The following is a 72,089-nucleotide window of genomic DNA, read 5'->3' as shown; positions in this document are numbered from 1 at the left end:
AGAGCCACACAAGATTTCAGACAAAAATGGCTTCGTCATCTACCTCCTCGATTCCTCCTCTAGATGAAATCTCCTCTCTTGATCTGTTTTCCACAAAAAAAAAAAAAAAAAAACCTGCCTAACATTCCTATAAATTAGCTTCCACAAACTACCTTATTTGGAAAGCTCAGGTGGTTCCAGTTCTTTGTGGCCACGGTTTACTTGGTTATGTTACCAATGAAGCACCTTGCCCTCCACCCACCATTCTTGGCAACAATGGTGTTATGAGTCCGAACACGACAACAACAAAATGGCTGCATATAGATCAGTTGATTCTTGGATGGATCAGTAGTTCACTTTCAGACATCCTTCTTTCACAAGCAATAAATGGTAAAACTGCCCATGAGGCATGAAAGGCTCTCGAAACTCTATATGGTCAACATACAAGAGATTGTGGTTAGCAAATGCGTTGTAAGTTGAGGCACTCACCAAAGGTTTCTCTTCAATGAAGAATATCTACACAAGGCTTTGGCCCTTTCTCTTAGGGGTGTTGGGAAACCAATGGAGGATGAAGATTTTGTTATCTGCTTATTACGAGGACTAGGTTTCGAATTTGATCCAATCATGGCTGCCAGCAATGCTAGAGATACATTTCCACCTCTTGAAAATGTTATTAGCAAATTTCAAGACTTTGATCTTCACATTTCCTTAGCCCATGACTCATCCTCTGTCGTTTTCCTTTACACAAATTGTGCTTTTGTTTCTAAAGCATAAGGTGGTCAGTAATATTGTGCTTGTGGTGGTCAGCAATATGGTTATCATTCTTCATCATGTTCCAAAGGAAATCGTGGCGGTGTTAAGGCTCACAATCGCTCTTCTGCTGGACGTGGCCAGCAGTCAAAATCGTGAAAATGGTGGTCGTAGCTCTGCTCGTGGAGGCCGTGTTTCGCAAATCACATGTTTTCGGTGTGGTGGTCCAAATCATAAAGTGGATAATTGTTACGCTTCTGATGAGGAAGTTGAGCAATACCAAGCCTTTCTTGCAGTTCAGACTGGTGACACTGTTGATGAGGCATGGTACCCAGACACGGGTGCAAATCAGCATATGAATCAAACTAAGCCTAAGACATACAAGAAGGCTCTGCAAGACCCAAAATGGCAGTAGGCCATGCAATCCGAAATTAATGCTCTTCATTCAAATCAGACTTGGACCCTTGTGTCTCCTTCACCGAACATGAACCTTGTCACCAGTAAATGGGTTTTCAAAATTAAAACTTAAGCCAACGGTTCTATCGAACACTACAAGGCCCACCTTGTAGCACGAGGCTTCACTTAGATTCAAGGGCTCGATTACATGAAACACTTCGTCTCGTTGTTAAACCTTCGGCTGATTCTCAATTTGGCTCTCTCTTAGGGATGATCTTTAAAACAATTGGATGTGAGCAATGCTTTCTTACATGAGGATTTGTAAGAAAAAGTTTACTTAACTCAACCTCCAGGTTTTGAGGATTCAGCTCATCTCGACTATGTTTGTAATCTTCACAAGGCTCTCTATGGTTTAAAGCAAGCACCTCGAGCATGGTATCACAAGTTTAGCACCTACCTTCAACAATTGGGTTTCAACGGTGCCTATATGATACTTCATTATTTTTTCACCGCCAAGGATTGAACATTATTGTTTTGCTCATTTATGTGGACGATATAATCCTCACGGGAAATCCAACTTCCTCCATTGTCAAATTGATCTCTCATCTATCTACTATTTTCCATATGAAAGATCTTGGCGAATTACATTATTTTCTTGGAGTGTAGGTTGCACGGGATTCCACTTCATTAACTCTTTCACAATCATGGCATTTGTTAACTTTGCTGTAACGATTCAACTTTGAAGGGGCCAAACCCGTGTCTACTCCACTCACACCAGGTGCTCAAATTTTAGCTAATGAAGGCCAACTCTTGTCCGATCCAACTCACTATCGACAAATGGTTGGAACATTACAATACTTAACTTTGACGAGGCCCGATTAGGCGATGCCGATTGAGCGGGTTCACAAGATGACAAACACTCCACCACTGTCTTTGCTATTTATATGGGCACTAACTTGCTGTCTTGGAGTGCAAAGAAGCAAGCTACAGTTGCTCACTCTATAGCCGAAGCGGAATGCCAAGCTTGAGTGTCAACAACGGCTGAACTCATGTGGTATATGAACTTGCTTAAGAGCATTGGTTATGAGCTTCCTTCTCCTACGTTACATTCTGACAATATTAGTGCTTTAAGTATGGCCAAGAATCCAGTTTTTCATTACCACACCAAGCACATTGAAATTGATGTCCATTTTTTCCAAGAACATGTTGCACGAGGTCTAATTAATTTGAAGCATGTTTCTGGGCATGATCAAGTATTCGACATCTTCACCAAGCTGCTCTGCAATCCCAAGTTCGAACCCAATCGGAGCAAGCTCTTCATCAGTCCTATCTTGCCTCGAGCTTGAGGGGAAATGAAGAGAAAATCATCATGAATCTCCATGAATTACTCCCATCACCCTTTGTTTCTCCTCTGTTTTTGCATGATTCTCGTTGTACATATACATTACATAATCAATAGTCTAGTTGTACATTCCATGTATACTTCTCAAACAGCTAACAATAAAGCTGTGCATGATTTCTATAAATTATATATATATGCAAATATGCAGCCATGCATGTTGCGGGCTTTTCACATTTACACCACGACCCTCTGTTCATATATCCTCCCATCATCGACTTCCTCTTACTCTTTTATATTTTCTTCTTCCTAGCTTATTTCCTTGGCTTTTTCTACTTTATTTTTGTAGATTTGGTTCTTTCCAACTATTACAGGCCATCATGGACCCTATATAGATTCATCCTCTTCAAGAATTGTTCTTCTATATCATGAATTGCTTTTGCAGCAACTTCATTTGGCATGGGACCGTGTCCAAATGATTTTCCTATGCCATCTAAGCCAATTATGAACCAACTTCCTAACAACCTTGCATCCGAAGACAACAGATCAAGAGAACCACCAACTATGTGATTACTACATAACTTCCATACTCTACTCATTGTATCTATAGAAATCCTCTATAATCTCCTTTTTTACGCATGTACAATACACTCTTTCTTTATATATTTCTTTTACATGTAAAGTCAACCTTGTATCTTCTCTAAATATGCAATACAAGGTCTTTCTCTATTCTCATTGTGAAGCAGAATTCTCAAACTCTCGTTTTTCTATATAGTATCAAAGTAGAGATTATGAATTCAAACCCCGACTCTACACTCTACCCTATTGAGTTAAATATTTTACGTGTTGGGCCACCTATTGAGGGTAGTCTAGCCCACACGTGAGAGAGACTGTTAAGATATAAAATAAATAATAAAATCTACCTCTTTCCATTAACTTAAATTTTTGGGGCAAGTGGTGATTTTCACATGGAACGTAATGGTGATTGTCAGAGAGATTTTTTTTTTTTTAATGGCCACCCGTTCTTCTTCCCTTTCCTCTACCCCATCCACAACCACTATTTCTTATCCCTACCCTGTCAATCAGAACGTTACCAACTTCGTTTCTCTCCGTATCACACCTACTAACTTCCTTTTATGGAAGACCCATATGCTTGACATCCTGAAGAGCTATTAACCTTGTCACCATAAAATGGTTTCTTGATACTGCAGCTATTAACCATGTCACCAAAAATCCAAGTAATCTTCATGATCTTAAAATCTATCATGGATCCAATGGCCTTATGGTAGGTGATGGCACCACTCTTCCCATCGCTCACACTGGGAAAGATTCTATTGGCTCCCATAATCATCTCAATGATGTACTTGTTGTCCCTTCAATCATCAAGGACTTGCTTTATGTTAGCAAATTTACCACTAACTATCCTCACATGATTGCATTTGATGCTGATGGTTTTGTGATTAAGGACAAAGCGATGCAACACATTCTAGCCAAGGGGCATAGACGTGGTTGCTTATATGCCTTTGACGGAGCGCCATCAACTTGCTTCTCTTCTCGGTTTCGTAAGGCTGACCCTTATTACTGGCACTCCCGTCTTGGCCACCCTCACTAGTAAATTTTAGATTTTCATCAACTATCTTCATTCCCACGAGATTCATCATCAATCAGCTTGCCCAAAGAGCCCAGAACATAATGGCAAAGCTAAATGGAAACACCGCAATATCACTAAACTTGGACTCACCATGATGTTTCATGCCCATCTTCTAGCTCTTTTTTGGGTAGATTGCTTCTCCACTACTGTGTTCCTTATCAATCGTTTGCCTTCCAAGGCCTTGGAAATGGAGTATACTTTTTTTCGCCTTGATGGTCGTTATTTGGACTACACCAGTCTCAGAGTTTTGGGCTCTCTCGTTGCTTCCCTTTTCTTGTTTATTATCATGCTCACACGCTGGAGCCTAAGTCACTGCCCTGTGTCTTCATAAGGTACAACATCAAACACAAAGGGTACAAATGTATGTACCCCATTGGCAAAGTTTACCTCTCTTGACACATCGTTTTCGATGAGTCTGTGCTCACTTACTCATCTCCTGCACATCTCTGTGGCCATGACACAATTACTGGTGAGCTCTCATCATTTCTGGATTGAGAGCCTTCCTCTCCTTCTGCAAGCACAAACTCCTCACCTGTGCCTACCATTCCACTCTTTGCTCATGGTCCTCCCTTGATGGAACCTATGGATCCTCAACTTACCATGTCTGCTCCCACCTCCCCTACGCTTGGATCTTCAGCTCTGACTGTGCCATTTGATCAGCCTACGACTCCAGACTACGTTGTCTCATTTACAACACCTGCTACTCCAGGTCCTACTCCACGACATAATATGCTCACTTGTGCTCAAGCTGGGGTCCGCAAACCAAAGCCGAAATACATTCTTCATGTTGCTCACCCTGATATTCCTACTATGCCTCGGTCAATGACTGTTGCCCAAAAACATCCCGGATGGCTTGCCGCCATGCATGAAGAGCTAGATGTTCTTGCAAAAATTAACACCTAGTCCTTTGTACCCCATCAACCACACATGAATGTTGTAGGTTGTAAGTGGGTTTACAAGATGAAGCTCCAACCTGAAGGTACCATGGAATGCCTTAAGGCCTGCTTAGTCGCCAAGGGCTTTCATCAAATGAATGGCCTTGATTTTAATGAAACTTTTTCTCCTGTTATTAAACTAGTCAGCATCTGACTTATTCTTACTATTGACGTGGTTAAAGGATGGAAAATCCACCAACTTGAAGTACATAATGCATTCCTACACGGCTTCCTCACCATCTCTGTCTACATGCAATAACCACCTGGCTTCATTGATCCAAACCACCTATCCCATGTTTGCAAACTAAGCCGTGCACTCTACGGGTTAAAACAGGCGCCTCGTGCATGATTTGATCGACTAAGCACCTACCTTCTTCAACTTGGTTTTTGTTGCAGCAGCTCTGATCTAAGCTTCTTCATCAATCACTCCAACCATGGACTTCTTGTTTTGCTTCTATATGTCAATGACATGGTGGTCACAGGTGATAGTCCCTCTTAGATTCAACGGCTCATTTCACAACTAGCAACAGAGTTCTCTCTTAAGGAGTTGGGCTTCCTTCACCATTTTCTTGGCATCTAAGTCCATTGATCTCCTCACGGCCTCTTGCTCTCTCAGACCCATTATGCATGTGAACTCTTAGATCGAGCTTCCATGGGTGAATGCAAACCCGTTGCCACTTCCATGCCTTCCAAGGGCCGAACTACACAATCTACTAAACTCTATGGCGATCCCACTCACTATCCTAGTCTTGTTGGTGGTTTGTAGTACCTGACTTTCACCAGGTCAAATATATCCTACAACGTCAATTTCGTATGTCAATTCATGCTTGCACCCACTGTTGCTCACTTTCAGCTTGTCAAACGTATCATACAATATGCCCATGGGACCATTTCAATTGTCCTTCGTATCCTAGCATCCATCCTCGACTTATATGCTTTTTCAGATGCCGACTGGTCTAGCTACCCCTCACTTGTCACTCCAATACTGACTTCTACACCTTCCTTGGTGCTAATTGCATCTCATGGAATGCCAAAAATCAATCCACAGTTGCTCGCTCAAGTGCTGAAGTTGAGTATCGCTCCATGGCATCCACTGCTTCTGAACTCACGCAGCTCACATTCCTCCTTTGAGACCTCCGCATCCCTCTTCCTCATCAACCTGTGCTTCATTGTGACAATGTCAGTACCTTGCACCTATATGTTATCCATGTCTTCCATGAACAATCGAAGCACATTGCCCTTGATTCTCACTATGTACGTAAGTTGCTCTTGGAACCCTTGAAACCATATTTGTTCCTTCTCAACTTCAACATGCCGACCTCTTCACAAAGTCACTTGCTAAGCTTCCCTTTCGCCAGTTATGCATCAAACTTGGCCTCTACGTTAATTCCTGGCTCAGTTTGGAGGGGGATGACAGCCTTGCATCTGAATATAGTAGATCAAGAGAACCACCAACTAAATGATTACTACATAACTTCCATACTCTGCTCATTATATCCCTAGAAATCCTCTGTAATATCCTATTTTAGGCATGTACATGACACTCTTTCTTTTACATGTAAAGTAAACCTTGTATCTTCTCTACATATGCAATACAAGATCTCTCTCTGTTCTCATCATCGTGAGACAAAATTCTCAAACTCTCCTTTTTCTATACTTCCGAGATAAGTCTTCTCAAATTTTGTCTATCTTTTGCTAATGTCCAACAACAATCTAATGTTGAAATGCACAATTCATAAGAACTTCAATTTCAGTGTCTCTTTGCATGGTCCCAACTCATCGTGGCAATGTTATCTCGGCCTCCATGTACATTCATTTCTCAACATTCATGCCTGAAGTAGTTGTCTTGGACTTTAAGCTCATTATGAAAAGCTCTTAATTAGGGCAAGTTTGACAATTAATTGTATTAACTTTTAGTATATTACTAATATAATATTTGCATAGCAAATTATTCTTTACTTTAATGCCTAAATTGAGTACAAGTATGTGCCTAAGCTAAGCAAGGCTATTTTCATGCTGGTAGCTTACCCTATTAGTTTTATTTTCTTCTTTCTTAATTCCCTAGCTTTCTCTACTTTATTTTGTACATCTCATTCTTTTTAACTATTAGTAGCCATCACATACCCTAGATTTATCATCTTCTAGAACTGCTCTTCCATATCAACAGTTTTTGCATCAACTTCAGTTGGGGCGTGAGGGTCAGATCGATGACTCTCTCGTGCCGCCTCAGCCTGTAAATGAACTTTCAAAATAAGTCTTCTCACATTTTATCCTTTTTTTTTGTCGAAATGCACAATTGACATGAATTACAATTTTAATATCTCTTTGTATGACCCCAACTCATGGTGGCAACATTGTTTCCTAAACATTCATTTTCCATTAATGATAGAAGTATTTGCACGTCTTGGACTTTCAGTTCATTAAGAAAAACTCTTAATAATTAGGATAAATTCGACACAAAAACTTTATGTGCAGTCAATTTTACGTATTCATTATGCACTCTATTAATGTAATTAACTACAACATTTTTTTAATATAAAATAATTACATTGACTAGTTACATCAGTAGAGTGTGCAAAGAATACGTAAAAATCACTGTATATAGCAGAACTCTTAGTTGTATTTATTCTTAGTATATTACTAATGGAATATTAGCGCAACTAAATCTTCATTGCTTTAGATGCCTAAATTGAGTACTATTAAGTATTTGCCTAAGCTAAGTAGTGCTATTTTGAAGATAGTTAGCTTACACTATTTTATTTTCTTAGCTTTCTCTAAATTATTTATAAATGAGGATCCTTTCAACTATTACTGGCCATCAAGTAATCTTGATTCATTCTCTTTAAGATTATATTTGGATGTTGAGTTGATCTAGATAATTTGTAAATAGTAGTAAAAAAATAATTAATAGTAATAAAAAAAAAAAGTAATTTGTGAACTGCTTGCCAAACACAGCCTAAGAATTGCCCTTCCATATCTACTGTTGCAGCTAGCAACTTCATTTACACAACTCTCCCGTGCAACCTCAGCCTTCAAACCAATTTTGACGACACATCTTCTCAAATTCTCTCTAATTTTGGCTAATTCCCAACAACAATCTATTGTTGCAATGCATAATTGACATGATTTATAATTTTTTTTTTTAGGCCGACTTATATTTTCAGGATCTCTGTGTAGTCCCAACTCGTCGTGACAACATTATCTTAATTCATGCCGAAATAACTTGCCTTTGGACTTTTAGCTCATAAAGAAAAAACTCTAATTAGGGCAAATTTGACAATTAAGTGTATTAACTCTCATTTATTACTGATATGATATTTGCATAGCTAGATCTTCTTTACTTAAGAAGCCTAAGTTGAGTTCAAGTAGGTGCCTAAATTAATTTTCATGCTTTAGCTTAATTACCCTATTTTATTTTCTACTTTCTTATTTCCTTGACTTTCTCTACTTTATTTATTACTAGCCATTCGGTTGCGTTTGCATGTTAAGTTGAGTTGAATTCTTTATAAATAGTAGTGAGTTAAGATAGTAGAGTGAGTTTTGTGGGATCCACTTAAAATGAATTTAAATGTATTTAGATGTTAATATGAATTTAGATGTATTTATTGAAAAATGAAAAATGTCGTGGGTCCCGCGTGTAAATAAGTGTTGAATTGAGAAAAATTATGGGTCTCACATGTAAATAAGTTTTGAGTTGAGATTAATTTAATAATTTGAGAGTTGAGTGTTTAGATATTAAATTCAGTTTAAAATTAGAATGAACTGAGTTGATCTTAATTGAGTCTAATAACCAAACGGAGTCGTCTGACCCATGAGGGTTGTTTGACTCTCTTGTGCTGCCTTAGCAAACCAATTTATTGGATAAATCTTCTCTCTCTCCTCTATTTTTTGCTAATTCCCAGCGACAATCGATTAAGGCAATGCTCAATTGACGTGAATTACAATTTCAATATTTCCTTGTGTTATTCCAACTTGTCATGGCAACATGCCACATTGTAGCTTGTACATTCATTTCCAATTCATGCAAAACGCACTTGTCTTAGACTTTTAGCTCATTAAGAAAACCTCTAAATTAGGGCAAATTTGAAAATTAATTGTATTAACTATCATATATTATTAATATAAAATTACATAACTAAATCTTTTTTCCTCAACCGAAAAAGTCTGAAAGTTCAGGATTCGAATTCCCTAATGTTTTTGTCCAAATTTTAGAATCTAAAATAGGATAGATATAGATACATAAAATAAACCGTATAGTATTTGCTTAATATTTAATATTGATTGAAAAATTTACAATCATAATACTGTAAATCCTATTTTATGTCTATTTCTCTTCCACTTTAAAGTTTCCAAACAAGAACTTTAGACCCTGTTTGCTTTTGCATATGAGATGAATTGAAATTAAAGTTAAAAGTTGAATAAAATATTATTAAAATATATTTTTTTAATATTATTTTTATTTAAAAATTTGAAAAAGTAAAATTATTTATTTTATTTTGTATAAAAATTTGATAAAATTATAATAATTAGATGAGATGCGTTGTAAAAACAATCTAAGGACTAGTGCATGTCTATTTTCTTGCTGGTGGCGCAATGAGGACATTCAATGCCAATACATTTCATTAAAAGGAGGTTTTGGTCTGGCAGGGTGCACGGGAGCTTTGTTTTAGGATTCTTGCAGTGATATTGCATTAGGCTTAGCCATCGCTGTTACTAACATCATTCTAGCATCTTCATGATTCCAAGATTCACAACCAAACCACATGTTTAATTCCACATCCATCACGTAGGCATAATCTACAGACACGAGTAATGACATTAAGCATAATGATCCAAAATCAACAACAAAAAGTAGCAACAAACATCTTTATTTTTGCTCCCATCACATTCTACTTTAGACCCAACCTAAGCGAGCAGAAAGAGCGTTCGGGGCTAAAGGGAGCATATCCTGAAAAAGGATGTTCAAAGTGCCTTGAGGATATCATCGGCACTGGAGACTGTGAATTCACCCCCAGATTCAATGTTTGCAACCTTCACTTTGAGATTGTCGACCAAGAGAGCAAACCTCCTAGAACGAGTGCCAAGTCCTTTCTCTGCAAGGTCAAGCTCAAGCCCAAGAGCATGAGTGTATTTTGCCGAGCCATCAGCAAGGAACTTGACATGCTTGTTCTCAGGGTAAGTTTTGGCCCACGCCTTCATCACAAAGGGGTCATTGACTGCAAATGTGAAACATAACAGAAAGTCAAATATCCAATTTTGAAAGAAAATTGAGTTTGTCCAGCCTCTACATATTTTGAGAGTCGACAAAATTATCCAATATTCCCTCACACCTTGAAACCATCAGAGATTTTGCTTAATCCCTCGGAAAAAGGGAATAAGATGCATACAAAACTTGTTTTGCTTCAGTCACCGAGATTTAAAATCATTTCAGAAGTCTTACATTTTAGCAACTTCTACACTTTCCAAACACTATCATGGGAATTAATGTGCAAAATGAATTTCGAATTTCATTCAAAAACTAGAGCACGTATGAATGTATGTCCTATGTCCTAAAAGGAAGAAGAAAATCACAGGAAATTATCACAAAATCAATCAAGATATACATATATGAAATTGCTTGCATAACAGTAGTAATATAGTCTCAAATCAGTCTAATATTTGGAGATGTTCCAGTTACAAGGGAAGTATTTATTGACATATCCCTTCCACAAATCAAGCAAGTTTGTCTTCCACAATAACATATCACTTCCATAAATCCTTCCACAAATCAAGCATCCACTAATTCTTTGTATCTATTTATATCACCATTTTATCAATGTAAATCAAGTGTAATAGAAATATCGTTATCTCAATTCTTAACATGGCATCAGAGCAAACCGGTCCTCTAACTCAAGTTCCCATGGCCTCTTTCTCAAACCCTCCTTCCTCCCCATACCTCCTTCATCCCTCCGACTCTCCTAGGCTCATCCTTGTTTCTGGTCTTCTCACTGGGGACAATTTCTCCAAATGGCAAAAACCCATGACCCATGCACTTAACACCAAAAACAAACTCGTTTTTGTTGATGACACTCTTACTCCACCCGAACCCACCTCTATCGATTATAGCCAATGGAACCAAACAAAAGATATGGTTCTTACTTGGCTCCTTAATTCCTTTAGCCCCACCATAGCCAACTCCCTTGAATTCCATACCGATCCTCGAGAAGAGTGACTTGATCTTCAATCAAGTTTTTGTCATGGTAACAATGCTAGAATTTAGCATCTCAAGCATGAGTTATCCTCCTTGCAGCAACCAATCACTATGTCCATGAATATTACAACCAAATCAAGCAACTTTGGGATGACCTCAGCCACTTACAAAAAACCAACGATCTCAAAAAATTGCAACAAGAAGCTGAAGATGAGAGAGTTTACCAATTTTTATTTGGCCTTAATGACTATTTCTCCCAACTCAGAACACAAATTCTAGCTAAGGAGTCCCTTCCCCCTATCATCAAAGTATTTTCCATTTTTTTTCAGGAAGAGCAACAGCACCTCCTCCATGTTAGACCACCACCGTCAGAAGCTCACATCTTTGCAGCTCACTCTGGTGGACCCACGAAAGGCCCCCTGCACTGCATTGAATACGGCAAAAATGGTCACTCCCATGACCATTGTTGGCGCGTTATCAGATACCCAGCAGGACATGAAGCAACAAACAACGACCATCTCTTCTCGGCAAACCCTCCATTGGTTTGCCGTCGATGGCTCACAAAGCCTCCACCTCCTCCCCAATCCCTGGTCTGACGCCGAACCTGTATCAAAAGCCTCTTGATTTGCTCAAACCGACCACTCCAACTGCCAACTTCATGGGTAATGTCTCCTCTTCCTCTCTCTTTGACAGTCGTCGTGACTGGGTGGTGGATAATGGTGCCACTGATGTTAAAAATTGAGAGAATGATATTTTCATTATACTTTATTTACATTGATATAATTGTGATATAAATAGATACAAAGAATTAGTGGATGCTTGATTTGTTGAAGACAAACTTGCTTGGAAGACAAGCTTGCTTGATTTGTGGAAGGATTTGTGGAAGGAAAATGTCAATACTCCCCCTCAAGTTGGCACATGAAGATCTGTAATGCCCAACTTGCGGAGAAAATGGCATCAGAGCAAACTGATCCTCTTCCTCAAGTTCCCATGGCCTCTTTCTCAAACCCTCCTTCCTCCCCATACCTCCTCCATCCCTCCGACTCTCCTAGCCTTATCCTTGTTTTTGGTCTTCTCACCAAGGACAATTTCTCCATATGGCAAAAAGCCATGACCCGTGCACTTAATGCCAAAAATAAACTCGTTTTTGTAGATGGCACACTTACTCCACCCGAACCCACCTCTACCGATTATACCCAACGGAACCAAACAAAAGATATGGTTCTTACTTGGCTCCTTAATTCCATCAGCCCCACCATAGCCAACTCCCTTGAATTCCATACCGATCCCCAAGAAGTGTGGCTTGATCTTCAATCACGTCTTTTTAATAGCAGCAATGCCAAAATTTGCCATCTCAAGCGTGAGTTAGCCTCCCTGCAGCAACACAAGCACTCTATCCAAGTTTGTCTTTCACATCACTTCCACAAATCCTTCCACAAATCAAGCAAGTTTGTCTTCCACAATAACATATCACTTCCATAAATCCTTCCACAAATCAAGCATCCACTAATTCTTTGTATCTATTTATATCACCATTTTATCAATGTAAATCAAGTGTAATAGAAATATCATTCTCTCAATTGGTGTTGTATGTGTAAGAAGCATGGGAGTCAGTTGATCATATGCTTTTACACTGTGAGGTGGCCAAGGGCATATGGGATGATTTTTTCTCAAAAGTTGGATTGTCTTGGGTTATGCCATGTAGATTGGTGGATTTTCTCGCAAGCTGGAGATGGCTATACGGAAATTCTCAGATAGTGGCAATTTGGAGGTTGGTACCAATATGTTTGTGTTGGTGTATTTGGAGGGAGAGAAACGCAAGAAGTTTCGAAGACCAGGAGAGAACACTAGAAGAGCTAAAAGTTGTCTTTTTTAAATTATTGTTCTCATGGGCGGGGGCCATAGTTTGTAACGGACTTAGTATCCATGATCTTCTTTCTTTTGTAACTTCTAACTAGGCATTTCTTCATATATACTTCCTGTGTCTTGGGCTTTGCCTATTTCTATGAATATAATATCTTTGATTACTTATAAAAAACAATCCTCTCAATTCTTAACAGTATTGATATGACAGTTATTTTTTGACAAAAACTTTCTTTCGATTGGCAGCCGGGTGTTTGGGAATAAACTCCCGACTAATCCCAGGGGTTCACAAGTCCTCCTTAGCAAGGAGTTACCCACAAGTGCGCCTTGGTAATTCAAGAGGAAATTTCCCCACTCCAATGGCTCTTAGAAATTGTTTGCACCCAAGGATTCGAAACCTTAAAGACTTGGAGAGAACATACCGCTAAGAACAAGACTCTTACTACTTGAGCAAACCCTAGGAGTTTATTGTCTCATAAAAATCACAGAAAACAAGACAAGAGATGGTTAGGCCCTCAAGGGGAATCAACAGTCACACACTTATGAATATCCGAGAAGTGATATAAATACAATCAATTCACAACTATTTCATATTTCCATAATAAAATAATATATTTTTAATCCAAACACATCAAAGTCAAGAAAATTTAAAAAAATTAAAAATTAGGTAGCTGTGCAAGAGTTGTGTAATAGGACCTTTATCATTTTTTATATCGCAAGGAAATGCTAAACTTGTACTATACTTGTTACTTGGTGTTAACGAAAAAAACTTAAACCAAGAGCTGGAGAGGCTCAACTAAAATTATGTAAGATTTATTTCTTCAAGACATGATAAGAATTTGAAGGGACTTTATATCGGGTAGATCAATTAAGATTAACAAATCCTGGAAGAATAAGCGTCCTAGTCCGCTTAAATAATGATCTCAATCAATACAAACTTTTGGAAACACAAATGGAAGCATCTCCTTAGTCTTCGACATGAAGTGGGAAGCCACAAAAATGGGTGTGTCCCCATGGAAAATAGCAACAAACAACGTATGGAATTACGGTTTCCACTGTCAACCTTCCCTCCAGCATTCGTTTAGAAATTCAAGTCAAAACACCTACCGAAATTTACAAAACCTATTTACGTTTCGAGTCAACTGTCCACAAGAGAAATAGAATATAAACATCGGATTTGGGAACATATTTAGAATTAGATTAGAGATTATGAATAATACCACTAATCAAGAGAATATCTTCAACGCCCTTTGATTTCAGCTCTTCTGCTTTCTCAACGAACCCCGGCACATGCTTCAAGCTGTGTAATGCCCACAGATACAAGCAATCAACTTTAAATATTGATTAAAGCAATATTTATCACCACTCATTTTTATCCACTATCTTATTTTTTATGAAACAGTTCATAACTTTACCAATTCAGCAGCAATTTCATGTGAGTTCATCATCATACCATATTGGGCCGACAAAATAAATCTAGTGTTATTGATTCCAGTTCATCGTAGTTTTTTTTCCTTAATTCTTGATAGCCAGTTGACATGTTAACCTAAAACAAGTGTTTGAAAAACAAAAGTGAGAATGATCACCTGCAAGTGGTGGTGAAGGCACCGGGGACACCGAATAGGATGACCTTCTTACCAGCGGCGAGGGAGTGTACGGAGACCGATTGGAGTTTGTCCTCGTCGTCAAAGTAGGAGACCGTACCATCCGGTAACGCATCGCCGACGGAAATAGGAGCCATAGCCGTTAACGATCGACAGTGATGGAGACAACCGATGGGGAGATACCAGACACTGATAGAGACCGGTGCGTTATCGAACTGGTGCGGTAGCCGCATATATAGAAGAGATACAGGCCGGCCGGTTTATTAGCTGGATTTGATGAAAGCCTTGGAGTCCGGTGGGGCCGGCTCGTTGCTTGTTAATTCGTGCCACGCGTGCAGTAGGTTAGAAATCCGCCACGTGAAAGTACGGAATTACCCTCCATTGTGAGCTGGCTCGTTGCTTATTAATTCGTGCCACGCGTGCAGTAGGTTAGAAATCCGCAACGTGAAAGTACGGAATTACCCTCCATTGTGCTAACTTAGCTCACGTAGATGGTATTATTACTCATATAGAGAGCAGCCCATTCTTTTCCTTCTAAGCAATAAATAAGCATGTGACTATTGAATTGTTTCATATATGTTATAGTTGGTGAAAGTTATTTTCTTTAATTGTCTAATGAGCTTTCGTTATCATGTAAATGATATCAGGTTGCATGAATAATGAGTACATTAAGAAATCATGTTGAAATTTTAGACAATTCTAATTCTAGCTCTGATGAAGTTGAAATGATTGAAAAGGATGGTGAGGTTGAACTTGATATGAACATGTCCAAAGAAGGCTATAAGACGTCATCTTTATATGTGGAGTCGTATGTGGTGCTAGAGTTTGACGATGTAAAGGATGCACTTAGTTGCTATAAAGCTTTCCCCAGACGAACTGATTGATTTTAGCATTCGAACAAATCATACTCGGTTGCTAGGCGTATACAAATTATTAATTGGTGTTGAGTATATGTGTTCGAGAGAATGATTCCGTCGGTATAATCTTAAACTTAAAAAGAGAGTAAGACCTGAGACTCCGGAAACAAAGTGTGGTTGTAAGACAATGATGACAATAAAGAAGAATGGAGACAAATGGATTGTGTCCAATTTTGTACTTCAACATAATCATGAGTTGTTGACACCTATAAGTACAAGTTTTCTCCGTGGGCAAAAAAATTTAATAGACACGTTAAATGAGTCGGGAATACCAACACGAAAAATAATGTCCGTGTTGAGTAAGAAGCACGGTAGTTAATATAATATTGGTTGCATTCCTAAAGAAATTCATAATTATTTGGGCAATCGAAGGAAGCAAGTTCTCAAAGAGGGAGATGCACAAAAGTTATATGAGTAATTTTTGGAAAGCGAACGTAATAACCAAGACTTTGTATATTCGATCCAAGTTGATGCAGATGAGTTGATGAAAAATTACTTTCGGGTGGATGGTAGATCAAGAGCTCCATATCAATATTTTGGAGATGTTGTTACGTTTGACGCTACGTACATAACAAATCGCTATAAGATGCCCTTTGTTCCATTCACTGGAATTAACCATCATCATCAATCTGTGATGTTTGGATTTGTGTTATTGATAAATGAGACAGCTGAGTCTTACACATGATTATTGACAACATGGATAGAAGCGATACTTGGTCGTGCTCCCTCTACAATAATAATTGATGATGACAAGTCAATGACTAAGACCATCGTGAAGGTATTGCCCAATACAACTCACAAATTGAGCTTATGGCATATCCTACAAAAAGTCCATAAACATCTAACTCATGTTTATAACAAATATCTACAATTTAAATATGATTTTAACTACTGTATTTATCACACGGTAACTATTGAGGAGTTTGAGTTGGAGTGGACTGAAATGTTACTGAAGTACAAGTTGGAAGAAAATAATTGGTTGCAAACTATTTATGTCAAGAGAGAAAAGTGGGTACCCGCTTACTTGAGATATGCATTTTGTGCTTGAATGTCCACAACTCAATGAAGTGAGAGTATGAACAAGTTTTGTAAAGACTATGCTCGTTCAAGTACGATGGTAAATGACTTTGTCCATCAATATGATAAAGTTTTTAATGCTTTGAATGCCCATTATCTAAGTGAGAAAGAGAATGATGTTAAGACAAAAACATCGAGACCAATTATAAAAACTTTTTACAGTATTGAAGAGGAAGTGGCCAAGCTTTATACAAGAAAATCTTTTTTTATCTTTCAAGAGTTATTTAGTAGCCAACGATTCAGGGCACACAAAACACGTGAGGAAGATGGAATGAAAATTTATTTTGTGGTCATTCTTGAGAGAGAAAAACTGGCATATGAAGTAACACTTGAAAACGATAAAAATATTGTATTTTGCACATGTCTTAAGTTTGAATTTATTGGCTTTCTATACCGGCACATTCTACAAGTTTTGACAAGAAAAAATATATTGAATCTTGTACCTGCAATCATATGTGTTAGAGGGACGATCAATGCAAAGAGTTGCATGATACATGGGATATATGTCGATGAGGGGCCATTAGAGACAATCCCAACTGCATTTGATAAGAAACATCGTTTGATGAAACAGTTTTATATAGTTGCTGAGATGAGGTTACTATCTATTAAGAAATATGAGTATGTTTCACGGGGAGTAGAGACTATTCATCAAGAGCTTCTCCTGATGAGTGATGATGATGAGGATGCAATAAATAACACGAAGGGACATGGTCCAGAGCCAAATAGTCTCAAACTTTTCATTGCAAGATCCTCCAATCATTGTTTCTAAAGGAATGCCCAAAACATTACGACAAAAGAATCCAAAGGAAAATGTGCCAACAAAGAAGCGACGATGCAACATTTGTAAATAAGAAGAGCATGTTAGAACAAAATGTTCATCACATGTTCCTTGTGTGAAGCTTTTTACTTGATGAAATATATATATATATATATATTTTATAGTGGTATGGGTGAACCAAGTTCAACTACATTACCTCCAAACCCAGCAACTATGTCAACAATATTTGATATGTATGAATATTAACCTTATCTTATTTATTTTATATTTAAATGTTTGATTTGGTCACTTATTACCATCTCATAATTGAAAATTTATCTTGGTTTGTAGGAATATATAATTCTCAACAATGTCACAAGATGAAGAGTATGGAGTGTCGTGGAATTTTCACTTTTCAGATAGAGCATTGTAGACAATATTTTGTTGTCATTCAATATTTTTTGTAGCTATATGTTAGCTGTATGTAGCCATGATATTTTTTGGGCATCTTGGAATTTTTACTTTTCAGCAGCAGCTTATAATTAATTATTGGGCATCTTGAAATTTTTTTTGTTCCATTCACTTTTGTAGCCATGATACTTTTGTGGTTGGCTGGAATTTATTTGCCTCCTTTTACATTTAATTATGTTTTTATGATCCACAAGTGGGATCAAAACGAAAGAGGGAGAGTGATCCTGATGAGATCTCTAGAGGTGCTGCACGAGCTCACTGATTTTTGAAAGAGTTCTTTGATCTCCCACTAGACAAAATGGATTTCAAGGAGGCCCTCCAACAAGTTAAGGAATTGAAGGATGGCTTACAGAAGGATAAACTAAACTGTCAGTGGCTCCAGCAATTCTTCTAGATGTCATTAAATTGGATGTAGGCTTGGGTTTTTGGGGTATTTGTGATTCTGTATAGATCAATGTTGTAAATAACACGCCTTCAAAATGGATTTTGGTTTTGGCTAAGGCAGAATGCCCTCGACCCCATGTTTGTGGTTGGCAATTCCCATATGATTTGTTGGTATTTAATTATCTTCATAATTTGCAAGTTAGCTGCAACATTCCAATGGACTCCATATAATAATAATACTTAATGTTTGAATCACAAAAAATGCAGTCCATTCAGCTAATAATATTCATTAAAAAACAATATAAATACAACTTGTTCCAATAAGCCAAGTACATCTTAATGCAACATTAAATGATTTGCAAAGCATGAAGGCTCATTAAATTTCAAACTAAGAAATAACGCAATAAATAAGGCACATTTGTACTTCTTCTTCATCGATTAGAATTTCATGTGTTCAATTCTTGCACGTTCAGATACTATCATTTCATTTATTCGATGTGCTAATTCCAAGGTTCGTTTACAACAATCTGGTAGTTTCATTTTAAGATCAACCCATTCAAAAAAGCCACACTGTTTTTTATCCTTATAATTTGGACAATTGAAAAACCACCAACCAAAACTTCTTGGGTTACCTGACGTCCGTATTTTGGAGGGAATGCAGCAATAACTTAACAGTCTTTGTCTCGAGATTTTTTCGTCTCCAGCCCTCATAGACCGTAAGCTAAATATAGTGTCTCCTCCACTAATTTCCATATTGCTACAAAAATAATTCAATCCATTACTTTATAAGCTACTTATTATATATTCAATCCATTAATTTATAACCAGCCAAATGGCATACTATACTCTGTAGTGTCTAGGTAAAGCCCAAAACAAAGGTATCGATAGATAGATAAATATTAAATAACATATTATTTTGAAGGGAGTTGTTAAGCATACTATACTCGACAACACAACAAAAATAACAAGCAAAAGAGATAGCAAAGAAGAGTACCAGAGCTTTTTTACTTGCCAAACCATGAGAGGAAATTGCAATAATCCTAAAAACGAAATTAAGTGCTCGAGAATAGTTCAAACGCATTTTCATTTTCTTCAATCTGTAAGCAACCAAAGCATTGAGGTGCAAAAAAATGACTCCATCAACCTCAACAAATCACATCCAAAATCTAATCTATCAAATTCAAATACGATTACAGTCCCCATGAGATCTTCTTGCCAAGCCAAGATAAGTAAATACTCACACCAAACCCCTTTCTCATCACCAAGATCTATATCTTCAACTAGCTCCACAAAGTCCCTAATTTTTTGAACTAAATTAGAATTGATGCCACCTAGAGGAAGATCATAACACAGATCCAAAATGAGGCATAATGTACATCGAGATTGTCAAAGGACCATGCAACATTATTGTAATCATGGAGCAAACTCAAATATTAATTATCAAATGACCATGGGCACCAAGTGTTTGCAAAAAGTTCCTACCGAGAATGAAGTGTTGTAATATTCTATTATTTCTCATATATCATTTAGTACGTGAAATCGCACAATAGATGAGAGGACCAAACAGACCAACATAAATCGCAATGAAGGAAATCGTACAATAGCTGAGAGGACCAAAAATGGAGCTTGTCGAGTTTCAAAAAATGGGACAAAAAATGGGTTTCAAACTTTTTTTACCTTTCGTCAGCTTTGAAGTCAAGTGCAGGTGGGGCTCGTCAGCGTCAGGGCTTTCGTCAGCGTTGCGTCAAGTGGGGCTTCCGTCGACTTGAGGAAGGGAGAGGGAGAGAACAGAGAGAACGTCTGGGTTGGTAGCATGCCCTGGGAGAGGAAGGTAGAGGGAGAGAACGGAGAGAACGTTGGTGCAGGTGCAAGTTTGGTGCAGCGAGAGGGAGAGAACGGAAGGGAGGGAGAGGGGTTTACGTGTGGAGAAAAGAAATATAAGAGGCGATCAGGTGTTTTGAGATGCAGCTTCTCTTTTATTCGATGGCTTACGTGTCGCAGTGCAATTGGCCGATGGGAAAAAAGGTTTTAAACCCATCCGGCTGGAAGCTTTTCCCTTTTCCAAAACCTAAAAAATAATCAACTCAAGCTATCTTACTACTATTCACAAACGATCTTACTACTATTCACAAAATTCTCATCTCATTTCACTTCCCAAACTAGCCCTAAGATCACTATTAGGTTCTAGATGTCCTAATATAAATTTAAGTAATATTTTATTTTATCAAGTGATAATTTATCATTAAAAATAAAACATATTATAATATGTTGATTTTACTTAATATTGAGTTACACATCTTCGAAAATGATGTCTATCTTTATTTAATTATAATTACAGAGAATATTTGAGATATATATTTGTAGCCCCGCTGTAGGAGAATTTTTGAAATTGTTGAAGGACAACAAGGTTTATTATATTTACTTTATTTAGGTTAATCCATCTTTTCTAAATTGACCCTCCACTTCAAGAAAAAAATTTAAAAGAACATCTCCAAAGATTAAGGAAATCTAAAGGATTTAGTTCAAATATATTTATTATGGGTGTCATCACTTTAAAAACAAATATGGTTTTAAATAACTTCTTAAAAAATTAAACAAATATGGTTTTAAATAAATTTCTTAAAAAATTATAGAATATTTCAATTTATGAACAGTAAAAGGAATGTTCATAGAATATTTTAAATTATAGAATAATCTTATTTGTAATCTAACCTGTTTACACAACAGAAACAATAATTACGTAAAAGTTTGTCACTTTAGCCATCCAGACGAGTACACTGAGGAGAGCCCAAAAGCTAATTTAATACAAAAGACTAATGGTAGAAAAGAAATCCTAAAACCCTATACACCAAAAGCCCATGACCAAAACCATCACCATATTGAAAAAAATAGGAAGAGAAGAGAGGTTCTAGAGATTGAAGAACATGAGAGATTATCCAAATGGAATCTGACACAGAGGAAGAAGGAAGAGAAGAAGGTGGATGGCCAAACAAAGGTATCGACAGAGGTTGGTTTTCAGCCTTGTCGAGAGCAATAAAAATCTTAAACTGGAATTTTCATGGGCTTGGGAACCCGTGGGAAATTCGAACACTTCAAGAAAATTTCAAGGAAGAAGATTCCAATATCTTGTTCTCACAAGAACATAGTTGAATGCTTGAGACATGGAGAAATGTAAGTATCAGTTGGATTTTATGAATTGTTTAGTGGTAAATTGTGATGGGAGAAGTGGGGGTATTACTTTGTTGTGGAAGAACGATATTAATTTATCTGTGCTTAGCTACTCTAAATTTCATATAGATACCCTTATTAAAGATAATGATATTAGTAAGAAGGAATGGTATCTCACGGGAGTGTATGGTCATCCTGATACTACTTTTTTTTTTTTTATTAAAGAGAAGGAAGTCACATGTCCAATAGTGACCCTTGCCTGAATTTATTAATGAACCCTCACTTGTGGCGGAGGAAAACTGTGGTTACAATCACCAAAATATCTCTCAAGACCTACCAACGAATTACAAACAATTAACCAAACCAATCCAAAATATAAAAGAACTGACATAAAAAACCTTCTAAACAAGCCTAACGAGCAACACAAGAATAAAAAAGAAACCAACAGCATAGCTCGGCACTACGCTTGGTATACGGGTTGGAAAGGTTCTGCACTAACCCCCGTCCCAATCTTGACACTACGCAACAAGAGATCTGCACTATCCCTCAGCAACCCCTTGTGCATTAAAACCTTGCCTCATGTGATTTACACCGAATGGATGCAAGACCCCATTTATCAATCCTTATCAAACCTCGCAGCATAGCAGGTGAGTCCAAAGTATTTCTCCATTCTGCATCTCCCACTCTTGCCCCCCACCGAGCAAGCCAATCTGCGACAGCATTCCCTTCCCTAAAGATATGGGAGAATTTGTAATCCATGTTTTTGTTGAGTTTATCTCCTCTTGTTCTTAATTGAACTTTTGAACTTATCAAAGATAAATCACAACCTTTGTGGCGTTCCTTTTTTGTAATTTGGGTTCTTGAGACATGTTCTTCAACGGGTCTAGATTTTAATATAATCTAGGTTCTTGAAACAAGTTCTCATCGGGTCTAGGTTCTCCATCCATTGACTTGATTTTGGCTTTCTTGGAGAGTTTTCAAATTGATTGTGGGTTCAAGGGATTTCATTCCCGCGGGTTCATATCATTTGGTATTCAGAGCAAGGTTTCCAATCAGGTCTGATTCTATCTTTTAATTCTAGCATCCATACATTTAATTCTAGGGCTTCATTGCTCTAGGGTTGACAAAAAAAAAAAAAAATAGAAACAAAAAGTAGGCTGCCGAAATTCTTAGGGTTTTGGGTTTGGCTAAAATTTACATCACCCTGGGTTTCAAAATTCTAGGGTTTCCTGCATCTCTAAGTTTGTCAATTGCTTGGAGTGTCATTGCATTGATTCTTTTCTACTTCATTGTCTATACTTGTGTGTTTGAATTCAATTGGTTGGCTTTCACAATTGAATATTGCTGTTTGTGGTTGAATTAGAGAAAAGAAAAGAAAGGAAAGGAAAGGAAAGGAAAAGACAAGAAAAGAAAAGAAAAGAAAATTAGAAAAAAAAAACAGAAAGAAGAAGAAGAAGAAAAGAGAAGGTAACATATTCAAAGTTGCTATATAGTTACAACAAAGAGAAATAAAGTATTTGTTGATTGAGTTTTTATCATCATAGGAGCTGAATACATCCTTCTAGTTGGTATCTTGTTTTATAATTACTCTTTCCAGCGTATAAATTCCTTGAGTCTCGTGTCATTTTATTCATTCATTGTTTCTTTGATCTATATTACTGGTTGGAATAATACAAGGTTGTATTGTCTTGATTTAGTTCAACTAGTTCTTAAAAAACTTGAGCGGGAAAACTATTGAGGTAAAAGGCAAGAGGGTGTGAGACTATTATCGGGAAAAAGCCATTAAGAGTGACACATGAGTGGAGTGTCATTATTCGAGTGTAAACACGTAAGGGAGTGTGTGAGGTTTTCCACTAACATTATTTTTGTGCAGCATATTATGATGTCTCATAGAAGTGACTCATCACCAAAGGGTGTGACAGATAACTCATCATTTGTGTTGCAAACCATGCAACAACAGTTTGAGCGGTTGAACTTGGTGTTGGGTGAAGTGAGGGATAATATGGATAATCAAGAAGCAGTGATTAGAAATCTGTAAGGTGGGAGAGATAGGAGGCGATGTGAGTCTAGTGTTAAAAATGGGTATGAGAAAGAAAAGTATGGTGATGCTCTAGTTACTAGGCGTTCGCTCAATACACAAATTAAGATGGATGATACAGAGCAATAGAGTGAGAACATTTTTCATACTAGATGCCACATCAACAACAAGGTATGTGGTGTGATCATTGATTTGAGGAGTTGTATTAATTTGGCTAGCACTACCTTAGTGCAGAAATTGAATTTACCTACTTTGAAACACCCTAGACCATACAAGTTACAGTGATTAAGTGATTGTGGGGAGATTAGGGTAAATAAGCAAGTGCTAGTTTCTTTTTCAATTGGAAAATACCAGGATATGATCCTTTGTGATGTAGTGTCTATGCATGCTGGTCATATTTTGTTGGGGAAGCCATGGCAGTATGATAGGAATGTGATCCATGATGGGTTAAGGAACATGTACAGTTTTGAAAAGAATGGAAAAACAATCAAACTTGCTCCTTTAACTCCAACACAGATCCATGGGGACCAATTGAAGCTGAAAAGTGAGGTTGCTCAAAAAAGAAAAAGTGAAAATGAGAGTACAAAAAAAGATGAAGAAAAAAAGAGTGACAGAAAAAAAGAGAGTCAAAAGGATAAAGAGTGATAGGGAAAAAGAGAGTGAAAAAGAAAAAGAAAGTGGAAAGAAAAGAGAGAGTGAAGAAAGTGAGAGAAAAATAAAGAGAAAAGTGAGTTTTAATGCTAAGGCGAGTCTTAATACTAACGAACTTGACGTATGTTTGCCTAGTATTGTTGTTTTTTTGCTGTAGGGATATAAGGTCATGATTTCTAGTAGAGTGTTTAGCGGATTGCCACCTATTAGGGAGATAAAGTACTACAATGATATTGTGCCAAGTGCAACAATTCCTAACCGACATTTCTTGGAAGAACATGAGTCCTTGACACACTTGAAAGGACAAGGCAAGTTGTTGACTAGAATGCGTGCTAAGCAGGATGATTGTATTGAGACTTTTCCTCATGTATTCAAATACACACAAGGTATGGAAAATTTTGTCGTTGATGCTTTAGCAAGAAGGTATGTCCTTATCTTCATTTTAGATGCAAAATTGTTGAGACTTGAATATGATAAGGAATTGCATACTAATGATGATGATTTTGCTAGTATGTATGGAATATGTGAGAAAGCATCATTTGGTAAGTTCTATAAACTAGATTGGTATTTGTTTAGAGAGAATAGATTTTGTGTGCCTACTAGTTTTATGCCTAAGTTGCTTGTGTGTGATGGACATGGTGGTTTGTTAGGTGACCTTGGTGTAAGGAAGACTTTTGTTGTGTTGCATGAACATTTTTGGGACTATCATTTGCCATTCAATGACGTGTTGCATGGACGTTTGTGGAAGTATCATTTTTCATTCATTGATGTGTTGCATGAACGTTTGTGGGAGTACCATTTGCCATTCATTGACGTATTACATGAACGTTTGTGGAAGCATAATTTGTCATTCATTAACGTGTTGTATGAACATTTGTGGAACTATTACTTGCCATTCATTGAGTTTGCATATAATTGGAGTGTCATTTTGGTGTAAGGAAAGATTTAGGTCTGTTTCATGAACGTTTGTGGGAGTATCATTTGCCATTCATTGAATTGTTATATGGACGTTTCCGAGAGTATCATTTGCCATTCATTGAGTTTGCATATTGGAGTGGTAATTTTGGTTCGAGGAAGACTTTAGATGTGCTTCATGAACATTTATGGGAGTATTATTTACCATTCACTGAGTTTACATATAATTGGAGTGTTTATGCTACTACTAAATTTTCACCATTTGAAATTGTTTATAGACTCGATCCATTTACTCCTTTAAATTTAACACCTTTACCTGTTGATGACAGGAGTAGCTTGGATGGTCTTTTCCAAACTCTTGAACAAATTAATGAAAATGCATATCTAATGGATCTTCCAGGTAACTATCTTGTTTCTACTATTTTCAATGTTACTAACCCTTTTTCCTTTGATCTAGGTAGAGATTCGAGGTCGAATCCTTTTGAGGAGAGGGGGAATGATGGGAACCAAGATGAGCCTAGTCTTAAAGATCATTTGCAACTTCCAGATGGGCCAAGAAGATCAAGGAGACAATGCAAGGATTGATGCAATCCACTTGGGACAAGTTTAGCAAGAGCTCAACATTCAATATGGGGCTTGAAGGATGAAGATCCAGTTTTAATTCATTTGATCACCTATGGAAGAGTGCAATGACAAGACTTAAAGGCTTTGGATTCTTGAAGGGTTTCAACTTATTTAATTCATTTAAAGAACTTATTTTATTAGTTTAGAATAATTGAGTTTATTATGGGAAGTACTTAAGGGGGCCTATTCAAGGGCATGTTGGGAAAGTTATTATTTTATTAAACTAGGGTTAGGGTTACTGTAGCCGAGTTACTGTAGCGCGGCACTGTTCATCCAGGGGCACTTTTGGAAGATGGGGGTTTATTTTTGCTAGGGTTTCATTAGGTTTTGCTTTAAATACTCTATATAGCCTCATTTTAATTAGTTTATGAAGTTTATGAAATTTGATGAATTTGTTCATTGTGAGTTGAGTTTATCTCCTCTTGTTCTTAATTGAACTTTTGAACTTATCAAAGGTAAATCACAACCTTTGTGGCTTTCTTCTTTTATAATCTGGGTTCTTGAGACGGGTTCTTCAACCAGGATGTAGATATGAGACTTGAGATTTAATTCAATCTTTTTGTAGAATGGATGAGAAGGCTTGGTTAGTGTTTGGTGATTTCAACAAAATGTTAGACTAGAATGAAAAGTGGGGAGAAGAAATAGACCTAAGAAGCAAATGCATGATTTCGGATCTGTGTTAAATGGGATTTAGATCTAATGTTTACATGGTGTAATAGAAGTGTAATAAAGGGGAACCAATAGTGGACACCCCTTCCCTTTCTCTTAGGGGTTATGAAATGGTTTATAAGCCACTTCATAAGCCTTGATGGTTAACCCTTAATGGCTAGCTGTGGGTTACACTTAGAAGGGAAATAGCTCCTCCCTCATTTGGATAAGGTACGTGTGACATATACACATACTCTCTCTCAATGTGTCGGTTCTCTCTAGTTCCGTCATTTAGTCTGTGGAATATATGGGTATTGTGCTTATTTTACCACATAGCACACTTCACCATCGATACGTGAAGATTCTGGATAGACAACGACGACGAAAATCAGTGAAACAACTGCACTAGATCCAAGATATGTTTGATGAGGTAATATCGCTTCCGCTGTGTATTCTAATATAGTATTTCTAACATTGGTATCGGAACTGACATTCAATTGTTCCCGATATCTATTTGAAGTATTTGTTATGATTTTCTTCACTCAGATTTTTTGTTGTGACGAGAAAATTTAATTCCTCTGTTAGTAACCATGGCTGCTTGAGAAGTGGAAATGGTTGTAGCTAGCCACCCACACAAAGGTGAGTGCATGACCCTGGTCATGCATCTTGGTAGGACTACCACGTGTAGCACAACAAGCACCTTGGTGCGTCGTGCACCTGACAGTGTTCTACACCTTGGTGCTAGAGGGTCGGTATTCGTACACAAGGCCACGGCAAGCTCTACTACATGCTACACCGTAACACTGCAAAAGGTAAAAAGTCGCTCACTAGTGCTGTGACCCCATGGAATAGTGTGATGCATCGAGGGTGCTACATGTTGGGCAAGGCGCACCCTCGAGAGTGCGACGTTGCTGCAGTGAACACCTCATGCAAGGCCATGCACCATGGTGGTACAACAGGTTGATCTGCTGTGGACAAATCCAAGTGTAGGACCGCACGTAGAGCAGGTGTAGAGCTATGTGCTTTGCTACAAGTGGCGACACAACCGACGTTACGCTTACTAGTGATGTTACGCTTGTCTTTGCCACGTCTCTTCGACGAGGGTGGTGCAGCAACTAGCACAATCGTGCACAGTGTTTCGCATGAGATCAGCGTGCTCTACGACTTGTACTTAAGGGGATCTGCACCACACCAGAGTGCTGAGCGAAGTAGCGGTATGGTGCGACGTGCACCTTGGTTCAGCACTGTGAAAATTGGTGTCGTAAGAGAACCTCGCAGATGATGGAGATGTTGCACTGCTAGGCACAAAGCGGCACACCAGGCCAGTGCAATGGCTCTACTGTGCGCAGAGCCAAGCTCTAAGCTGGCGCAGCACGATCTGCTGCCCGCAAAAGATATTTGCATCAAGCTGGTGCTAAACCACTGCCATGGTGCAACGCTGCATACTGTGTCACGTGGGGGCAGCACTGCTACGGAGTGCACCATGGAGAGTGGCACGTCCTACTGCAAGCAAAGTGGCGCACTCCTCCACAAAGGCACTATCCTCTGCTGCGCGTAAAGTAGCACGCACCATGGTGGTGCTGCAAGCTTTGCTGCGTGCTGAAGAGCACAACATGCTGATGAGTTCTCCAATATTTTTGGTTGCCTTGAAGGGTGGCGCAGTGGCTAAGAGCATGGTGGCGACTGTAGAAATGTATTGTCTTACATTGCTTAAGTATAACTATTGTATTGTCTTGACTTCTTATATAAATGTTGGCTTAGGAGGTTAAGACAATCCAAAATACAACTCTAATGAGTTCATATTCTTTTTGAATATATAAATTGTAATTTATAATTTAAATTATATTATAATTTGGCTTAAAAAAAATTTAAGGCCCAAAAATAATTTATAGACCTAATGGGTCATTGGGTTGAGCTGCCGGGGGGGGGGTTTGAAACCCTCCCTGGCATGGTGCAGGATGGGGTGGACGTAATGAATGATACAGTCTAAAGAGACATTGCTAGGAAAGCGACTAGATTGAGATTGAATGACATAAGGTTGAATGAAAGAGTATTTGATAACACATCAATATTGGTGTGTACTCACTGTCGGCAAGTTATGTTGCTTCTTAAGAGTTGCGACATAACTGTGAGTACATCATGTTTTATAGAGATTGAGCAGTGCTTTGAGTCATTTGGACTCAAGAGGAATTAAAAATGTTTAATCTGATGTGATCAAATGAGTCGGGGCATAACGAATCACTTTTAGGAATGTTGCTATGCTGGTCTTTTCTCAGAGAGATTTGGTATAATACTCCCATTTTTTCTTTATAGGTGTGCTCGATGATCGCACAACCTATTCGTCAATATGAATAAAATTGTGAACATATTGAAAAATGCAAACCTGGGGTCTTGCCCACTATGTGCGAGTGTGTGCTGTAATAAAGGGGTACCCATAGTGGGCACTCATAGTGGGCACCCATTCCCCTTCTCTTGGAGGTTATGAAGTAGCTTCATGAGCCTTGATGACTGGCCCTTAATGGTCAGTCGGGGGTTTCACTTAGAGGGGCTACCCCTCCTCCCATTGGATGAAGTATGTGTGACATATGCAGACACACTCTTTCTCAATGTGTTGGTTCTCACTAGTCTTGGCATTTAGTCTTTGGAATATGTGGGTGTTGCTCTGGTTTTACCACATAGCACACTCCATAATCAATACGTGAAGATTTTGGATGAACAACAATGTCAGAAAATCTGTGGAACAACTGTACTAGATCTAAGATATTTCTGACGAGGTAATATCGCTTACATTGTGTATTCTAATCTAGTATTTCTGATAAGAATAAAATGAAATTTTAGTATAAGTGAGAGATTGGACAGGTTCTTGGCGAATGCAAGCCGGTGCCACTCATGGAGTAGCAACCTATTCAGACTATTTACCTATATCGTTGGATTCTGATTGAGGATATACACAAAGAAGAGGGAAGAAACTATATAGATTTGAAGTTGTGTGGGTAGGATAGAATGGTTATGCAAAGATTATTGAAGAGTCTTAGTGAATGGGTTTATTAGAAGTAGTATGGGAGAAGTGATGGATATGATCTCAAGATGTAGTTAGAAATTGGACTGTTGGAATTGAAAGAGTTTTGGAAATGTTCAACATCAACTACAAAAGGCAAGGTTGAGACTTAAACATATGTAGGAGAGGGATCCTAAATATATTGAAATTGATGAGAATGTTTTTGCTAGACAGGAATTTCAAATGTGGCTAGAATGAGAGAAGATCATGTGGAGACAGAGGTCGAAGGCTTTATGGTTGCAGGAAGGGAATCTGTGATGACTCAAGCTTGTCTAATCATTTTTTTTTTTTGATGAAAGAACTGATCTCATTAATCAAAGATGTCAAGTACATCAAACTCCAGGAACATAATCGAGTAAAAGAAACACTACAACATTTCTTTTGTGACTATATGTAAGATATACGAGGGGCATGTTTCAAAAGCATAGATATCCTCTGAGCAACCAAAAGCAGTTTTTGCTAGATGATGTGCTGCCATATTAGCTTCTCGGTTTGTATGTGTAACTGACCAACAAGCATATGAATTCAGAATCTCTCTTGCATCTTCTACCAGGCAGCCACCCAAACTCCCATTCTTTGTGTAATTCTTCAATAAATCCACCACTTGCTTTGAATCACCCTCCAGACAAAAATGTGTAATGCCAACCTCTTTGCAAAAAACTGCAGCTAGGAGCATACCGTATGCCTCAGCATCAAAAGAGGATCCTTTGAGATTTATGTGAGCCTGTAAACTTCCAATAAAAAAACCATGGTGATCTCTGATGAGGACTCCAATTCCAATTTTCCTGTCCTTTTGATTTATAGCAGCATCCCAGTTGACTTTAAATAACCCCTCCTCAGGCTTTGACCACCTTGGAAACCCAGCATTAGCTGTGAGTTTGGCCCCTATGTCCTCTGCGAGAGCTTCCCTATATAATACCAGTTCTGTTTTGGCCAGTTGGTGGAGGGCATTTGGGTGTTTGAATTCTTTTCCGAGAAGAGTATTGTTCCTTCTAGTCCATATGCCCCTCATAGTTGTTGCCACTTCTTCTAGTTCCTCTAAACTGAGTATCTCAACGAGTCTGGACCATATATCAAAAATCAGATCACTTTGCACGGATAGCTTTTGCACCTTTTTCACTCCGTGACCCCACACATCTTTAGCAGCAATGCATCCCCACAGAACATGTCCAGAGGTTTCTGCCTCCTGCTTGCAGGTCAAGCATGAACTGTGTTCCACCACTTTCCTCCTTCTTAGGTTTGCTAGAGTAGGTAATGCCTCATTACATGCTCTCCATAGGAACATCTTGGTAGCAGGGGTTACTCTTAGCTTCCATATAGTTTTCCAAGCCTGTTTTTCTTTTTCTTTACCTGAGGTCTCCCCTTCCTGAGCACACTCCAAAACTTTACTGAGATGGTACCCACTCTTGACAGTATAGAGCCCATTTGTAGTGAATTGCCACACTAATTTGTCTTCTCTCCCCCTCATGCTAATCGGTATTGATTTAATATCAGTTATTTCTTGTTGGGTGAATAGCTCTTGTAGGAGGGGTTCCTTCCATTGCTGCACTTGGGGGTCAATCAGATCACTAACCTTTTCACACCAACAATCCACCTCTCGGATAGACTGAATCTTATATGGAGGTGAAAAAGGTAGCCATTTAGCTGACCATATGTTAACATGTTGGCCATTCCCCACCCTCCATATGAGACCTTCTTTTAACAAGCTTAGCCCTGCATGAATGCCTCGCTAGGCAAAGGATGGCCCTGACCCCACTTTAGCTTCTAACAACCCTTCCTTGCTGAAGTACTTCTGCTTTAGGATCCTGCCCACCAAGGAGTTTGGATTTTGTAAAATTCTCCACCCTTGCTTAGAGAGTAAAGCAAGGTTGAAACTCCTCAGATCTCGAAAACCAAGACCTCCCATTTCTTTGCTATGACTGAGTTGCTTCCAATTTACCCATTGAATTTTGGAACTATCTTCATTGAAGCCCCACCAGAATTTCCTGAGTAATTGATTTAGCTTGTTGGTGATGGAGATTGGTATCAGGAACATACCCATAGCATAGGTGGGAATGGCTTGAAGAACTGCTTTGAGGAGGACTTCCTTGCCTGCTACAGAGAGGTATTTGTTTTTCCAGTTGGAAACTCGACTCCAGGTTCTATCAATAAGAGTATGAAAGGATGCCACCTTTGCTCTGCCCACCAAAGCAGGAAGTCCCAAGTATTTTTCAAAGGTGCCACATGATTTAACCCCTGTAAGCTCCAAAATTTGTTGTTGAGCTGCCTGGCCAGTATTTCTACTAAAGAAAATAGAGGACTTGTCTTTGTTTATCACCTGTCCCGATGCCTTCTCATATATGTCAAGTATGTTGAGCACATGCCTGAGTTCCTCAGCTTTAGCTTGGCAGAAGAGCAGACTGTCATCTGTAAAAAAGAGATGGTTCACTGATATTGGACTTCTTCCAATAGGGACAGGGGTCAAGACACCACAGGCTTCAGCTTGGTTTAAAAGTGCTGTGAGGGCTTTTGCACATAAGATGAAAAGGTAAGGGGATAAAGGGTCCCCTTGCCTAAGGCCCCTTGAAGGCAAAAAGGACTCTTGAGGCTCCCCATTTACAAGTATAGAATATGATACAGACTGGAGGCAGGTCTGAATTAAAGTAATCCACTGGGGAGGGAACCCCATCTTGATCATAATAGCTTCCACAAACTGCCATTCCACCCTATCATATGCCTTACTCATATCTAGTTTCAAAGCCATAAAACCTCTTTTACCTTTCATTCTTGAGTTCATGGAATGTAAGATCTCATAAGCTACCAGTGTGTTATCAGAAATGAGTCTCCCGGGAACAAAGGCACTTTGGTTGAGGGAGATGAGTTTAGGCAGAATAACCTTCAGCCTGTTGGCAATGGTTTTGGAAACAATTTTGTAAACCACATTACACAAACTCATGGGCCTGAAATCAGTAACTCTCTTGGGGTTTTTAACCTTAGGAATGAGGGTAATGAAGGTATCATTAACCTCCTTCAATGAACCACCTTGATTAAGTACTTTGAGTGCAAAATTACACACTTGCTCACCCACCACCTCCCAATGCTTTTGGTAGAACTGAGCTGGGAACCCATCAGGGCCCGGGGACCCTAGTGGATTCATCTGAAAGATAGATTCTTTAATATGTTCTTGGTTGAAAGGGGTCATTAACCAGGCCTGCATCTCTAAATCCAGTTTTGATCCCAATGCAAATAGGTAGTTTTCAAAATTAGTGGGATGTGTAGAGGCAAAAAGGGAAGAGAAAAAACCTGTGAATACACCTCCAATCTCTGCTTGCTCAGTTACAATCCTCCCTAGTGGGACCTCAACCCTTTTAATATAATTGATCTTTCTTCTCTGACTTGCCTGCATATGAAAGTAACGAGTGTTCCTGTCTCCATGTTTGAGCCAGTGTTGTTTTGCCCTTTGGCGCCACTTCAAATCATTTTCTGTCATAGCAGACACCACATCCTCTTGGGCCTTTTTCATGCAAGCAAGATGATTGCCTGAGCCAGATTCTTGTAATTCCCCAATGCTTTGTAATCCCTGTGTGATGTTCAAGTTCTGCTGCTTCTTTGTTTTTTGCTTCCAAGCCAGCAGCTCATGTTGACAAGTATCTAGTTGTTTTCTCAGGTCACTATCCTCACAACTTGATCTATTGTCCCTCCTCCATGCCTCACTGACTACCTTATGGCATTCTTCCTTTAACTCCCATGCCATCTCATATCTGAAGCACACTCTTCTTTTTCTTCTCTTGTGGCTTGTTCTGCATGTTTCAATGAGGAGTGGTGAATGGTCAGATTTAACTGCTGCAAGAGCAGTGCACGAGCTATGTTTGAAAATATCATTCCACTCTTTATTTCCCATTGCTCTATCAATCTTTTCCTTTGTGAATTCCCTGCCAGCCCTATTATTAGACCATGTAAAGCTTAGTCCCTGCGAGTGAATGTCATTAAGGCCACAAAATTCAACTGCTTGCCTAAAATCCTCAATTTGTTTATAGGGTCTGCTTGCTCCACCCATTTTCTCCTTTTGGTGAAGGATCTCATTGAAGTCTCCATAGCACAGCCAGGCCATTGGCCTAGAGGGTTTGATCATCTTCAAAAGTTGCCAACTGCCTTTCCTTTTTCCAGTATCTGGGTGGCCATAGAAACCAGTAAATTGCCATGTTGGTCCACAATCATCTTCCTGAATCAGTGCATTGATATGCCATCTAGTGTAATTAATCAATTTGACATTCCATTTATCTTTCCATAAGAGAGCAATACCACCACTTAGTCCCACACAATCAACTGCAAAGCAACCATCCATCATTAAAGTTCTCCTAATCCCTTCCATTCTTTTTGTTCTGCTTTTAGTTTCCACAAGGAAAACTAACAAGGGGCACTTTTCCTTAGATAAATTCCTAAGGACACAAACTGACCGAGGGTTCCCAAGCCCTCGGCAGTTCCACACCAAAATACTCATTGATTTTGGCAGGGCTGGAGACCAGCCTCTGCCTGAACCAGTGAGTCTTCATTTGTGTCATCAAGTCCTTTACTCTTTTTTGAGACCAAGTTGCTATGTGTCTTCCTCCTCTTGCATCCCCTCTGGTAGAAAACTCTGGCTGACCTGTTAGGGGTATCAACCAGAGGGGTATCACCATTGCCTTCCTCATGAGTGTCTCTTTCCCGAGCCTTTCTTTTCCACCTTCTGACAGTGCTTACCAAGTCAACCCTACCATGCTTCACGTGATCATTTGAGCTAGCCAACTTGCATGACTCCCTTTCTTGTCCCGAATCCTGCTGCCTAGGAACCTGCTGCCTAGGGACATCAAACCTCCTAGTAGGAGCCACCCCCTTCCTTTTTGAACCTTCCCACTTTCCATGATCAAAGGTGGGGTTCCAATTTCCTTCTTTGCACATAAGGTCCTTTTTTGGTGTGTCAGACCCAAAAGATGACACATGCACGTGTGTTGACTGCAGGCCTTCAGTGGATTGATCTTCCAGCTGATCTTGTAACTGGTTCCCAAGGTAGCTACCCTGGACAGGATCAACTCCTACTATTGTTTCTTCTGCTGGTGGTTGGGATTGGACCCCTTGCTTCTTTTCTTCCTCATTTTCCGCTAGGGACGTGTCTTGCTTTCCCGCCAAAACTTCCACTTCGAGAGCTTTGCCCTTGCACCTTGGTTCTTCACGTGCAACCCGATCCCTGTCTCCTTGTTGTTCATCCTTGCGGTGGTTCCCACCTCCACCACCACCGTACCTACGCCTGTCAAAGATGTTTGTGTTTCTGGGTTGCCCTCATAACCAGGGGCCAAATTGGTATGAAACTTGTTCATCGCCTTGTTGTTCAGCTCTCTGCCTTGTGCAGCTCCTTCCTTTGTGAAATAGCACCCCACACTTGAAGCAAAAGCTTTGTAAACGTTCGTATTTAAACGGAATCCATTGTTGTTTTTCACCTAGCATCAGCCATTTCCCTCTCAGAAGCGGTTGATGGATATCCACCGCTACCCTTACTCTGAGGCATCTCCCCCAAGCTCGCCCATCAGCCTCGGCTTCAACTCTGATAACATGACCAATTGCTTCTGCGAACTGCTGACCAAACTCTTCTGTCATGGTTGCTAGCGGCAGGTTATGCAACTGCACCCAAAAAGGTTCAAACCGAAACTGTAATGCATGAATGGATATTGTTTCATCCACTTCCGACATGGTTAGAAGGTGTCTATCGAAGAACCATGGACGTCCACTTAAGATTCTCTCTTTATCTGTCAGCTTTTGGAATTCTATCAGAAAGCATTGTTCTCCCAACTCCTTGAAAATAACCCATCCCTCCAGCTTCCATATTTGAGACATTGTGACCCTAAATCCCTCGTTGTTAACACTCTTTTCAGTTAAGGCCTTCCCCACTAGACAATATTTGCCCCGTGCATCTTCCTCAATGTGAGTTTCTGGGTTGACATGAAAAAAAGAGCTTTCCTCCTTGGAAAGATGTAGCTTCTCCCATTGCGATGCTAAATCCTCTATTTCCATTACGAACTCACAAGCACAAACCGATACCACAGTACTCACATGAAGTGAGACGTAGACCTTTGAGATTAAACCCAAAGCACTCGAACCTCACACTTCCTCTAGAGAAAGGGAGGCACTTCCAAGTTGTTGGGAGATCCTTAAGCTTGTCTAATCATGGCCCATAGAATTTATTCTTAGTTGCCATGGCATTTTATGAGCTTTAGTTATTTTGGATGGCCTTAGAGTCTTTGATTTAGTAACTTGAGCCCAAGAGGGGAGTAGCCCTAGAATGCCTTGTAATTTTCGGCTCTATTTAGAAACTCAGGTCCAATGGCTGTAGATCTATGACCCAAAGCTTAGTCACTAGCGCCATGTGTCATGCATGTATTGAACTATGAATCTGGAATTGATAGTGGGCTAAAGGGGAGAGAGAAGTGTAGGGAAACACCAAGAGGTGGCTTGCACGCCTACCCTGGAGGATTCGCCACTTGTCAACATGCTAGAAACCTTCTAGAATAATCAAGGGACAAAAGGAACCTAGGAAGACTAAATGATTTTCGGCCAACCCATTTCCCACACACTTGGAACATTGTTTTGGCCTTATTTCGAGTTCCAAGGTAGTTTTTTTTTTTTGGAAAGGGAAGCCTAGGGAATATAAATGAAGTTTTTCTAGAAAAGATGCATGAGAAATCGAAAGGGGCACATGAAATTTTGAATTTGTCAGACTTTTGCCAAGTGTAGCATGCATTAAGCTTCTAGAAGATTAGATGAAGGGACTCTTGTATCAAAGGATAAATATGCCCCTAGAATTTCGACTACCACATTTCCAATGCACCTCTTCACTTGCCACTTATTACTTAAGATACCTTTAGACCAATGACACATGAGAATTCACCTAGGGAAGTAGCACTAGGAGTTGAAGCATCAACTTGAGAAGTGGAAGAGAGAGTGGACGGCTAGGGCATGACACATGCCTATGACATGTGTCACTCATGCAAAGTTTATCTCTTGGGAAAAGGAAGAGACTTGGAGTTGTTTTACCTCTTTGCCCTAATGTACAATGCACTTGGTTGTGAATTGGAAGGGGCATAGTTGGATGAGAGGAATTCGGCTAAGGGAAGACCCACACGCCACCCACAAGCCTTTTACCTTCCCAATACAATCCAAAGGTGGGAAACACCATGGGTCATTTTTTGCTAGAGAAGAAGGAAGAGGGAAAGGCCACTTGTCTTACATGCAATGAACTTCAAGCAACCAATGAGAGATTGAGGAAAGTTCTATAAAAAGGGAAGAGAGCCATAAGCCCAAGACTTTCTTCTTGGTCATTTTTTGAGTTTTGGATGTGTTCTGATCTTCTCTACATTCTTATCACACCTTCACTTGAAGATTCTCATACTTTCTCTCTTTTTCTTTCCAACCAAACAAGGAGGATTCCTTTTCAAGAGAGGATTTTGCCACCATCAAGAATAGATAATGTAAGGATCGGTTTTCTCTAGTCTTACAAACACAAGTCACCTTCTCAACTCAAAATGAGGTTCAAATCTCATAAGGATTTCGAGAATGGTGAAATACACACTTCTACCTTCTTCTTTTTTTTTTTTTTTTTTTTTTTTTTTTTTTTTTGGAAAAAGGTTTTAGGGTTTTCAATGAACCCTTGAAGCCGAATGGTGGGGGATGTATACCCTCCATGTTTTCGATCACCACATGTGCATTCATCTTGTTTCAAGTTTTGTTTTACTACATGAGTGAGATGAATGGGGTTTTTGACCTTAAAATCCTAAAGGTCGAATGGTTTAAGATCAAGTGATGCTCTAGAAATCCTCACATACTCAAGAACACGAAATATGATTATTCTAAACACTTTCTAATGAAGCACATTTGGATTTACAGCTTGCTAGTATTTCCTTCAATGGATTTTTGTAAGTATGCACTCAACTTACTCTTAATTAATACTTGTATATATTCGTGTAAATACTTTCATCAATATGTTTGCTTTGTTTGCTATCTATTGTTTGTTTGTTTGAATATGTTTATGTGATCTTGAAATATGAATATTACATGAATGATATGTTTTGGTTTAAGAGTAAAATGGCAAGAATGTTCTTAGCATGTTTCGGTTCTAACGAAAACATTGTGGTTGATTTGTGATACTTGATGGTTCGGCTATACTATGTCTTAGAAGTTTAGGATCTTGGCCAAATACCATAATTTTATGTTTCATTTCGCCATGCTTTGCGTTCTAAGCAAATACATATGAAGACGAAGCATGTTCAAGTGATGATTTTTCATATTTTTGCACCTACATGTTTCGGCCAAGGCCCTTTTTCATGATTCCATGTATGTGTTTTGATATCTCATATGATTTATATTATCATGCCATGAATTGAACATGTTACGATTGGTTATTTCATGCACGGCATTTCATATGTCATATGTCATATGTCAAGTGTAAGTACTCATGTCTTAAGTCTCATGTCACATGCATTTGGAGAAAAGTGTTTTCAAAGAAAAAAGTTTAAAAGTTTTATCACGTCCCTAAGTGCTAGGGCGGGAGAATGTCCTAGTGGAACTCCTATATTCACTCTAGAGTGCTTAAGAATAGAGTAATAATCTCTGGGTCGACAAAGTACAGTCGACGAGTCTCGAATGGATTCTTTTTAAAGAATGCCGAAGCGAGGAAGCGCCTAACGCTAGTGGGTGCATAAGGCATGTAACCCGACGAAGTAAGGCCAAGTTAATATGAATCTTTATTTATGACGTATACATCACGGTGCACCGACCGTTAATAGTGCGGTAACTAGTAGGACCACGAGGTGCAAAGGGGAACCGTGTTGTGTCCACCCTCTGAATAAGGATAAGAGTTCATATGTTATGGACCACTTGATAAAAATCTCATGATATGATAAGGATCACTCGATGTAAATCTTGTGATATGTTCTGATAAGGCAAGTTCTAATTAACATCACGTGAATAAGAAAGTAAAGAAGTTTTTTTGAACAGTTAAAGTCTCTGTTATAAGTCTTTCGAAAATAGTCAAGCCATTTGTCAAGTACATGTCCATACACGCATTTCATGATATACCTCTTGTATGCTTGTGCTAACTATTGTATATTGTGTGATTACTTGCTAAGATTTCTTAAAATCTCATTGTAATAGTTTCCACTACCATTCCCCAACCGAAATGGTAGAAGTTATTGCAAGTACCTCGGACTCCCAAGAGACATGAACCTAGATGGTTCCTTGATAGAGGACAAGTATATTAATTGTTCAGGCTCGTCATGACTATACTGTTGACGCATTAAAACACACGGCTAAGCTTCTCAGGAAGAGCCTAACTAGTATTAGTGAGATTGAGATTGATGCTACGATCTATCAACCATCCAAGAATCTAAAATTTTGGTGGAATATGGACCAGCTGTCTACTTATATGGAGCAAGCCTCGAAGGCCTCAGTTGACGCAAAGGCAACGTCCAAGGACTTAATTCATTTTGAAATAGACAAGATTGCCATCTTTTTCCCTTGGGGATGACAATCCTTGGGGGCAACGACAGAATAATATTAGGCCTTGTTTGGATAATAAGATAAGATGAGATGAAATAATATGTAAATAATAGTAAAATAATTTGTGAATAATAATGAATTTGTTTGAGTTAATATATTTTATGGAGTTTTAGAAAAGAAAAGAGAAAAAGTTGAGTAAAAAGATTTTTAGAATATTATTTTATTTTAGAATTTGAAAAAGTTAAATTATTTTTTGTATTTTGTTTGGAAGTTTGGGAAAGTTGTAATGATTAGGTAATAATTAGATGAAAAAGTCAAAAATTTGAAATTGAAAATTGTTTGTATTTGTGGTGCTTGGATATTGAGATGATATGAGATGTGTTGGAATGAGATATTTTACTATCCAAACCAGGCCAGCTTACTTTATGGGCTGATTTTTTCTCATTTCAAATTCTTAACTTCGGATAAGATTTTTTTTCCACTAACACTCAAGAAGTTACCGGGCGGGCGAGGGGGGTTGGATATATATCAATATAGTTTGGATGAAATCAATGTTTATTATATTCGAAGTTGACTACAATTCTTTGTTGTAGTCAATTATTAATGGAACACGAATGAAGGTTTTGAATGTGACATTCTCACGAAAAAGAAGTAAAAAAGAAAAACTATGAAAACAACAAGGTGACGAATTCAACTACAGCATGAACTGCATTTTGAGCAGCCAATGAAGAGAAGATGCCGGCTTCATTAGACAAATCAGACCCCCCACCAGCCAAGTCAGACAGAGCCCTGATTGCAATAAAAGGTGTCTTCTGTTGAATACAAACCAAAGCAATTGCAGCACTCTCCATATCAATTGCAGTTACATTAAATTTGGTATTCAAGAAAGATCTGTAGGCACCATTGTCCACAAAAACATTAGCACTAACTCCCCTTTTGACCCTCACAACCATTGGTGTTCTTGGCAGACAAGTTGTGTTGACACAACTCCCCAACTTCAAGCCCTGGTTATAGAATATGAATCCAGAATTTATTGTTGTAATCTATCAACTTTTGCATGAAACACTAGTTAGCTATGATATTAGAATGAGGAATAAAGATCTTATGAAATTCTTTGCTTGAATTGTAGACAATTCGAGTAAAAGTGTGTGTGCGTGTGGTGGGGTGGGTTAGGCAGGCGGGGGGTCAGGGGATGTGGGTCAGATTGTATATATGCTAATGCTCTCTTACCTCGAGTTTCTTTGCAACTATGAAGTAATCCTTGTCCACGGGAACCCAGAAGGCATGCTGCCTAACTTCTGGAGTTCCATAAATGGGGAAGATCTCTTCTGGTTGATACCAAACATTGTTCAGAAAATTCTCCATAGGTTTCCCATTTTCAGTTGCATTGTTGTAATCAGAAAATTTGAGGTAACCAATATTTCTTGTGTAATCTCCACTAGGTTCCAAGGCTAACTCATCATTAGGCCCATCTCCATTCCTCTGATTACATTTCAAGAGGAAAAAAAAAAAGAAAAGAAAGAATACAAAACAGAAGATGAGTTGTCAATTTAATTTTCTCTCAAGGCATAAATTGTAACCATAAAAATTAGAAGCTAGAATATGTTGCATTGAGAGAGGTGGAGCGCCCACCCCTTGCATTTAGCATCTTTTGCTTTGGATTGAATTTAGATGGAGATTTTGTTCTTTAAAAAAAAGTAATGTTAAATACAATGATGGAGTGCACAAGTGTCGCGCAATCTTTTTCAAAAAGAGTAGAGTTTACTATTAAAAAATTAAATTTTTTTTTTTTGCATGTGCATCTCGTATTTACTCACTCTTTTTTAAAAGAATTGGATGACACTTGTGCACTCTACGACTGTAAATATCATTTCTCAAATAGAGACCCATACCTTGTACTCAATCACAATTCAGAATAATAATGTTATAACTTCCTCATGTTTATACAAATATATATATATATATATAATTGTAGCCTTCACCAAAGAAAATTATTTTTGGCATGTTACATGGACCAACAAGTGGGTAATTAATGCTGGTGTAACTGTTCTCAGCCAACAGTCAGAAGATGGATTGAACTGCCAATCAGTCTTCTTCAACACTTACATTACAATGCACAGATGGAATAAGTAAATTATGAGTGTTTCTTGCATTTTGCAATTAATATGGAAGGCATGTAATTATTAAGGTTTATTTGAAGTTAAAAGCAAATTAAGTGCAATTAGATAATGGACTTAAATCCTCTAGAATTCATGCCCCAACTTTAGCAGCCAAATAAAGTTTCTTGAACCATGTTTCAAGTTACTAATTGGTGTTCAATTCAAGATAACACATGAGAGCTACTAATTAGGGAGGAGATAATTGGTATCTAGAACAATATTATGACCCCCTATTTTAGAGACTTAAGTAATTATGTGTTTAAACCAAGTGCTTCAACAAGATTTCTTTTGTGTGGCCTAAAAGTTAAAGTATTTGGGATGTAAATAAATTGAAAAATAATTTCTCAAAATTTCCAATTAAATACTTAAGAATAATAATATTAATATAACCATGCTTTATAACTAATTAACATGACACTGTTGCTTTATCAAAGATACTAATTGTTTAAAAAAAAATTATTTGGATTTCAAGTTTTACATATTTGAAACAAAATTGTAAGAAATATAGCATTCAGGTAATAGTGGTAATTTGCATGTATAAGTACTTAATATAAGAAAACAATAAAGGTACTTTGCAAGTGATTTTCTTTCTAGCCAAATGTATGTAGACTGGCTGGTATAACTCCAGCCTTCAAAATGGAGGTCTGGAGTTCGATACTCTTGTCCCTCCCCCCCCCCCCAAAAAAAAAAAGAAAAAAAAAAGTGATTTCTTTTCTAATTCAAAATTTACTCGATGTAAACTGTATATGCCTTATGATCCTTACACCATTTAAGCTTGTTGATTCTCCATTACTACTAATACTTTGTTCAAATTGACAAGAAGATGGTGAAATCAATATTGAAAATAATTTTCTTATCCAATTCCTTAATTACCACAACAGAACAACATGGATAGAAAATGAAACATAAGTAGTAATATTATTCATTCAAGTAAGTACCTGCCAATTCCAGAGACCTGTATGAGCCCAATATTGGGGGATAGTCACATCCCCAATTTGGAGATCAGGGTTTGCATTTCCAGCAATTCCATAATGCACAATACCTTTCACTTTGAATAGACTTAGCAGTAATTGTGTGGTTATTCCTGCATTAAGCTTCTCAAAGAAGAAATGCATGTAGGGCCAATTAATTATTCGATAGATGGTTAACATAAATATTAGAGTAATGTTAAATATAATCTTAGAATATGTAAGTCTTGCATTGTCGATTTGAAAAAAAGTGAGTCCTACCATGAAAAATTAGATTTTTTTTCAGGTGTGTCCTAAGTATGCGGATCTTACACACCATAAGACTGTTCAAATTATTTTCCAAAATATTACTACAAAATGAAAAGCTCGAGTACTTCACATATACATACCATGCCCAATCCTGTCATAGCAACTATAACCTTTTGATTTCCCAGCTCTCCAAATCGAAACCTTCTTCCTTTGAACAAATCATGCATATATATAAAGAGTCAATCAATTTAAATCCAAATTAAGGGACATATTTTTTCCCCAATTGTTCTTTCTTTTTTTTTTTATACTAGGGAAAATGTCAATTCCACCACATGAGACTTAGGGCTTGTTTGGGAATACAAATTTTCTCATCTCATCTCAAAATTCTTCATAATTTCTTTCCCAAATATCACTAAACACAAACACTTTTAAATTTCAAATCTTCAACATTTTCATCTACTCATTACAACTTTCATAAACTCCCAAACAAAACACAAAAAACCATACAACTTTTTCATATTTTAAAACAAAAATAACATTAAAAATTATATTCAAACAATATTTTAACTCTATAATTTTGTATTCAATTTTTTCTCTCTCATTTTCCAAAACTCAATAAAATATCTTAACTCAAACTATTTCACTACTATTCACAAACTATTTCATTACTATTTACATATTCTTTGACTCATTTCATTGCCCAAACACTCCCTTAATTCCATTCCTTGTTCATCAGTTTTTATCCATCGATCATCTCTTTAAATAGAATTCTTGTCTTTACTTCCCTAGGTTTCCTCAACAAAAACACATAAAAGTCAGAAGCTACTTTCACAAAAAAATGATAAAAATTTATCTGAAATTTCAAACATATTTTCCACGATTCCCGGCCACCGGTACCCTTGCAAACATCAATTGAACACATATAAAAAAGTTAATTTCTCAGTGCTTAAAAAGATAACAAGCATATATAGCCCCATTTTATTAGATCCAGACCCCATTGACACCCATATATATAATACATATAACTGACAAATGATCAAGTGCTTTGAAACATGAAATTAATAAGAAACTTCATCAGCAGGTAATAGTTAAGACGTACGTACGAACACATACTGAAATGATCCATATTACATATAAATATTATTAATTTACCTGAAAAATCCAAGAAGGGAAACTCGCCATCGGCCACAAAGCTGGAAGAGTTGAGAAGAGGGTTCATCTCGTAGGAGTTTGGCACCACAATACCCAAGTATGGACCCCTCTTGTTTATTCTTTCAATCTTTTTCCCTATATCATTGCTAATTGCTCCATAGGCTTTGCTCATGCTAATCCCCACAACCACAATATTCATTAATACCATTACAAAACTTGGCAACTTCATCCTAAAGGGACTCACCATCTTTCCCACAAACCTCACCAAAGCTGATAGATCTCAACGTTTCAATGCTACACAGAGAGAGAGAGAGAGAGATGTGTGAAAAATAACCCCTTTATAAAGAAGTCATAACTGGGATTATATCATGTATAAAAGTCAAAACCTAAGATCTTAGAAAAGCCGCCAAAAGCTGGCATAATATTCTTGATATCGATGTTATTGAAGGAAGAAGATTGAATAGTATACATTAATTTGATTGGGAGATAAGACATGACGCGTATATAAATTATTGGAGCCTGGAATCGTGGAAGATCGGATACTCATGCATGCATGCATGCTAGCCAGCTGCATTAATTAATTATTGGAAGCTAATTAACAGGATATATCCTATTTCTTGTTTGATAAATGTTGGCCGGATGAGACGAGAGATCAGTCTTTAATTTTGTCCAAAATTATGGTACTGCGCAAGAAATTTAAACTCTTAAGAACTTGCGCATTTTCTTCCGTTTGGCACTTTTGCTGACTTTTTGCCCACGGAGTAGACACGTACATATTTCATATACGCATAAAGTCGTGGTTTGGCATTGGAGGACAATGAAAACAATAAGTGGCCCAAAATAGAGAGGTTTGGATTTAGAGATAAGTTGAAATTGGTTGAGATGATTTGTGAATAGTAGAATAAAAGTTGAATTATTTATTATATTTGGTGTGAGAATTTGAAAAAGTTGTTTTGAGATTTAAAAAAGTTAAATTGTTTATTACATTTTGTGTAAAAATTTGAGAAAGTTGTAATGATGAGATGAGATGAGTTGAGATGGGTTTTGAATCCAAACCTCTCATTATTTATTTTTTTCTTTTTTTTTAACTTTTTTTTAAAAGAGCAGGAAGTCACATGTCCAATAGTGACCCCTCCCAAATTTATTAATAAAACCTTCACTTATGGCGGAGGAATATTGAGGTGACAAGAAAGGACCATTTGAAAACTCATCAGGCCCACAACAAAGAAAAGCAAAACAAAGACCAACTTATAAATTGACTATAAACAATAACCACAAAACCCAGAATAAAAACTAAACTCTTAAAGATGGAAGGCCTAAGATATCCAAATGGAGCAATCCCCGAAGAGTCCGTGGCAAAACACAGTTATTAGAAAAAGCCAAGTCAGGGCCTGAGGCTCCTACATTAGCTAACCAATCCGCCACCATATTACCTTCAGTAAAAACATGTTGAAACAGACAATGAAGAGAACGAGTCAAAATAATAATTTCTTCCCAAAACGCCCTCTCAACCACCACGATAGCACCACGATAGCACCACCATCGAATCCATTTCTATTATGATGTTAGAAATATTTAAAGCCTTGCAAAAATTCAAACCATGGAGAAGTGCCAAAAGTTTCGCTTTATTGTTGGAACCGATCCTAATAGGAGAGGCATAAGCCTGGACAAGACCTCCTGAATCACTACGAATAACCCTACCAATGCCACAAGATCCCGAATTTCCGAGACTACTACCATCCGTGTTCAATTTATACCATCCCGACGGAGGCTTAAACCACTTAACCAATTTGCAAGAAGGAGCTTTAGGCACAATTGGTTTAATCCACAAGGCCTCTAAAATCTTACCATCCCGATGAGACAACCACTTAGGATTCTTTACCACATGACAAAGGGAACCAAGCCACACACAAATAGAATGACTAACAACCTCATAAGATTCTCAAATACCTTCAATTCGAGCAAGGCATCTTCTCCTCCAAACCTCTCATTATGTAAATCAATTAATATCAATTAGTATATATAGTTGATTTATTATATTTTCATTCTTTTTTGGCCTTATTTACTTATAAATAGGGACATATATTATGTATTGAATAACACTTGATGATAATAATTAAGATGTAGTCTCTCTCCCTCCTCCTCTCTTCTCCATCTCATTTTCTATTATATTCTATTTTCTAACATCAATAATTCACGTAAAAATAATAAATAGAAAAAAATTATTTATAAGCACTTTTTTCACACCCAGTACTGCTATTGTGAAAACGTTTCATATTAATGGTTTTTAGAAGATATTGGTTATTCAATTTACTTAACGTTGAATGGGTCCCATAACAGGTCACTACAACAGAAATGGTTTTTTGGGACGAAAATTTGTCCCAAAAATTGTGATTTCGTCCCAAAATACTTCTTGGGACACAAAAAAATTGTCTCAAGGTCGTTTCAATAACACTGTCCCAAAAGGTATTTTGGAATGAAATTGAGCAAAACCTTTTGATTGCATTCTAACGAAACATTTTTTTTGTACGATTGAATTTCGTCCCACAATCACATTCGAACAGTATAAACATTACATTCGATCGTCAATTATGTTCAAATGCATCCTTTATGAGTGGTCGAATGATACCAGTCCGTTCGACCAAATTGGCATGGGAAAACATTCGAACACAAAATTTGATGGCCGAACAGTAAAATATGTTTGAATGTATTGAGTAAAACGTTCAATCGGACTATGATACAATCGAATGATTTGCTATGAGATGACTTTCGAACGTTGATTTCATGTTTGATGTTATCATTCGAGCGGTTCTCAATGTTGTTCAAACATTTAATAAAGATTACATTTGAATGTTCTGTATCAATGTTCAAATGGTTTTACTGATTTTGTTCGAACGGTTTTAGGTTGTTTCAATGGTAACGATTTAATTTTACCTAATAATAAAAAAAACTAAATAGACATACATAATATTTTAAAAAATATATTACAATTTGTTCATTATCCATACAAGTAGTCTCATAAGTGCGAACTATATAAATAAAACAGTAGTACTAGCATTCTTTGTATAGAAATATATCTCAAGATCTGTACATATAATATAAATCAGTTGCTTGGAACCTGAACTGTTGCATAAGTATTTGCATTTGGAGTTGCATCTCTTTTTCCTGAACTCTTCTTGTTGTTCATGCTATTTCATGCTCATCTCCATGTCTTCATGTCTCGCCAATTGAGCCTCTAACTCATGCTACCTTGTATTCAACTCCTCGATCTTAGAATTCGCTTCCAAGTCTAATGCTCAAGATGTGGTGGAGGCATACCCAGATGATGAGGAATAGCTAGAAGGCTTTAGCGATCCAAACTCGGCTCTAAAATATCCTGAACGTTGACCTAGAACTTGTGTAAGAATACATCACTTGTTAAATAATTTTGATCTGACACAAATTCAGCACGTAGGGCAATCATATTTTCTACACACAAGAGAAAGAATTGATATCGCCACAAATATTCAAATATGTTTAATTAAAACAGATAATAATACTTAAATATTTTTTATGGGCATCGTGATGAGTCCACTCTCCATTACGAGCAATATTGGATGCAGCGTATAATTTTGTTAGATCATAATTGGTATCTAACTTTTGCTACAAGAGATATTTGTTGAAATATAAAGTCATTACAATAGGTGCAAATAACAAACTATACACAATAAAAAAAATATAAAATAGCATCACCAATTTCTTAAAAAGGGGATGGAAAATCTTGAGCCTGCATGATAATGAATATTTAACTTCGATCTATTTGTTTTGTTTATAGAACTTCACTTCTACATAGAAGTTATAAATATTAAGAAGCAAAAATTATAAATAGGACACGTAAAACAATTCATTTAATTTACCTTATATAATGGATTCTGAAGCATGTCACAAAGATTTTTCCGATCGAAAGGTTGGACATCCTGACAAGGATGTTGGCATGACTCTTCCTTGTTCTCGAACTTATTATAATACTCATGACACATCGCGTTATATTTGCAGAATGCATTACACATAAGTTCACCGACAGTCTTACGCTCCTCTCTCCAACCAAAATTTAGTTCGAAGTCATTCTTAAAAAAATATATACACAAAGAAATTATCACTTGCATATTCTATATTTTGCATACATATTAAATAATGTTATAAATCAATTCTTTAAATATTACCAAACAACGCTCTTTCACATTTTGGTAAACTTTCTGCCATGAACTAATAGATAAAGGTGCATAAATTCGTGTAAGAGTACCCACCTGCTATGCATGCCAAACTGTTGGTTGTCCTTCACCAGCGTTTTGTTCGTCATGAATGTTAACTTTAATCTTACCTATTTTACAATATTTTTCTAACGTCACGTCTTTAGTAATGCCTTAACATTGACAAGGTTGTACTGTTGACTTTAAAAAAATATAATATTCGTTGTAAAAATGAAGTAAATGATAGTTAGAAAAGATATAATATATATTAATTACCTTAATTGAAACAAAATGGCTATAAGATTTTACATTCTTCTATAACAAAATGCTTATAAGATTTTACATTCTTCTATAACAAAATGCTTATAAGATTTTACATTCTTCTATAGAGTTAATCACTAGTGGTGAGTCAGATGAAAAAGCATGAATAAGTAGAGATGGGATGCAAACTTCCATATAATTTCAAAAGCACTGATACATCCATTACATAAAAAGATTTGTCTTAAAATGTAATGTGAATACAAAACCGTCAATCATATGTATCAGTTTCAGTTGACCATTCGCTCTCATCATCTATACATACTTCAGATGACTCAACATTTTTCTCAATTGTCACATCAACAATTACAGCCTCAATATATTTCCTATGTAATAGAATCATCTCGTATTGGTTCAAATCCACAAACAAGTTAAAGACGGTTGGACTCTTTTGGTATGCTTCTTGAGTAGATGGATCATCTTTTTCTTCATCTTGTCTCTCATTCTTGGTGATAACATCATATATATTTCTTGGATAAAACTTTTATCCCTCTGAATCGTGGGTAACATCAAAGTTTCCAACATGGACTCATATATATTTTTCTCAATATGCATAATATCGAGATTATGCCGCAATTTTAATGTCGACCAGTATGGGAGTTCGAAAAATATACTATTTTTTGTCCAATTCAACTCATTCGCAGTTCGTTTTCTCTTTCATTATTTTTTACCAAATTCATTACAACCGACATCTACCAATTGTGTAAGTACATCTTGGCCAGACAAATATGGTGGAGGGTGCCCTCATTCAAAAGTGTCATCAAACATCCTAGAATTTCTACACCATCTATGATCACCAGGTAAAAATCAACGATGACCTATGAAGTATAGTTTCCTCTCATACGTAAGTCATTAAGATTGGGTATGTTTGTTACAAGTCGGACATTTCATTTTCCCTTAGTACTCCAATCTGACAAAATTCTAAAAGCGAAAAAATCATTTGTTGTCCATAACAAGACAACATGCATCTTGAACAACTTTTTTATTAATGAATCAAATGTTAGGACCCCATTCTCTTACAAATATTTCAATTTTACAATCAATTGCTGTAGATATACGTCTATATCATTTCTCAGAGATCTCGGACTTGGAATGAGAAAACTCATTTGAAATTGGATCCTTCATACACTTCCATGGTGGCAGATTATATAGCATAAGTACAACTGGCCAAGTACTATGACTAGTAGTCAAGTTCCCAAACAGATTAAATCTATCTGTTGCTAACTCAAGTCGCACATTACGAGATTCTTCAACAAATCATGGGTGTTCCAAATCAAATTCCTTCAAAACCTGAAAATCAGTAGGATGTGACAAGAAACCATCATTCCTGACTTTGGATGATGAGTGTCATGTCATGTCTACAGTTTTTGCACGTGACATAAACAACCATTCTAATCAATGGAAAATGGCGTACAACCTTTTACAACATAGTCTGCTTCTCAGATGTCCATCTTGATTCATGGCGAATGGGACACTCGTTCAATTGCTTATTCTCTCACCAAAATAAGACACAATCATTCTTACGTGCATGTATTACATTGTAATTAAACCCGAGTCCTTCCTTCTTCTGTTTTGCTTCATAGAAGTTGCGAGATAAAATATTATCTGATGGAAGTATTTTTTTAAATAGTTCGAGTAAAATATTGATAGCCTTTACCGATAATTGGCACATAAATTTTATGTGAAGTAGTCCAACTGTAAATGACAATTTATTATGCCTTCTGCATCTTGGATATAACTCACGTTGTGAATCATTCAACAAGTGTGCAAAAGTGTTATAACCCGCATAATTTGAATTTGATGTGTCTGTATCACCTTCATCCATAAACATTCATGCACCAATGTCACCCAGTATTTGCTCCATATCCTTATTGTATTCATCACTAACAATATTTGATTTTACATCTTCATCGATGTTTTCTTCTTCATGTGGAGACTGAATGACGTTGAATATGGTTCATCGTGTAAGACCCAATCAGTATAACCCTGGTTGATACATTTGACAAACAGATGCTCTCTCTCACAAAGTCTGTATTATGAGAATATAAATTTTGTATTGTCGCCTTAGGCATCTAATACGCCCACCACTATCAACTGTATAGGATGCGAAGTCTAAGACTTTCTTAAAATTTTCAACATATACATTGTAATCATCACCCAAGCGATCTCTAACTCGCATCCAACTCTTATCCATGCCTAATACCCTATTATAAACAGTCACGTGGACATCAACAAACAAGCATGTATCTAACATATTTTCAATTTATTCATTTCACAAGATGGTTCTATTCCAATCAAGATTGTAAGATCATAGTCGCCAACCTATCAACTATTTTCTGTCACGTTCAACAAAATTTTAACAGCATCTTCCCATAGTTATCTAAATATGCTCATTTGGTCGTGTGCACATCAACGACAAGTAACACGTCAATGCACCAACACCGAAACTGCATATCTAGAGAACAACAAGGGATGACTTAATCAAAATCATAATGTTGGACGCGAATAGATACAGTTGGATAGTTTGCCAAAATGATCTTACAAGCTCAAACTGTCCACTCTGAACAATTCAAGAGTTATCAATCAACCGTTTAATAGGATTGATAACTCTCGAACGGTTCTAAGTTTTATTTTAATGCAACATACAACACACGAGAATAATACACAATAACAATTCAGAATACAAGAATATATAAAGTAGTAGATAATTATATAATTCAGGTGTTATTTTTTTGCTATATAATTTAATTGTGCTATATGATTTGCTTAAATCTAATTAATTGTGCTATATGAATATATCATTAGATTTTGTATATGTCTATTTTATATTAAGTATTTTGTTAAGTATTTTAATTAGAATTACTCTCATTATGTTAACTACTTCTAACCAAGTATTTTTTTATTAGTATATTTACTCACTTGGGTGCATGTTTTTAAGTATTAATTATACTCTCATTATGTTTATTATTGTGATGTTCTATTATGTGATAATTTAAAATATATTTTTATAATTTAATTAGTAATTTAACTAGAGTACTTTGTGTAATTTGTAATGGAAAATCACGTTCGAACGTATATAATGTACGTTCGAATGCAGAATGACCATTCGAATGGTAACAGATACTATTCAATGCAACCTAGTTTCCAGACTCGAACGCAAAACAACATCGACAAATACACTCTTCAAAATACAATGATTATTCACAAACCAATCTCACAAATCATGAACAATACAAACGAAAAAATATAGATATAAATTATAATGAGTAGAAATCAGAAGTTTTACTTTCAATACAATTCCAAACAATCCAATAAATAATAAAATACCTACACCACATGTAGGGGATACAATAAAATTAGTAAACATCTAAAATTTACAATGATAAACATAAGTTAAAGATGCATAGATATTTACCAAAGATCATCTCCTAGGAAAATTTATGTGTATTTCTTTCTCCTACTCTCCCTCAATCTTACTCACTCTATCTCTGTCTCTAAACCCAAGTGTAATTACCTTCTCTCTCTAAATTTTGAAGAAAAAAGCCACTCAAATACCCTAGCTATCTCTGCAAAACGAAGAAGAAGTCTCAAATGAGGAGTGTGCGATGCTATGAGTGATCTACGGTATTTAACCCAGATCTAGTATTTTTGAACTTATTACGGCGACAAAATGTCGTTATAACAAGTTTCTTGAATTCAAACGATGTTGTTCCAATTAAAACAACGTTTATTACGGTGAAAAAATTCATCAACTATGCAACCTTTTAAAATCTATACCGTTTGAACCCCTCATATTTACATTCGAACGTGAAAATTTTCTCAACGCATAATTTTTTCCTCTGATAAAATTTTTGTGACACTGCTTGTACAAATACCGTTCACACTTTAATCTGATGCTCAAGGATTGGTGGGAGAAATTCCCGCCACCATTTCAGCAGCTGCCAAAACCCCTAGCGATCGCTCGAACATGACTCACCACTGGAGAAAACGTTCAAATGTTCCTATCCAATTCGAACAGTGGTACATCATGATAGATATATATATATATATTATATACTATAATATATTTTATGAGTATATATTATAAATACTATATTAATACTAGTATGGTATATATATATATACACTATCATATATACTATCATATACTGTTAGACTATATAGTATCGTATTAACACACGTAGTCGTCTTCGACTAAGCCTATGTTTGAAGATACCGAGAATATCCTTAGGCGATTTTTTGTCTGTTAGGGTTTTTTACGTGTGAATTGCCTGGCTGCCGCGGGGGGCACTGGTAGCTCTATGCCGGTGGCCACCCCTCGATCATTTGCAGAGCTCCTCTCTGCAGCCCCTCAACCGATCTTGGATGTGCTTCTGCCATCAAGGGCTCTAAAAACAATAGAGGGAGAAGTTTATTTCTTGTTTTTGATGGAGGAAATCTTGTAGTCAGCTGAACCTTTTAGGTTTTCATTGGTCCTGAAGTTTCTTAGACAGTGACCACCCTTAAATGGATCAGATTATTTATCAAAAAAAAAAAAATGGGGTCTGTCTGGAGTTGTCATTGTTTCATCTATGAGAAAGCCGCGTAACGTGTACGTCCAATTGACGTTGGAGGAGGATTTCAATAAGACTTTTTGGAGGGAAGTTTGCAACATCGACGGAGTGGTGGTTGTTCCAGTCTGGATTTTCCTTCTAGGTTTGGCTCCAAATTTTTACCATCCATCAATCCTGAAATGTCTCACGGTACCAATTGGGAAGTATATACTGTGTGATAATTCTATGCGGCGTGCAACTAGAACTGACGGGGCGAGGGTGTGTTTAGAGCTAGAAGCTGCAAAGTCTCCGCTCTCATCATTCTAGATTGGGGCTCCATCTTGTCCTACGAGTCGTAGGCAGGAGGTGGTGTACGAAACGTTACCTGCATTTTGCACCAATTGTAAATTACAGGGGCATAACTTGAAGACATGCAAAAAAGGGAAGATAGGGAAGGAGAAAGAGAAGAAACTTGTTCGTAGGGAATATAGAGAAGTGCCAAAACAGCTAAACTCTTCGGATCCATCGGGTTCGAACCTAGAGTCACAAGAAGTGGCAGATTTAGGCATGGAAAGTAAGGTTTCAGATGCTTTGGTACTGGTTAGTGAAGTTCAACCTATTGATAGGGAAGAGGAGGAAGTGGCTATTTTTCAGTTCGTGGAATCGCATGGAATGGTTTCTAGGGAGAAGGCAAAGGAGGTGGAGCCACAAGGCTTTACAGAAGGGGTGTCCGCTGTTCTGGAGGAGATGGCTCCAGTGGTTTCTGAGGTGGCGGTAGTGTAGAGCCCTGGCGAGGTGATAGTGGCTCAAAATGAAGTGGAAGTTAATGTGCTGAATAATTCGAAGACGGTTCCAATTATCCTTACAGAGGTGGTGTCGCTTGTTAATGAAGTGGTTTATTCTGTTCCTGAGGAGTTGAATATGCAGGTCTTGGATAGTAATATGCGCTTGAGTCTTGTGGAAGTGGCGCAGGAGGATTTGTTATCTATAGTGGTGAATCATTCTGAAGTATTACAAGGTGGAACGTTAGTTGGGCAGGGCACAGAGAGTGGGTTGATTGAGGATGGCAGTGTTATGGCTAATCCGTTGGCCAGTTTCTCTAATATAGATATAATGGTCGATAAAGGTTTGCCTAGTAAAGATGTTTGTTCTGATTCTGATACGTAGGATCATGGAAAGAAAAAGGGTGAGGATATTGGCATGAAAGTTCGCAGCAGCAAACGGGTGATTACCTGTTCCTCTAAATTGAATTTATGATAAGTCCAATATTGTATTGGAACATTAGAGGTGTAAGATCTTCTAAGAGCCGGTTGAAAAATATTTTGAGTATGTATAAACCGAAAGTTGTTGCGATAGTGGACCCCTTTCTACGGGACGCATTATTGGATGATGTTAAAAGGGTGTTGGGTTTTGATTATGGGTTATTGAATTGTGCTTGGGACGGTAAATTGTGGATTTTTTGGATGAGTGATGTCAATGTTAGTATGGTTAGTTGCGGAACTCAACATATTACTATTCTCGTGTCTGATGGTATGATGAAATGTAAAGCTTCATTTGTTTATGCTAAATGTACGTATGATCAACGGCGGGAGTTGTGGAGAGATCTCGCAAAGGAGAGCAAAAAATTGGGCCATGGTTAATAAAAATGGATTTTAACGTTATTGTCTCTGATGAGGAACAACGAGGTGGTCATCCACGTCCTTTGGTGGCTATGGAGGAGTTTAATTCTTGGATTCACTCTTGCGGATTGTTGGAGTTAAAATATTTGGGTAAGAGTTTCTCTTGGTGTAATGGGCATGCCGGGCGTTCTCGTAGTTGGGCTCATTTGGATCATTCTTTGGCCGCTCAGAATTTTGTTCAAGCATTTCCGGATTCTTTCTTGAGATATTTGCCTCGCATCTCATCATATCATGCTCCTATGGTCATTTCTCTAGTGAAAAATGTTGCAGAGTATGTGCCGTCTCCTTTCCATTTTCAACAGATGTGCGTGGATCATGTGGACTTTCCTAGATGCGTCCGAGAGGCTTGGGATCAACTTGAGGTCCGTAGTGGTCTTCTGAAGCTTGTGATAAAACTAAAAAAATTGAAAGTAACTCTGAAAGGATGGAACAAACCAGTTTTTGGATGGACAAGTGGGCATATTAAGGAGTTGGAGGATCGTATTGAGCGGTTGGAGAGTCAATTACAGTTCAGTTATGATGAAGAGGTGGAACTTGATCTGTTGGCTTTAAAAATGGAGTTGGATACCTGGAATAATTGTGAAGAAGTGTGGTTAGCTCAGTGTGCTAAAGTCAGTTAGTGGCGACATAGAGATCAAAACTCACGTTACTTTCATGCCATCCTTAATAAACGGAGGCAATCGAAGATCATAGAGATGCGGCTTCCCAATGGCTTAACGTTAAAGTCCCATCAAGAAGTTCATGATGGGGTTGTGCACTATTTCAGGGAGTTCTTGGGGAAGTCTACTTGTGTAGTGCTTCCAGATCTGGGTTATTATATGTCTAATGTGACCTCGAATGATGATAATTTGAGACTTTGTTCGGCGCCCATAGAAGAGGTGGTGAAACAAGTAGTATTCAGTATACCCATCGAGAGTAGCCCGGGGCCTGTTGGCTTTGGGTCGGGTTTTTACCGTGAGTGTTGGGATATTGTTAGTTCGGAGGTGGTGGAGGCGGTAACAGAATTTTTTCGGGGGGGTTCCTCTTTCCAGATTCTATACTGCTTCTTTTGTAGTACTTATTCCTAAAATGGCTCAGCCGACAGGATTTGACAAGTTTCGGCCTATCAGCTTATGTTCTGTTTTTTACAAAATTTGTACTAAGGTCTTGGTGGCGAGGCTTGCACTTTTATTGTCCTCTTTGATCTCCTCTGAGCAACGTGCGTTTATTCCAGCTAGGAGTATCTTTGATAATATCAGCCTTATGCTAGAGATGGTGCAATCGCTCAATAAGAAGGCGATGAGTGGTAATGTTATTTTGAAACTGGATATGGCTAAGGCTTATGATAGGGTGGAGTGGGATTTTCTTTTGCATGTTTTGGCAGCCTTTGGGTTCTCTCTTTCTGTTAGTGAATTGATCAGAAATTGTATTGTTTCGCCTTGGTATTCGATTATGATGAATAGTACTGCTTGGGATTTTTTTTCAAGGAAGTCGAGGATTGCGACAGGGTGATCTGTTATCATCATACCTTTTTATCATTATGGAAGAAGTGTTTTCTCGCTTACTAAAGAAAAGTTTTTTGTGTGGAAATATTAAAAACTTTTCTCACCCAAGAGGTGCGCCTCTTGTTTCTCACCTTCTTTATGCTGATGATGTAGTATTTTTGCTAATAGAGGGAAGCAATCTTTGAAAGAATTGATGAAGGTTATTGAGACTTATGAGTCTTGGTATGGGCAACGGGTGAGTAAAGAGAAAGCAACCTTGTATTTTGCGAAGAATGCTATTGTAGGGCAGAAGAGGGAGTTACTCAATATCACTAGATTTAGTGAAGGTACTTTTCCATTCACTTATCTTGGTGCACCTATTGTCAATGGGAGGCTTATGAATTTACATTTAGAGCCTATCTTTAATCGGGTGAGGAAGAAACTTGGGGGGTGGAAATTAAAATGCCTTTCGGCTGGGGGCAAGTTGATTTTGCTGAAGCATGTGTTAGGTAGTATGCTGATACATATTATGTCTATCCTTCAATTGCCGAAAGGGATTTTAAATAATCTGAACAAGCTTCTTAGTTCATTTTTTTTAGGGAAAAAGAAGGAAAGGAAAAAAAGAAATGGGTTGCTTGGAAGTCAATGTGCAAGCCAATTGATGAGGGGGGAATTGGGCTTCGAGACTTTGATGAGGTACAAACTTCTCTTCATATGAAATTTGCATGGAAGGTTATGACTGGGGAGGATCTTTGGTCCCAATTTTTCTGGGCTAAATATATTGGGGATAAACATGTTTCTTTATTAGATCCCAAAAAAGGCTCAAGGTTTTGGAAGATGGTGGTGAAGTGCATCCTGGAGGTCTTGGAAAACTCAAAATGGAGGGTACGGGATGGTAATATTTCCTTTTGGTGGGATCACTAGTTGAATGAAGGTCCTCTTGCTAATTATTATCCTATGGTTGATGTGCCAAAGTTGATGTTGGCTGATTGAAAAATCTATAATGGTTGGGACGTTGAAATTTTAGAGAGGCTAGTGGGAGTACAAAAAGCATAGGAGATTTGTAGTTACTTGGGTGCGCATAAATCTGGTCAAGATTTACTTGTTTGGCTTTATAATAAAGATGGCTACTTCTCCACCAAAAGTGTTTGGCAATGTATTCGGGTCACTGCACCAGTTGCGCCTTGGGCTAAATGGGTGTGGCATGAAGTTATACCAAAAAAACTTTTCATACTAATTTGGAAGACTTTTCATAATGGTTTAAGTGTGGATGATAGATTGAGGAGAGTTGATATTCCTATTACTTCTAAGTGTAATTGTTGTGTGCAGGGAAGATATGAGGATTTAAATTATGTTCTTGCTGCAGGTAACATTGCTGCTGGGATTTGGAAGAGGTTTTCGGTTCTTTTGGGTGTGCCTTATGACCCAAATAAACGTTGGTTTGAGTTGGTGTTATTTTGGTTTTGATGTGCGTCTACCAAGTCCCAAGTGGGTTGTATTTGGGCTTGCTTCCTTCTATTATTATTTGGAAGTTGTGGCAATGTAGGTGTAAGGCAAGGATGGAAGATAAATGCATCTTGGCGTAAGTGCTTTGGAGGTCTAGTTGTGTGTGGATAAGGAAAATGCAAAGTAGCTTGCCTAAATTTACAAAGCTTGCTTTTGCCGATGAAGAGAGGTTGAGAGAATTGAACATTCCAGTTAGTCCGATTAAATTGATGCCGGTTAAATTGGTTTATTAGGTGAAGCCTAGATATGATAGATTCAAATTAAATATTGATGGATGCAACCTTGGCAACCCAGGGAGCTTAGGCGCAGGAGGGGTAATTCGGGATTTGAATGGTGATATGGTGCTTTCCTTTTCTTGTTATCTTGGGGTGGGTTCTAATAATCTTGTTGAGTTAAAGGCATTATTAATTGGGCTGAAATATTGCCGTTCTTTTTGGGCTTACTTCATGTGGACATTGAATCTGAGTCTTTGGTTTGTGTATCCTGGGTTCAGAAGAAGCGTTGTGGAGTGTGGTATTTAGAAGACTTTTTGGAGGAGGCTATGGGTTTGTTTGAAGGTGGAGATTTTGGTATAAATCATATTTATCGAGAAGGAAATGCGACGGCTGATTATTTAGCTAAAATGGGAGCTCAAGGTTCGACCTATGTTTGGCGCTCTTTATTGAGAGTTCCCAAACATCTGAAAGGATTGCTTCGCACGGATAAATTGTCATTACCTTATCTGAGAGGTCTTTGAGTTGTTGGTCTTATTGTTTTATTCTAGTTGTTAGTCTTATCTGGGGGAGGTTTGGATTTTTTGTGGCATATTGCTTGTTGTGTATTTTTTATATGCTTGATTTATAACCAAGATATTTCTCCGCCATAAGTGAAGGTTTGTTCTTAATAAATCTGGGAATGGGTCACTCTTAGACATGTGGCCCTAACTCTTTCTTAATATATATATATATATATATATATATATATAGTATCGTATTAGAATAGTATGAGTACTAGTTTATTTACTCTAATACTATAATATAGTTATAATAATTTATATAGTTATTAACTTATTTATATATAGTATTATAGTATTAATATTAGTATAGTACAATATAATAGGTCAACTATAGTATAATATAGTATAGTGTAATATAGTATAGTTTAGTATATTATATCACTATTATATACATATAGTATATTATAGTTTAGTATAATATATATATATATATATATTAATACTATAATATAGTTATAATGATTTAAAGTTATTAATTCATTTATAAATAGTATAGTATATTAATTAAGGTATTTTTTTAGTACATAGTAGTATAGTAGTGCACTAATATTATAGTATATTGTACAGAGTAGTATATTATGCAGTAGTATAATACATTTTTTTTTAAAACAGAAATATCATTTCTATATTAACCAATACATTGTTTAACGTGTATTACAAGACTGTAAATACCCAATGGCCCATCTTCTATCCATACGTGTTCTTCACTTACAATAAGTGCTAACTTAGCAAGAGTATGAGCTACTTTGTTACTTTCTCTATACGTATGTTGAATTTTCCAATCCTCTCTGTTATGAAGATCTCTGACTTTCAGTATCTTCTCTAGGAGGGTCGTTCCTTGCTAGTTATCTTCCTCGAGTGTGGTTGGACACAAATCCTTGACCAGAAGGACGATGCAAGGGACCTTGTTTCCTATATCGACATCGTCTCAAAGTTTTATAGAGAGTTCGATTGTTCCAGCCGAGATGACGATTATGCATACATTTTTTGGTCCACAGAACCTCAGTTACATTTTCAGTAGATAGACTTACCAATTTCATTGGTATCCCACGATTGTGCACAGCGTATCTGAACATGGTGTCTTGGAAGTTTCCATCTACGGGTGATGGGGAGACGACTAAGGATGAGGGCTTTAATAGAGATGATGGCTTCTCTGATCATGAGGTGAGACAGTTAATTGTTGGTCCAGATGCTCCTCCCTATGATGGGACGAAGAGCATCAAACAAGAAGATCTATCTGATTTTTTCAAGATCATGAGATTGATCATCACCAACAACATTGATCATCAGCAGCACAAGACAAAGGTTGGCATGGATCGAGTGTAATTTGTGATACGCGTCATTTGTGGGGTGCCTATCGACTTAGTGGGTTATATATTCACTAGGATTGATCAAAGGCCCAGTACATTACGACATATATACTTCTATTTGAGATCCTGATCACACGATTGCTGCTACATGTGAAGGTCCTTTCAGATATTGCAGAGCACGTCCAAGAGCCGATTGGACCGAATAACTCCTCTACCATGTCACAAAGCACAGGTCACTCGAGACTTCATTTTCGTGGTCCTATTCCAGAGCCAGTCGATTCTCAGGGAGATGCACACCTGAGAGATCCTGGAGTATCGGCCGGTGAGACATCCACGCAGGCTGAGGCATCACGCACATATATTCTTGAGGAGATGCAGTGCATACAGAGATCCGTAGTGCCGTCTCTAACTTACGTACAAAGATTAATGCTAGCATCTCTGACTTAAGTAGAAAAATTAACGCTAGGTCTGTGACTCAAGTCATAATCAGTACTCGGCTGACACATCTAGAGACATGCCTAGCTGCAGTTGAAGATGCGTGTAGAGAGTTGGGATCATAATAGTCTGTATCTTTTATTTGCATTTTTTTTTTTTTTGTATATAATAATTTTTGTTTTAAATTTAATTTAATTATGAATCGTTTTTGTATTTTCTAAATTAATTGTTGATTTCTATTATATGTATTATTTAATTGCTAATTTTTTATATAAATTAAATATTTGTCTATAATTAAATAAGGTATTGTGTTGCCATAAAAAATTGTAAAACTTATGTCACCATACGAACGGAATATATACCATTCGGACGTTTCTCCATGCCCTTTAGATATTTCTGCAATAAATCTCCATTAGAACTCTTTATTTTACATTCGAACATTGATTAACCAATTTGTTCGAATAGTATAATAAGTTGTTCGAACGGTAACTCAATGTTCCGCTAAATTTAGTGACTTAACCCATCAACTTCCCTTTCGATCATATATAATATCTTTTTGAACATTGATTAAGCTTGACGTTCAAACGTCGTTGTGTGTTGTTCGAATGGTAAGTCAATGTCTAGCTAAATTTTGTCACTTGACATACCAAATTATCGTTTGACCATATATAATATCCGTTCAAATGTTTATTTTATTTTGTTCAAACGATTTTTGTCTATGTTCGAACAATTATTTTATTAAGGACGAGATTTTTCGTCTCTACAAATACCGTTTGAACTGTAAATGCCTTCCGTCGTTTTTTTTTTTAGAATTTTTATTTCATCCCAAACAAACGTCATTTTTTTTATTGTAGTGAGTGTTGTGTTAACACACCAACTTATGTGTAGCAAAACGCTTATAAATATTACAATACCAAAGTCATACAAATATCTATGTCTTAAGCCTTGTTTGTTTTTATAGTTCATCTCAATTCATCTCAATTCATCTAATCATTATAATTTTTTTAAATTCTCACACAAAATAAAATAAACAATTCAAATTGTTCAAATCTCAAAATAAAAATAATATTGAAAATATATATTCTAACAATATTTTATTCAACTTTCATCTCAACTCATCTCACAAAACAAACAAGACCTTATTCTAAACCTTACTGTTTATAAGATGGAAACCAAAAGCAAATCCTAATTTACACTGGATCAAGTTCAGCTTATGCTCCACTTTTAACGCTTCAATAAATATATATAGCTTCATACCTTAATTACTAGTGTAAAATACCATTACCAAGATGGGTTGGCTTCATACCTTAAAATTCAATTTTTGTTTTCCTTTCCTTAGTTGTTGTCATAATTAGCATTAATTCTAAAACTTTGTTTCTGTATTTTTTTTTTTTTTCATTTTTCACCTCTTTGATTTTTCTTTTGAAAGAATAGGGTGGAGGCGTCATCACTTGTACGACAATGGTAGTGATAGGTTTACTATCCTATTACTACCTATCTACTACTCAAATGTATTACAAGTTTTTTTTTTTGTATCATTTTTTAAAGTATTTTTTTAACATCCTTAATCACTAAGAAAAAATTAAAAAAATTTATAACTTTACTAATACTCACTTTCTTAATCATTATTTTTTAAAAAAAGAAAAAGAAGAGAAAGAATCACATGTCTATGAGTGATCCCTTCTGACTTTTATTATCACTTTATGCGGAGGAAAACCATGAAAATACTTGAAGGACAAAACTACAATAAACCTACCCAAAACCCAATTTCAATAAAACCCAAAGACACCCAACAAACACAAAACCCCACAACCCAAACTACTAGCTATCCCAACCGGATAGAAGGAAATCCACTTTTTTCAAGACGTAAAATTCCTCTAAGAAGTGGAGGAAGCTCCCGAGCCGACCACCACTTCCCACTCCTCCCTTCCGCCCCCATTCGAGCCAGAAAATCTGTCGCTTTATTTCCTTCTCGGAAAATATGATATATATGAACATTTAGGCCCTGCAGAACCTCCATTACCTCCTCCCAAAAGTCCTCAAGATACCAGGTATTACATCTCTTTTCTGTAATCCAATGAACCACCAACCAAGAATCAAGTTCCACTACTCCTTGCTCCTTCACTATCTGAACACCATGCAACAGACCCAAAAGTTCTGCAAAATTGTTGGCGCCATGCCCCAAACACACTAAAAAAGCCATCTTCACATTACCTCCTGCGTCCCTCAAGACTCCCCCTGCTCCCACTGGCCCTGGGTTTTCGCGCGAGGCTCCATCTACGTTCAACTTCAAACGTCCTGCACTCGGTCAAGACCAGCGAACAATACGAGGCCTTTGCAACTTCGATTCACTTAATGGAACCTGAAGCTCTCGTAATATTTGAGTATCGCTCACCAACTGTTTCTTAGATGTTTTTAGCTTCTCACCAATTTTTCCAACCCAATATTTCATTTGCATACAAACCTGGTTAATAGAGTCGCTCTTCCCTTCTACTCGCACAGGGCATCGTCGCACCCAAAGAGCCCATGTGATGACAGCGGGAAATAATCCCAACAACTACCCCATCTGCGTTCCCTTTGTAGCTTTCTAAAACCATATCTCAACAAGATTCCTCCAAGATGAGGCAATTATACTTCCAAGTCCCACCTGTCCCGCCGCTTTAATCCACAACTCTCTTACAAACTTCCCAGTCGCAAGAACATGGTTCAAGTCCTCATATTCTCCCGTCAAACAACAATTAGATTTCGATACAATCGGTATTCCCACTAATCTCAGCTTCGCATCTACACTCAGAGAATTATTAAATGCCTTCCACATAGTCACATACATATTTTTTGGCAAACAAGCATGCCACATCCAGTCCGCCCACCTTACTTCTGGAGCCTGCACTCAAATGCAATTCCATGCGCTCTGAGAAGTGAACTGCCCAGACTTATTTCCCACCCATACTAACACATCCTCACCCTCCAATCGTTTACGTGCCACACTTAGCACCTCATTCGCTTTTTCCTCCCCAATTAATCGGATCAACCTATCAACATCTCAGGAATTATCTACCCAGCATTCGTTCACTTTCATAGACAGATCCACCACGTTCTCATGTAATGCCCCAATAGGCCCATCATCCATCCACTTATCCCACCAAAACGAGACGTTCCCTTGCCGTAATTTACACTTGGACCTACTGAGAACCTCTGGTAAACAAGCGTGAACCTTCTTCCAAAACCTTGTTCCTCTCCCCTGCAGCAACAAAGAAATATGCCGATCCCTTATATACTTAGCTTTGAAAAATTGAGACCAAAGCGAATCCTTCGTTAATAACTTCCATGCAAACTTCATAAATAATCATTTTGCACATCCTTCAAATTACGAAAACCCATACCCCCTTCAGACGTCGGAAGACACAATTGTTCCCAAGACTTCCAGTGTTTTTTGGCTTCCCATCCTTCACACCCCAAAAGAAATTACTTAAGCTCCTATTGATTTTTTTCAGCACACATACCGGCGCATGTACTGTAGAAAGTAAATGGATAGGCAAACTCATAAAAACTTGACGCAAGAGCAACACCCTCGAACCATTCGGCAAAATTTTATTTTTCCATCCCTCCATTCTATCTTTTATTCTACCAACTATATCATCAAGATGCACCGCTTTCAATCGACCAGCTAAAATAGGCACCTAAATATTTAAACGGCAATTTTCCTTCCACAAAACCCAAAATTCTCAATAACCTCTGCCTTCTAGTAGCCACAATATGTTTCGAAAAAGTAAAAGAAGATTCAGAGGAGCTAACCTTTTGCATAGACCACCGTTCATAAATTTTCAGAGTCTTTGAAATTTCTCGCACTGAAGAGGAACCCCCATTTGCAAAAATGACAATATCATTTGCATACAATAGATGTGAAATTATTGGAGCTTGCCTTGGAAGGGAAAAAGCACCAATCTTCTTGTTTAGGGATTTTTGTTTGATCAACGGAGAGAGAACTTCTTCAATAATAATGAAAAGATAGGGTGACAACGAATCACCCTGTCGTAGCCCCCGCCCACCATGAAAATAACCTTTAGGAACACCATTCATCACTACTGAAAACCAATTATGAGAGATACATCTATTAATCAAGCCACAGAAACTCGCAGAAAAGCCAAAATAATTAAGAACATGTAGCAAAAAACTCCCATATACAGAGTTTACCTGAACTCGGACTCATGTTTTTAGAATCAGAGTTAACATATTTTTCCTTTTCCCAGATTTTCATGTCCCATATTTATTTCAGAGCATTGCTATACATAAGTCCATACACCACACACCAAAATTTTTTTATTTTTTAAAATTTTTTTTAAAGTTTTTTTTGGTTTTATTATTCTTAAAATAATTGAATTATTCTACTCATAATCTATATACCACACATTTGGTAAGAGAATAAAATTAAAGAAATCATAAAAAGAATAGTATGTGGTGTATGAGGCTTAGGAATAGAATTTTTCTTTATTTCAGAATCGGATTGCACTCGCAAATCAATTACCAGACCTCCATCCGCTACCCCACCATCACTAGCTATCTCCCCTACATTCTCCAATATACAATCCTCCACCTCAACATTCACCCCTGATACCATACCATCACATGCCCCTCCACCTAAATCCTGCATCACCTCCAACTCCCCTTCTTCCCTTCCATCTGCACATTGCACCAAAACGTTCTCCACCGCAAGAGAACAGCCTGCACTACCCTCCCCTGTCAACCCATCATCTTCCTCCACCAGCAGTACACCTTCCTAATTCTCAATATTATCCTCCAACTCAGGCAAAGCTTTCTCCAATTGCACCTCTACTTTCGTATCCTCTCCACCAAAAACCACCAACTATTTATCTTCCACAACTGATTCCTTCTGTTCTTTATTATCACTTCCTTCCAATCTAATGCCATTCTCCTTCAGAGGCTCTTGTATTGTTTGTTTAGCATCGACACCCGCCTCTTTACTACTCCCATCCTCTCCATTTTTGTTTTCCTTCCTGCCCCAGCCCACTTGCATTTTACCATCCCCTCCTTGAGATTTCTTTCCGTCCCTGATACACGTTTTTAGATTATGCCCTTGCATGCAACATCTCATACAAAATGCAAGAAGTGTTTCAAACACCACAACCTGTAACCAGCTCGACGGCTTATTAGGAACACCAATCCAGAACTCTTCCATAGGCGGTTTAGAAATATCCATTTTAATGCAAACCAGTGCACCATCCCACTTCGTAGCACAACGTGTACAATTATCCCATTGAATATACTGCCCCAGTGGAACCGTAATATTCCTCAAGAAATATTCATGGTAATAATTCGGAGGAAGTCCAGGTAAGAAAATCCATACCAGAACCATGGAAGGCTCTTGATCTTCAACATAGTCAGGGGACCAATGGAAGACTCGATATGGCACACCATCAACCTCAAAAGCCTCACGTGAAAAGCCTTTGATAAAGTCCTCTTCATTCGATAGCCTTACAAAAACCGATCTTGGATTAGCCATCGCCGAAATCACTGGCTGAACTGTCAGCCCCCAACGCCTCCTTCAAAAAGCTCTAATATTATCTAGTAGTGATGGTCGTCTGCGCAGAAACTTCAAGACTAGAGAAAACTTGAATGGTTGAGCATATCTCTCAATCTCCTCCTTTGTAAAAGACACATAAGGCACTCCTTCAAAAACCTTCAGAGGACGCATAGGCACCTCCACCTCAGGGATGGGTTGTGGCATTTTCGCCACCAGATCAGCATATGAACGAGGGTGAGCCGGGGCACCCTCAGCCCCAAAGGCTTCCATGCAGCAGAACCTCATAGAGAAAACAAAACCCTAGCAGAGCCTGTAGTACACGTTAGCAAAAACCCCTCTGTAGGAAACTAACCCAATGGATTCATTTGAAAAATGGCTTATTTCACCTCCAAGGCAGTGTATTCCTCAGCAAGTTATTCATACTGAATTCCTTAATTATTAAGTAAAATAAAAAATTAAAAAAAATTAAATATAAAAAAAATAGTAGATAGATAGTAGTAGGGTAGTAACCCTATCATTATTCATACGACAAAGTGTGCTATTATATACTCAGTATACCATACATGACCGAATTTATATCCTTTTTTTCTTTTCTTTTTCTCACTTTTTATCATTTTATAACTAATTTTTATTAAAATAAAATGTAAAAAATTAAAAAATAAAAGCCAATACATATTCAGTCAACTTTGATATGTTAAGTAGCGTACGTGTTTTCCTACAACAAAGCCCAGCACCTTATTTGGGCCGGATTAGAATTTGCGTTGCCTCTATACCTAAGACTATAGTACGTGCCGCGCTTTATTTATTTAAAGTCATGCGGCAGTGGTAACATTTTCAGGCCCGCAGTCAGCCTTGTGTTGCTTTATAATGACCAGCTTTATGTAATTGCAAACTCGAACTCGGGGAAATATTTGTTCTACCAATTAGCTAGCAAGTCAAAGAATTAAGAAAGCGGTATGAGTAGTAGATATATTATAGGTTCAAATCCTGTAAATCATTTTATAGAAACAAGAATAAAAGCTTTCAAAATTATATATTGTAATGGAAAGGGGGTTTGAGAAACTTGATTCAACCCATCAAATAACGGGGATTGGTCGAGACTTTGTTTTTAGACACTCGGTCCCAATCAATATATATATAGAGAGAGAGAGAAATGCTATTAATATCATCATTTTAACCAACGTCCTTTTATCGTGAGCTCCTGATGTAGCATCAAATGATTAAAAAATTATTTATTCATTTTCATTTATCTATCAATTATTTAATGTCACACTAGAGATTATAGTAAAAAAGGATGATAAATAGCATTTTCATAGGTACAATAGGCTACCCTCACAACTTGCAAGAGATCTATGTTTTCATGCCTCTCAAATTCCACATATTATATTCACATCAAGTTTGCTATATATACCGTATCTATAATTGTATTTGTTAATGCTAAAAAATCGTACAACAGGCCGAATGGGGAGAAATAGTCATTCTTGACCCGCTATGACGATCCGGGTCTCGATCGGTGTAGTTTGGAACCCCGATAGTGGTTCGATGTTGTTGTACGGTATCCGTGCGCACATCCATGATAATGAATCATGTAAAATATATGCAGGGAAAATAAAAGAAGTTGAGACACAGATTTACGTGGTTCGGCATAAATCCTACATCCGCGGGCATTTAGGGAGGGGGAGTCCACTATAACATGAGTATTTTACAATCTCTCATGATCTCTCATTTCTCCTTGTACAATGGAAGTCGGAGATTTATTTGTTGGATGAGATATCCTCGCTAGAGCTCTCGTCGCTAGGTTGAAGAAACTCAAGAAGTCGAAGTCCCTTATTGCCTGATCTGATCCCTTTTTATTCTTGCCTTGGTCATGGTAAGGAATGACAGCATTTTCTTTTGCGTGTTTGACCACTCTTTTTTCTCTAGTTTCTCCTTTTCCTTTCTATGGCCACCTTCCCTTCATTCTGACAAAATTTTTTCCCTTATCTCCTCTTTGTCCCTTCCTTCTCTCTTTCCCTTTTATGTCTTCTAGTGGGGGCCCTTTGATGGGTTGGACCTAATTTATTTGGATTTAGAATATTTTATCCCCTTCAATATCGATTTGTAAGTGCTGGTTTGGTTATACAAAACTAAACTATCTCATCTTATATAATCATTATAACTTTTTCAAACTCTCACATAATATAGAATAAACAATTTAATTTTTTCAAATTTAATTTTATTTAACTTTCAACAAAACATCTCATCTGAACTGCGAAACCAATCGAGGGTTAAGTTTATAAGCCCTTATTCTTTCATTCAGAAAACAGGTTAAAAAGCATGTATACTGTCAAATTACTTGACAATACTTGAAGCATAATATTGAAAATCAATTTTTCAATTGAGCGATGCTATTCTGTCACTCCGAGTGTACCGTTCTATCTTACCGTTAGTTCAAAATTTTTTTTTATTTTTTTTATTTTTTATTCATATTTTTTTATCATTTTTAAAAAAATATAAAAATATATTAATAAATTAGTTATTTTTTTAATTATTAAATAAAAAAATTAAAATACATAAAATAATAGAGTGGAAGTAGCATTTTTCTTTTCAATTTGATTATTTTCTTTCATAGTACTTAACATGTGATAATTAAAGCTGGCAACGTACACGAATAATTGTCTTTTTCTAAGAAAACGTGAATATTATGGCCCATGGCCATGGGGATGGCCAGTAAGTACGTACAGAAGACAACACAGAAAACATCACGTAGAGTACTACTGCATGATGTGCCAGCCCCGGCCACGTGGGATTGGCTCGGCCTTACTCCGGCCTCTAGCTAGCACGTTTGCAAAGAATTAAAATTAATGATATATATGTTCTTTATGATCTGATGGGAATGGAACGAACGACATGATTGGGGTCGCATGTCATGGATGTTTGGTTTGCAGTTGGTTTCTGGAATCTGTACCTTGAAATGATTCTCGAAATGCCTGCTGGAAAAAACCTGCTGCTAGTCCTTCTCGCGTCGTTTTGTTTCAGAGAATCTTCTTATGTTAGATTAAACAAAAGATTTCTCTGCATTTTTCCTAGGAGATCGAGTACTAATGACAAGTAGAAAAATAAAAGGAAGACAGAAGAAATTCAGAAAATTCATGATTAGGGTACGAAAGATTGAGCGAGCGAGGGATACTGCATGCATATGTTGAAATAATTTTAAATATGGACTTTTTTTGATTGCATGTTTTATAAAATGGGTTATATATATATATATATATATAACTCATAATGATATTTTGTTTTAACCCATTAAGTTGAGTGATCATTTGAAATTTATTGCACTTTAGTAATATATGTATATATCTTATTTATATTGTGCTATAATTACGTATGTAAGTCTGAAAATTTAAGGGTTTTTATTCCAAAATTTTTATAGACCCATTTGAATTTGAGTTCTTAATGGATGGACTCCATAAGTTTTCATTTATAAGAGGCTAAATCTCTCCTCCTCTCCATATGTCCATTAGCTTGCTCCATTGATAGCTGATAATTTGTAAGGAGCAAGGAGGGGAAGATATGTCTGTCTGCATTCTCTAAACATGGCTTCCGCAGATACATCTTCACTATGTTCATATTTTGTATTGCTATTTAGATTCTGGTTTCTAGCATGTATTTTCGTATTTTTACATTTGGTATCAGAGCTACCATGCTAGGATTAGAATCTTTCTTAAGAATGCGAGGATGCTGTTTTGATGTTATATTTTTGGTTTTCTTTTCTCTATGCAAATCAATTGCTCAAAATCAAATTTGTGGAATTTATTTATTGTAAATCTTCAAATCGTCTGGGCTTTTATTTTCTCTCCTTTCTTTCCGCAGCCTTACTGTTATGGTTTCGTTTAATATATATATTTTTTTTTTTCGAAACCAATTTTGGGCAAGAAAATGGTATTACATAATCGATTGATCAAACTCATATCAAAATCGGTTTTTGGAATGCTATTTACTTGTTTTAGATGTGTTTAATCATTGCTTTGTTTCGGTTTTGAGTTTTTACAAAACTAGAGTTCATACCCATTTCAAAGTTTGATTAATCTTCACTAAATATGGATACCCATTGTTTTAAAACATCATATATGTATTTTTCGGGCACCATATATTGTTTCCCCTAAATTAATTTTATTTTTTGACCCAAGAATTGCAAGAAATTGAGAAAAATCCATTTGAAAACCCGTAAACCCGGATTGCTGACCCGCGACCCGATTTCAGACCCAGCTGGAGGTTGAAGATGAATTCACCTCCAGCCAGAATGTTGCCCACGCGCAGTAGGTGGCGCGTGCAGCCTGTGTAGCCCCGTGAACAGTATTTTTCCTCATTTTCTTTTTCCAGTATTTATGTACTCGCCCTATTAATTCTTTATATGTTTTTTGAAAATTTTTTGTAACATCATAAGACACTGTTTTATAATTTTGAATATTATTTACACATTTTTCTAAGGGCTACAGTGTACTGTAATATATTATGATAATTTTTGTGGTGAATAGTTAGTATCTTATATGATCTGTGCATATATGTACTCTCTCTCTTAACATGTTTTGGATGCATGTTAATTTTGTGACTTGTTAAAGGTATTTTGTATATATATACTTTCCAAGTTCATATTTAATTTTAGACATATCTGTTGTCTTATATACTTTATCTATTCAAACTGTTTTTGTCTCACAATCACATTTGAACTCTTACTTTGATTGTGTCAAGTTTATGATTATTATTATCATTTTGTGATTGTAATTCATGGACATTCAGATTATCCTTGTTTTCTCTATTAAGTGAAATTTTTAAAATATTAATGGGTGGTAGCCGCCAAAATGACACACTCATTGATATTTAAAAAAAAAAAAAAGGATATCTTTGTTTTCTAATTTATTGCACATAATATCTTGCCCAAAGGTGTTATTGTGTATGACATTTTAGAAAATGGTGTGAACTAGTTAATGAGATTGCATTAGTCTAGAAATTTCTTTTTGCCTAAAGGTGATGGTATTTCGAAACTGATGTCATTTTATTAATTAGCTTTGTGATATGTTTTAAGAGTACCTTATAGCATGTTCTTAGTCAACCCAAATGTGACTTTACAATGATGCACCAAGGCTCTTACCGTAATGAAGCTCATATGGTTCCGAGCTTAATTATGGATTGTCTAATTAATAGCTCATATTAATTAGCACAATTTGATATCATCCATTGACTACATGCATTATGTTTGGATGATAATTAAATAAAATGTACTATTTCATGTTTTCACAGTTTTGAGTGCCTCCTCTATTTCAAGTCAATTATCTGCTATTGAAACTTTGACAGTGAATAATTATGTGGCTGAATATCAAAAGTGGGTTAGGGCAAATAGGCTTTGTTTAAAGATCATCAAACATTCTATATCATCTTCCATTATGGGAGCTATTCCGGACAATAATAATGTTAAGCAATTTTTGGGTGCCATAGGACAAATGTTTGTTGAATCTGATAAAGCTGAAACTGGAGACCTGATGGATAGACTAATGAGTATGAAATATGATGATTCTAGTGGAGTTAGGGAGTACATTATGAAAATGATACATATATCCTCTAAGCTAGAAGCCCTCAAAATTCTCATTGTTGAGCCTTTTTTGGTTTATCATGTTCTTAACAGTCTTCCCAGCCAGTTTAATCAGCTAAAGGTAGCTTACAATGCTCAACGAGATAAATGAGATTTAAATGATTTGATAGTAGTATGTGCCCAAGAGGAGTGTAGGATGCGTCGTGAGACTGTTGAAATTGTGCAATTAGCTTTTCAGCCACAACAGAACAAGGGGTCCTTTCATAATCATAAGTCTAAGTTCCATAAGGGAAATAAGTCACACCGAAATCAGCACAGTAAAAGGTTTGAAGGTCAGACTTCTAGTGGTCCTAAAGAAACTATGAAGAAAAATTATCAATGTAAGTTTTGTAAGAGGAAGGGTCATTGGCAAAATGATTGTTTTAAGTTTAAAGCTTGGTTAGAGAAGAAGAAGAAGAAGAACTTGACAAGTACCTCATTGGCCTTAGTTTGTTTTGAGTCTTCTTTAGTAGATGTGCCTTTAAATTCTTGGTGGATAGACTCAAGTGCAAGTATTCACATGGCGAAATCTTTGCAGGGGTTCGTAAGCAAACGGAGGCCAAGTGAGAATGAAGTAAGCTTGGCGTTGGAAATTGAGTTCAAGTGAAGGTTGAATTTATAGGAGTAGTAAAATTATCTTTGGAGTCTAGTTTTTCGCTTGTTTTGGATAACACATTTTTTGTACCGTCAATGAGATGGAATTTAATTTCTATATCAAAACTTGATGAATCTGGTTTTTCTTTTAAGTTTGGCAATGGAAAAGTTGAATTGTTCTATGATTCTCGTTTGGTTGGAAATAGTCTTTTGTGTTATGGTTTATATAGAATGTCTTTGGCTTCTTTTGGTGAAGTCTCTTGTGTTACCAATGTAGCGAAGAAAAGGTTTTTAATCCATGAATCATCTTCTATGTTGCGGCATAAGATATTAGGACATATTTCAAAGGAAAGAATGGAGAGATTGGTAAAAGTTGAGATACTTCCCTCTCTTGATTTTTTAGATTTCAACACGTGTGGACTGTATAAGAGGAAAGCTGACTAAATCCACAAGAAAGAGTTCTACTAGGAGTGATGGTATTTTGGACTTAATACATAGCGACATTAGTGGACCTTTATCTTCTACCATATGTGGGAATAAGTACTTCATAAATTTTATTGATGATTTCTCACGCTATGAATATGTTTACCTGATTAATGATAAATCTCTAACTCTTGAGAAATTTAAGATATTCAAAATGGAAGTAGAAAA

The 72,089-nt window shown here is 37.2% G+C and overlaps 3 protein-coding genes across 3 annotated transcripts; 1 reads left to right on the top strand and 2 right to left on the bottom strand.

The window, feature by feature from the left end:
• Positions 1-9,760: 9,760 nt before the first annotated feature.
• On the bottom strand, positions 9,761-14,988 carry LOC109019973 (peroxiredoxin-2-like). The gene is made up of 3 exons (XM_035694489.1): positions 14,690-14,988; positions 14,324-14,403; positions 9,761-10,266 (listed from the first exon to the last, which is right to left on the bottom strand). The coding sequence occupies exons 1-3, from the start codon at positions 14,938-14,940 to the stop codon at positions 10,013-10,015; spliced, it is 585 nt and encodes a 194-aa protein (XP_035550382.1). The 5' UTR covers positions 14,941-14,988; the 3' UTR covers positions 9,761-10,012.
• Positions 14,989-39,456: 24,468 nt separating this feature from the next.
• LOC109020890 (bark storage protein A-like) lies at positions 39,457-43,783 on the bottom strand. Its single transcript, XM_035694499.1, has 5 exons — positions 43,448-43,783; positions 42,436-42,503; positions 42,017-42,172; positions 40,150-40,401; positions 39,457-39,923 (listed from the first exon to the last, which is right to left on the bottom strand). The coding sequence occupies exons 1-5, from the start codon at positions 43,692-43,694 to the stop codon at positions 39,585-39,587; spliced, it is 1,062 nt and encodes a 353-aa protein (XP_035550392.1). The 5' UTR covers positions 43,695-43,783; the 3' UTR covers positions 39,457-39,584.
• Positions 43,784-54,171: 10,388 nt separating this feature from the next.
• LOC118349699 lies at positions 54,172-54,825 on the top strand. Its single transcript, XM_035695238.1, has one exon. It carries the CDS (start codon positions 54,172-54,174, stop codon positions 54,823-54,825), a length of 654 nt encoding a protein of 217 aa, XP_035551131.1.
• Positions 54,826-72,089: the final 17,264 nt, after the last annotated feature.

The sequence above is a fragment of the Juglans regia genome, chromosome 10 (genome assembly GCF_001411555.2).
Source record: "Juglans regia cultivar Chandler chromosome 10, Walnut 2.0, whole genome shotgun sequence".
Lineage (NCBI taxonomy): Eukaryota > Viridiplantae > Streptophyta > Magnoliopsida > Fagales > Juglandaceae > Juglans > Juglans regia.
The sequence above is the reverse complement of the archived record's forward strand: the minus strand, read 5'-3'. Positions and strand labels throughout refer to the sequence as shown.

Bases quoted from the DNA above. Each gene is read 5' to 3' on its own strand.
- LOC109020890 (XM_035694499.1), bottom strand. From the start codon at position 43,694: ATGGTGAGTCCCTTTAGGATGAAGTTGCCAAGTTTTGTAATGGTATTA. The intron at 42,173-42,435 runs GTATGTATATGT...TTCTTTGAGAAG, and splicing joins CTATGACAGGATTGGGCATG to CTTAATGCAGGAATAACCAC. The intron at 40,402-42,016 runs GTACTTACTTGA...AAATGTAATCAG, and splicing joins CAGGTCTCTGGAATTGGCAG to AGGAATGGAGATGGGCCTAA.
- LOC118349699 (XM_035695238.1), top strand. From the start codon at position 54,172: ATGGATTTTAACGTTATTGTCTCTGATGAGGAACAACGAGGTGGTCAT.
- LOC109019973 (XM_035694489.1), bottom strand. From the start codon at position 14,940: ATGCGGCTACCGCACCAGTTCGATAACGCACCGGTCTCTATCAGTGTC. The intron at 14,404-14,689 runs GTGATCATTCTC...GGCATTACACAG, and splicing joins GCCTTCACCACCACTTGCAG to CTTGAAGCATGTGCCGGGGT. The intron at 10,267-14,323 runs GTATTATTCATA...TCACATTTGCAG, and splicing joins AGATATTCTCTTGATTAGTG to TCAATGACCCCTTTGTGATG.